Source organism: Sapajus apella, unplaced genomic scaffold (assembly GCF_009761245.1).
Source record: "Sapajus apella isolate SASKATOON/1434 unplaced genomic scaffold, GSC_monkey_1.0 scaffold54, whole genome shotgun sequence".
Classification (NCBI taxonomy): Eukaryota; Metazoa; Chordata; class Mammalia; order Primates; family Cebidae; genus Sapajus; species Sapajus apella.
The window spans coordinates 9,593,518-9,665,401 of record NW_022436994.1 but is presented as its reverse complement, the minus strand read 5'-3'; the positions used below and the strand labels follow the sequence as shown (position 1 = coordinate 9,665,401).

Here is a 71,884-nt window from a genome sequence, read left to right as displayed (position 1 = left end):
ACTTTCTGTGCATTTTTCAAGAAGAGTAAGTAACTACAGCTTTTTTTTTTTTTTTTTTTTTTTTTTTTGAGACAAAGTCTTGCTCTGTTGCCTATGCTGGGGTGCGGTGGTACAATCCTGGCTCACTACAACCTCTGTCTCCTGGGTTCAAATGATTCTTGTGCCTCAGCCTCCTGAACAGCTGAGATTACAGGTGTGTGCCACTATGCCCGGCTAATTTTTGTATTTTTAGTAGAGACGGGGTTTCACCACATTGGCCAGGCTGGTGTTGAACTCCTTACCTCAAGTGATCCGCCCTCTTCTCAGCCTCCCAAAGTGCTGAGATTACAGATGTGAGCCACCATACCCAGCTGCAACTACAGCTTTCATGAGGTTGTTTGAAGTTTATCCAAAGAAGATTAAAAACCACCAACTTACCTCTCACTTTCACTGATCCTGACCCACTTTTCAAGTGTATTTATTTCAACCCTTTCCAGTGTATGTTACACAATTTCTCCAAGTCATTTTTCAAACACAGTTAAAAAGGTATGGGAAATATGTTAAACATCAGGTTTTAAGTATCATATGAAATTTAGACAAAGAACTGGCTAAAATAAAAATAGCATTACATATGGCTATAAGGAGAAATATTTATTCAGATCATTACGAAAAGAAACCTGGAACTGTTATAGATTTAACACTTATGAAATTAAAGTTTATATGCTTTCTAGTTAACTAATCAAATATGCTGTGCCATTGATCTGAACAATATATTAAAAAGACCAATAAGAATTAATGCTTAAGTAGTAATACATACCACCCCCAGCTATGGTAGCCTTGATAAGAGAATCCAACTCTTCATCACCACGGATTGCAAGCTGCAAGTGACGTGGAGTGATACGCTTTACTTTGAGATCCTTAGAAGCATTACCTGCCAGCTCCAGTACCTACAAAGCATCCATGATTAGCACATCAAATGAAGGACCAAGAATCCTAAATGAAGGATCACTTAGCATTTGTACATAGAAAACACACACACAATACATAAACTGTTAATACGTTTTTCTTTCTTGTGTTTCTACAATGCTTTATAAAACTCTTTAATTCATTTAACCTCTTTTTATTCATTCTCTGTAACAGAGACAGAAATTTGAACAAAAACCTACTTCTATGTAGAAGTAGACAAGAAATATATATATAGAAATAAAGACAAGGACAAGAGATATTATCTCTTAGCCAAGATGCTAGATGTAAACATTTAGAAAAGTCTTTTTTTTTTTTTTGAGACAAGGTCTCACTCCATTGCCTAGGCTGGAGTGTGGTGGTGTGATCTTGGCTTGCTGCAGCCTCGATCTCCCAGGTTCAGGGTTATTCTCCTGCCTCAGCCTCTTGAATTACTGGGACCACAAGTGTACCTGGTTAATTTAAAAAAATTTTTTTTTAGAGATGAGGTTTCCCCACATTGCCCAGGCTGGTCTCAGACTCCTGGGCTGAAACGATCTGCCCACCTGTGCCTCCCAAAGTGCTGGGTTTACAAGTGTAAGCCACCACACCCAGCCAAAGTCACATATTTTAATATATACTTGTAGTCTATTTTTGTATAACCCTTAATAGCCAAAATGTATTTCTTAATACTAGTTATAAAATATATTTTCTAAATTTTTTAAAAATAGAGAGGATCTCACTACATTGCCAGGGTTGGTGTCAAACCCCTGGCCTCAAGTGATACTCCTAGTTCAGCCTCTTAAAGTGCTGGGGTTACAGGTGTGGACCATCACACTCGGCCTAAAATGTAATTTGAAATAATTTCTTGTTTTTGTTTTTGTTTTTTTAGTCAGAGTCTCGCTGTGTGGCCCAGGCTGGAGTATAGTGCTTCGATCTCAGCTCACTGTAACTTCCACCTCCTGGGTTCAAGCGATTCTCCTGCTTCAGCCTCCGATTCTCTTGCTTCAGCCTCCTAAGTAGCTGGAACTACAGGTGCATGCTAACAGCCAGATTAATTTTTTTGTATTTTTAGTAGAGACGAGGTCTCACGATATTGGCCAGGCTGGTCTTGAACTCTTCAGCTCAAGTGATCTGCCCACTTTGGGCTCCCAAAGTGCTGGGATTACAGGCACCAGCCACTGAGCCCAGCCTAAAATGTAATTTAAAATAACGTCTGCTGAGCCCGGTGGCTCACACCTGTAATCCCAGCACTTTGAGGGGCCGAAACAGGAGGACTGCTTGAGTCCAGGAGTTTGACACCAGCCTGGGTAACATAGGAAAACCAAGTCTCTAAAAAAAAAAAAAAAAAAAAAAAAAAATGCATGGGGGTACATGCCTATAATCTCTAGCTATTTGAGGGGCTGAGGTGGGAGGATTACTTGAACCGAGGAGCTGGAGGTTGCAGTGAGCTGTGTTTGTGCTACTGTACTCCAGCCTGGGCAACAGAGCAAGACTGTCTCAAAACAAAAACAAAACAAAAAAACAGCTACAATTTTTACTATTTACAAGTTAGAAGCAGCCTTTTAATCTATAGTGGGGATTTTCAACTACAGAAATTTCAAAGTCCTGGCTAGCTATTAAAACTTTGATGAAAGTAATACAAAAATAACTCCACAGTTTTTCTGTTTTGTTTAATTTTTGTATTTTGGATTGATTGAGACAGGGTCTTGCTCTGCCACCCAGGCTGGAGTGCAGTGGTAAGATCATATCTCACTGCTGCAGCCTCTGACCTCCTGGGCTTAAGCAATCCTCCTGTCTCAGCCTCCCAAGTAGCCTCCTCATTTTAAAAAGAGCAGTGATAAACCTGGGTATACATCAGAATCAACTGCTGAACTTTAAAACCACCAGTACCCTACCCCCTTCTCTCCTAGGTCTCTGACTATCTGGGATAAGGCTATGCAGCAGCATTTTTTAAAGAGCTCTCCCCAAGGGATTTTAGTGCAAAGCAAAGGTTGAAAAGTGATTACCCATGACCTAAAGGGTCCTGGCTTAGATTTCAGTATTTTACCTCTACTAAAGGTTAAAAGTCCAAATTTAAGTATCTGAAAAAATACGTTGGTTGGGCATGGTGGCTCATGCCTGCAATCCCAGCACTTTGGGAGGCTGAGGAGGGTGGATCACCTGAGGTCAAGAGTTTGAGACCAGCCTGGACAATATGATGAAACCTTCTCTCTACTAAAAATACAAAAATCAGCCGAGTGTGGTGGCACATACCTGTAATCCCAGCTACTCGGCTGAGATTGCACCACTGCACTCCAGCCTGGGTGACAGAGCAAGACTCCAACTCAAAACAAACAAAAACAAAAAAAAGTTGACTGCACACACACACACATTCACTGTCTAATCTTAACCTAATTAAAAAAAATTTTTTTATACGTGGTCTCACTGTCACGTAGGCTGGAGTACAGTGGTACAATCATGGCTCACTGCAGCCTCAAGCTCCTGGGCTCAGGTGATCCTCCCATCTCAGCCTCCCGAGTAGCTGGGACTACAGGTGCACACTATCACATCTGGTTAATTTTTTGTAGAGATGGGGTTTTGTCATGTTGTCTGTCCAGGCTGGTCTGGAACTCCTGAACTCAAACAATGTGCCTGCCTTAATCTCCCACAGTGCTGGGGATTACTGGCATAAGTGACTGCATTAACTTTAAATTTTTTTTTTTTTTTTAAATTGAGATGGGGTTTCACCATCTTGTCTAGGTTGGTCTTGAACTCCTGACCTCGTGATCCACCCGCCTCGGCCTCCCAAAGTGCTGGGATTATAGGCTTGAGCCACTGTGCCTGGCCAACTTTAAAAATTTTAACCAAAGTACCCAAAGATTTAAAAAAAGGGCGGGGGGAGCTTAGATGGGGCTTGAACATTGTGAACCCAAATGCTAAATGTAAGCCACCACACCCAGCCAAAGTCATATATTTTAATATATCCATGTAGTCTATTTCTGTACAACCCTTAATAACTGAAATTTATTTCTTAATGCTTTTACAAAAGTTTTTAAATGTATTTAAAATTTTATTTTAAATTTTTCAAAAATAAAAAGAGGCCAGGCACAGTGGCTCATGCCTGTAATCCCAGCACTTTGGGAGGCTGAGGTGGCAGATCACTTCAGGTCAGGAGTTTGAGACCAGCCTGGCCAACATCGCAAAACCCATCTCTACAAGAAAACAACAAAAATTGCTGGGCGCGGTAGCTCACACCTGTAATCCCAGCACTTTGGGAGGCAGAGGTGGGCAGATCAGGATAAGGTCAGGAGTTCGAGACCAGCCTGGCCAACATGGTGAAACCCTGTCTCTACGAAAAATACAAAAATTAGCCAGGCATGGTGGTGCACCCCTGTAATCCCAGCTATTCGAGAGGCTGAGACAGGAGAACTGCTTGAAACCAGGAAGCAGAGGTTGTAGTAAGCTGAGATTGCGCCACTGTACCCCAGCCTGGGAGACAGAGCAAGGCTCTGTCTTGGAAAAAAAAAAAAGAAAATAACAAAAATTAGCCAGATGTGGTGGTGCACACAGGTAGCCCCAGCTACTCTGGAGGCTAAGGTGGGAGAATCCTGGAACCCAGAAGGTGGAGATTGCAATGGGCTGAGATCATGCCACTGCCTGGGAGACAGAGACCTTGTCTCAAAACCTAAAAAAAAAAAAAAACCCAAAACACCCCTTGATCATGACACAGCAAAGTTGAAACTATCATAATTCAATGTTAAATCCCCAAGGGACACAGATGACTTGGTCAGATTCATGAAATAAATGACAGCAATGATAACTGACATACAGATTAAAGCTAAATTCCCCAGCCTAGCTCCCAATCACATCCTCCCCAAGTTAAGACCCCTCTATTTCTACCAGAATGAAGAATGTGTCTACCACTTGACCTACTTGTTAACTCAGATTACTTCCCCAGCCTGGAATGTAGTTGAAGTTCCATGACTTCCCAGTGTTTTTTTTTTTTTTTTTTTTTTTTTTTTTTTTTAGGAGGAGTAAGGATGGGAAAAGTGGTGGTCTATGACTTAAGAATTAAGAACTCCTGCCCAATTAACTTATCTTCCTGAAATTTCAAACTGAGTAAGATAGGGCAATTTTGTATGTATAACCCTGCAGAGAACCAAGAGGACAGATGAAGTCTTTCACTTCTAATGTCTTATTTGTGATTTTTATATATTATCACACTGGGAAAACTTTACCTCACCCCAAATCTTCATAAATTAAAACACAATGCTATAACTTCATAAATACTGTCTACTGATTATATACATACTTCAGAGTTCACTGGGGTATGGCAGCTTATGCCTGTAATCCCAGCACGTTGGGAGGACCACTTGAGGCCAGAAGTTACGGACCAGCCTGGGCAACATAGGGAGCCCCTGTCTCCACACACAAAAAAATGAAAACAAAAAAATAAGCACTGGGCACGACTGCTCACGCCTATAATCCCAGCACCTTGGGAGGCTGAGGTGGGTGGATCACCTGAGGTCAAGAGTTCCAGACCAACCTGGCCAACATAGTGAAACCCCGTCTCCACTAAAAATACAAAAATTAGCCAGGCAGTAGACTGTAATCCCAGCTACTCAGGAGGCTGAGGCAGAAGAATCACTTGAACCCAAGAAGTGGAGGCTGCAGTGAGCTAAGATTGCACCACTGCACTCCAGCCTGCATGACACAGCAAGACACTGTCTCAAAAAAAAAATTTTAGCCAGGTGTGGTGGGTAGTCGCAGGTACTAGGGAGGTTAAGGCGGGAAGATCCCTTGAACCCAGGAGGTTTGAGGTTACAGTGAGCTATGATCATGCCACTGTACTCCAGCCTGGGTGACAGAGTGAGATCAAGTGTCAAAATAAATAAATAAAAATAAAATATAGAGATTGTTGGCCCTTGCTTAACGTTTAAAAAATTTTTATTCTGAGACAGGGTCTCGCTCTGTCACTCAGCCTGGTCTGGAACTCCACAGCTCAAGTGTGCAATCTACCCACCTCAGCCTCCCAAAGTGCTGGCATTACAGGTGTGAATCACCACACTCAGCCCCTTGCTTAGCTTTAAAAACAAGTACACCAAAGTTCTTTTACATTGGCATTGGGTGATAGCTAACAAGATTCATCTCAGACTGCTATTAAAAAAAAAAAAATGAGGCTGGGCATGGTGGCTCAAGCCTATAATCTTCTCAGCACTGGAAGGCCAAGGCAGGTGGATCACCTGAGGTCAGGAGTTTGAGACCAGTCTGGCCAACATGGCGAAACACCACCTCGATTATAAATACAAAAATTAGCTGGGCATGGTGGTGTACACCTGTATTTCCAGCTACTTAGCCTCAGGAGGCTAAGGCAGGAGAATCACTGAGGTGGGAGAATTGCTTGAACCCGGGAGGCAGAGGTTGCAGTGAGCTGCGACTGGCCTGCACTCTAGCCTGGGCAATAAGAGTGAAGCTCCATCTCAAAATAAACAAACAAAACAAACCCCAATGAGCATATATGTCTTTTTTCAAATATATTCCATGGGTTTCTGTCACTTAGGCTAGTGAACCTTCTGGACTGCCATATACAAGACATTACTATACAAACCTCAGCAGTGAGGTACTCCAGAATCGCAGCACTGTACACGGCAGCAGTGGCACCCACCCTTCCATGGCTTGTGGTGCGAGTCTTCAAGTGTCTGTGGATGCGGCCCACAGGAAACTAAAAGAGAGATGTCTTAGTGGGAAGCACTGCAGGGTCTTAACATTGCACTGAGTGTAATCAAAGGCTGAACAATATGAGTAAGCATGAAATAATAAAAAACTTGATCACAGGTATCAGAAGCCAAACCTATTAGGCAATTAACAGTTCCCAGGGCCTGTGTCTATGTTCTGGTAATCAGTCCCAAATCTTTAACCTCTGCATAATATGGAGACTATCACTCTAAAATAAAGAAAAACCATGTTGTGCTGTCATCAGCTGTACATTCAACATGACCCACTGATCAAATTCCTATCTAGTTAATTTCTTCACATAACAGCCACATGCAACTTTGAACCTCTACTACCTTCCTCAGATCTTAACTGCTCTTTCTTCAGTTTGAAGAGGTGATCTGATAGCTAAGAAAAATCAATACTATTCTCATTGTGATTCTTTCTACTTTCTGAAAAAGAGGGAACTTTCTCATTTCAAAGTATCCTAATCCCACTTGTACATTTTCTTCTTTTTTTTAATAACTTATTTTTATTTTTCCACTAGAGAACAAAGTGCCCTTTCTTTATTATTATCATTATTAGTATTTTATTGAGGCAGAGTCTCACTCTGTCACCCAGGCTGGAGTGCAGTGGCGTGATCTTGGGTCATTGCAACGTCCACCTCCCGGGTTTGAGCGATTCTCCTGCCTTAGCTTCCTGAGTAGGTGGGATTACAAGATGACGCCCAGCCGTTTTGTATTTTTAGTAGAGATGGTGTTTCTCCATGTTGGCCGGGCTGGTCTTGAACTCCTGACCTCAAGTGATCCACCTGCCTAGGCCTCCCAAAGTGCTGGGATTACAGTGTGTGAGCCACCGCTGTATGTGAGACAGTACCCGACTGTGCCCTTTCTTACAGGCCTCCCTCATCCCTTCACTGCTCCATTATTTCAACAGCTACAATTACATCCTTTTCACTGGTTTCTTTCCTTCTACCGACTTTACTGAAAACTTCACAATCTATGAAAACTGCTTATAGTTACAGTCTAGATATCTTCTTTCCAAAGACAAAATTTAAAAAACAAATCCTGAAACCCTTACTTTCTTGTCACCCATTTCTCCAACCCAAACCTGGCTTCTGTTAAACACTACCCTGAGGGCCAGTAGTGACATTTTTACTTCCTTAAGAAAAACAAGCAATTTTTTTTTTTTGAATTTATATTTTGTCTCTAAGTGACCAAAAGCTTCTTAAGAGCAAGATTTTTTTTTTTTTTTTTTTGAGACGGAGTTTCGCTCTTGTTACCCAGGCTGGAGTGCAATGGCACGATCTCGGCTCACCGCAACCTCCGCCTCCTGGGTTCAGGCAATTCTCCTGCCTCAGCCTCCTGAGTAGCTGGGATTACAGGCACGCGCCACCATGCCCAGCTAATTTTTTGTATTTTTAGTAGAGACGGGGTTTCACCATGTTGACCAGGATGGTCTCGATCTGTTGACCTCGTGATCCACCCGCCTCGGCCTCCCAAAGTGCTGGGATTACAGGCGTGAGCCACCGCGCCCGGCAAGAGCAAGATTTATGTCTTCTTTTCCTTTGCATCCTTAGTAACCAGTACGTTGTCTGGCACACAATAGGACCTCAAAAACATTTCTTCTTAGAATTCAGAGTTCTCATACCAACTCTGACTACTCCTCAGCCTTTTCTTTCTCAAAGTTTTTGAGGGCTCAACCAATGTCCTTGTGCTCCTTTCTCATTCTCTTAGGTTAGGAAACTCATCCGTAACATAAACCATCAATTTTACATAAATGATTTCAAATTCCTAATTCTATCACCTCTCTTAGAAAGCTGAACTCGCCGGGCACAGTAGCTCACACCTGTAATCCCAAAACTCCGGGAGGCCAAAGCAGGCAGATCACGAGGTCAGGGGATTGAGACCATCCTGGCCAACATGGTGAAATCCCATCTCTACTAAAATACAAAAAATTAGCTGGGGGTGGTGGCGTGTGTCTGTAGTCCCAGCTACTTGGGAGGCTGAGGCAGGGAAATGCTAGACCCCAGAACGTGAGGGCTGCAGCGAGCTGAGATCGCCGCCACTGCACTCCATCCTGGTGACAGAGTGAGACTCTGTCTTAAAAAAACAAAACAACAACAACAAAAAAACCCAAAAAAACAAAAAAGGCCAGGCGCGGTGGCTCAAGCCTGTAATCCCAGCACTTTGGGAGGCCGAGGCGGGTGGATCACAAGGTCAAGAGATCGAGACCACGCTGGTCAACATGGTGAAACCCCGTCTCTACTAAAAATACAAAAAATCAGCTGGGCATGGTGGCACGTGCCTGTAATCCCAGGTACTCAGGAGGCTGAGGCAGGAGAATTGCCTGAGCCCAGGAGGTGGAGGTTGCGGTGAGCCAAGATCGCGCCATTGCACTCCAGCAGCCTGGGTAACAAGAGCGAAACTCCATCTCAAAAAAAAAAAAAAAAAAAAAGAAGAAAGCTGAACTCATGTTTCCAACCTCTGGACATTTTCATATGGATGTTTTAGTGAACTTCAAAATGACTCCATTTAAATCTACCTCATAACTTGCCCCTACTACAAACTCCTCTGTTCCTTAGGTTCTAAGCCCTGGAGAAACCTTTGACTTCCTCTCAACTTTATACCTCTTCACCTATTTTCTGCACACACATGCTTTCTGCTCCTTCCCATTCAAGTACATTACTTTATTCCTAAGCCACTGCAATAACCTCACTTGGTCTTCCATTTTCTACTTCAAATTAAGTAGGCCTCAAAATAAATTCTAATTGGGAATATATGTTGACCTAAAATACATAATGTGCCCATCAACATAAGTTCCCATCCTCCTTCTTTAGGTTATACTCTTGCCCAAACTCTCAATGGCTTACCACTGCCAAGAGGTTAACAGTTTACAGTTTGGACTTCCAAGTTTCCTGATAAAAAGTGTTTTTCAACTGGGCGTGGTGGCTCACGTCTGTAACCTCATCTCTAGTAAAAATATAAAAATTACCAGGCGTGGTGGCGCACACCTGTAATCCCAGCTACTCAGGAGGCTGAGGCAGGAGAATCACTTGAACCTGGCAGGTGAAGGTTGCAGTGAGCCGAGATCAAGCCACTGCATTCCAGCCTGGACAACAAAGCAAGACTCTGTCTCAAAAAAAAAAAAAAAAAAAAAAAAAACAAAACCAAAAAAACAAAAAACAAACAACAATTACAACAACAACAAAAAAGATAGAGAGAAGTGTTTCTTATAGGTAATCCTTTTTTTTTTTTTTTCAATATGGAATATCCCTCTTGTTGCCAGGTTGGAGTACAGTGGCGTGATCTTGGCTCACTGCAACCTCCGCCTCCCAGGCTCAAGCAATTCACCTGCCTCAGCCTCCTGAGCAGCTGGGATTATAGGCATGTGCCACCACACATGGCTGATTTTTGTATTTTTAGTAGAGACAGGGGTTTCATCATGTTGGCTAGGCTATTCTTGAACTCTTGACCTTGTGATCTGCCCCCCTCGGCCTCCCAAAGTGCTTGCTGGGATTATAGGTGTGAGCCACTGTGCCCGGCGCCACTTACAGGTAATTCTAACTCACCTAGAAAATTTTGACTTGTGGGGTAAAGATACAATAATTCAAATATATGAAGTTTGAAAATATTTAGTGGTTTTGAGTATACTACTCAGTTTAAAACTGAGGGTATTAAGGGAAATATTCAGAGGATGAATAGATAGTTCATCACTGAACCCTCAAATTGTATCTCATCCTGACAGTTAATAAATCATTGTAAACATCTTCAAAAGAAAAACCATAGCTTACTTACTTCAATATGATACAATGTATAACTTTATGACTTAGGTATTGACCAAGCAATCTCATTATTAAAAGTCTGTAGTTGGTTGGGTGTGGTGTCTCACATCTGTAATCCCAGCACTTTGGGAGGCAAAGGCCAGCGGATCATGAGGTCAAGAGATTGAGATCATCCTGGCCAACATGGTGAAACCCCATCTCTACTAAAAATACAAAAATTAGCTGGGCGTGGTGGTGGGTGCCTGTAATACCAGCTACTCGGGAGGCTGAGGCAGGAGAATCGCTTGAACCCGGGAGGTGGAGGTTGCAGCGAGCCGAGATTGTGCCATTGCACTCTAGCCTGGCAACAAAGCGAGACTCTGTCTCAAAAAAACAAGAGTCTGCAGTAATACAAGTAGATGTTTGTGACTGATAAAACATTTATAAGTCATAAATTACAACAGTAAAGAAAATAATAACATAACAACAGCATGGATTCATTACCTGTAGCCCAGCTCTCTGTGAGCGAGATACTGCCTTAGCCTTGGCCTTCCCACTGTCCTTTCCAGCTTTGCCTCCAGCCTAAATGCAAAGAAAAAAAAAATTTCAATGAAAAGAGTTGAAAATACTACTTCAAAAGAAATTTCTTCTAGTTTTACTTTAGGTAGTTAAAAATATCTAGGTGATCCCCTTCCTCATTTGTAAATATACATGGGATTCTATCACCTTTTATAATTTCTATTAAATAAGTCAAACCTTAACCACTTATTTAAAATAAGAGATTTCTTTTTTCTTTTTTTTAGACGAAGTCTAGCTCTGTCGCCCAGGCTGGCATGCAGTGGCATGCTCTTGCCTCACTGCAACCTCTGCCTGCCAGGCTCAAGCGATTCTCCTGCCTCAGCTTCCCAAGTAGCTGGGATTACAGGTGTGTGCCACCACACCTGGCTAATTTTTGTATTTTTAGTAGAGACAGGGATTCACCTTGTTGGACAAGCTGGTCTTCAACTCCTCACCTCAAGTGATCTGTCCGCCTCTGCCTCCCAAAGTGCTGGGATTACAGGCATGAGCCACTGTGCCCAGCCAAAAAATATGAGATTTCTAAAAATGAACATATTTATCAATTTCCAGACCGAAGAATCTTGCAAGTCAGTGTAACTTTTATGCATACAGGAAATATTTCACAATTCTTATAAATGTCAATGTAACATATATTACTTTCATAGAACTATTTAGAACTTAGCTCTCAGAAAAATAAACCATGTTCCAAGAAAAAAAAAAAAACCCCAAAAAAGTAAACACAGAATTGTCAAATGGTCTAGCAATTCCACTTCTAGGTATACACTGAAAAATTGAAAGCAAGGATTCAAACAAATACTTGTACACCCATATTCACAGCAGCATTATTTAGAATGGCCAAAAGGTGGAAACAATCTGAGTGTCCATTGATGGATCAACAAAATGATATACGTATAATGGAATAGTAAGTATTCAGCTTTAAAAAGGAAATTCTGACACAAGCTACAACATGAATGAGCCTTGAAGACATTATGCTAAGCAAAATAAGCCAGTTACAAAAAAGACAAATACTGTATAACTCCACTTATGAGGTCCCTAAAGTAGTAAAGCTCATAGTCAGAAAGTAGATTTATGGTTGCCAGGGTAGCTGCCTCAGCCTCCTAAGTAGCTGGTACTACAGGTGTTACCAAGCTCTGCTAATTTTTGTATTTTTAGTAGAAACGGGGTTTCAGCATGTTGGCCAGGCTGGTCTTGAACTCCTGAGTTCAAGTGATCCATCTGCCTCGATCTCCCAAAGTGCTGGAATTACAGGCGTGAGCCAACGCACCTGGCTGAGTTATTGTTTAATGGGAAGAGCTTCCATTTGGAAAGATGAAAAGTTCTAGAGACAGATGGCAGTGATGGCTGCACACTATGAATGTACCTAATGCCCCTGAACTGTACACTTGAAAAACAAAACCTATTTCTGCATGAAAAAAGCTAAGTATGTGCAAATGTAATGAGCTTTTAAGTAAATATGGGGCATTATAGAGTATGTGTGTACACATATATTTCTAGAAGGTGACACAATAAATTAGAAATGTTATTTGCCTCTAGGGAGGAAATACCAAGGGTCTGACTTAAGAATAAAACTAATTTTCTCTCATATATTTTGCTTTTACCATTTAAACAGATTATTTCTTTACTGTTAAAAAAAAAAAAGAAATCAGTCTATAAGATTGGCTGTTTGAAGGGCAATACTTTCAAAATAGATGGTAAGCTCTGAAATGGCATATCCCCTTTGTAACTAACCCTTTCCTTAAAACATTTTTTTCTTTTCTTTTTTTTCCCAAAGAGATGTGCAGAGAATCCTTAAAAAACTTTTAAAGCTAAAAATTAAAACTGTATACTTCCTCTAATTGCATGTCTAAGTGGATTAAGTGCGTGTCATCCAAGATAATATGGAAGAAAAACAGTAAAATCTTGGCAGGTATTAGAAACAGGAAAAATTAAAATCTAAGAATTAATTCATATTCACTCTCTGACATTAGGCAATTCAGCAAGAGACTGATTTAAGTGTACCAGAAGAACTCTCGATTTCTACTAGAATGCCTCATATATTTTAGTAATTTTTGACTATGTTGTTATATAAGAAAAAGATATTGTGTAACTTTTGGATTTCTCAGGTCAGCTCCATTAATAAGATAATATTACTTAATTCTCAAATTAAAAAACCCTTTTGATCTCTATTTGCCCTAAATTATAACACTTAACCTTTCAACTGGCATCTAAAATTAGAATCACTGTCTTCTTATGACTGGACTGGAAAAAATAAGAACTAGTTATTAATGAAAAGCCAACCACTGCAAAACTCCCCAGACACCCCAGGTCATATAGTAACTACTCTGCTTAAGCAATTTTATCCTCACTGTTTCAGATATGTCATATTTGCTGTTCTATTTACTTTTTAAGGAAGTAGACACACAATCAGGTTTTAAAAGCCTCAATACATTAAATGACTATTTCCAACATTTAGCGACTCCTGATACAGTTCTCATACTTAACCAAAAAAAAAAACTTTTATGGTGTCAAACTTATCTGAATATAAAATTGTACAATAAATGAATAATAATTTTCTTTCCAATATCCCCTCAAACTGTTTATACAGCCTCCCTACTTTGAATATTCATTTTAATATAACTGGTGATTGAGAAACCAATTAAGATATAAAATTTATTATTCCAAGAATTAACTTCGTATTAACCTGAGTTAAGGCTGTTGGTTTATAAAAAAAAATTACACACACACACACACACACACACACACACACACACACAGAGACAGAGAGAGACAGAGAGAGAGAGAGAGAGAGAGAGAGAGAGAGAGAGAGAGAGAGAGAGAGAGAGAGAGAGAGAGAGAGAGAGAGGAGAGGGGAGGGGAGGAGGAACAGGGAGTTCATTTCACTTGGATAAACTTGCAAACTGGATACTAAGAAACTTTCATTAGTTTTAACAGACACCGCTTCCTCTCAGGTTTAAAATCTAACAAGAACTCAATGTCGCCTGCATTTTTAGCTTATGTTAATGCTTACGTATTTTTAGCTACTGGTAAGTGGATATAAAATATATAGCTTATCACTAGAGACCGAAAACATCTTAAAAACTAGAATCATGAAAATCATCTGAGGAAATCTGTACCTCAGGTTTGTTATTTAACAAACTGTACCTCCATTTGTTAAAGTATTATAAAGTACTTTACAGTAACAATAAACTATATATATTACACGTTAGACGAAATTATCCCTAAGGTCTATTCAAGCTCTAAGATTTGGGAATTTTACAATAACCAAACATTGTGTCCTCTCGATTGGCCAATCTGTTTATAGTTAGGTGTTATGTCTAGTAAATATCATACCTGTCATATCAAGCACATGACAAATCATCCAATACTACCTGCAGTATGAGAAATGACAGCCTGGGGTTAACTTTTAAACAGGCAGCTCCCGTTGAAGTAACCTTTCGACAGAAGACTTAAAGCACGAATACCGGTAGAAATAAGATTCCATAACAAGTCTTAATTTTTACACAATCTTTGATGCAACTCGGAGCTTATCCTTTAGCACTTTCTCCTTTCCCTCAACTTTAAAATGGGGCTGAAGATCTATTCACTTTCATTTTTTAAAAGCCACACTTTTTTTTAATGTAGATGTGAATTTCAGAATTAAAAGGTGGATACTTTTAAGACTGAAAATCCATAGCAAGGGCAAAGGAAAGTACTGTTGCATAATGAAAAACACAAACTGCAAGGGAGTCAGAAGATAAAGGGCGTTCATTTCAAACCCATGCAATCACCTAGAACAAATCGTGCGGTTCTGGTCTATAAACCATTCTTTGTAGTTCAAAAGACCACAAATACAAGCACCCTTTCGCAGAAACCCTGAAATTGAGTACCAGGGAGATTACGTAACCAAACATCGCCAAAGACTTCTAACTTGTACAGCAGCAGCCTGTTTGACCTCATTCGTACGGAGGAGCGATCACATTAAGATCCAACACTTGTTTCTACATTTTTCAAGCCGGATTCTGGCGGCATCCTCCTCTCGGACTGGCGGTGCAGCGTCACCAGCGTCGGGACAGACCTGTCCAGCTCGGGACACACTTCGCGCTCTATCCGGCCAGGCCCAGCTCTCACCCGGGGACCCGTGTGGGGCTCTGCAGCCGGGCATGGCGCCCCCCGGCGGGCGGCAAGGGGCTCGGCCGGACGCAGCCCCAACGCCCGCAAACTCCCGACTCCACAGGTAGCGGCGCCGACGCCGGGGCCTCCGCGCTCTGCTCTCCCGGCCCTGCCTCAGGCCCCGCGCCTCCGGCCCACCCGGCCGCCCTTACCATGGTCTCGGCGCCGACTCTGCCTCCGCTCGGCCGCGCGCCCTCCCGCTGCCGACCCGCGCCGCCGCCGCCGCTCTCGCAGCACAGACCGCCGCCGCCAGAGCCGGACAATGCCCCGTGCCCGCCTCGCGCCGCCGCGGCCAATACCCGCTCGCTTTGCTACTTGGAACCCCGGCAACTGTTCAATCGCGCGCCTCCTTCTAGCCAGACCCCGCCCCCCCGGCACCGCCTTCCTAACGGCTGTTTGTTTTTGCACACGGCACGCGGAGGCGGGGCCTCCAGCCCCAAAACTGACGCGCCCTCCGCTTTTCTCCAGGCCCCCAAGCCTGACGAACAGAAAAGCAAACCAATGAGATCGGAGGCCTGGCAGACGAAAGCCAATGAAAATATCGCCCGCAAGCAGAGAGGCGGGTCACTGGGAAGGACAGCAAAATTAGCTAATGAGGTGAAGCCATGGCAGGCGGCTGTGGCTTTCCCGCCCATTGGCGGCGTTGATTTTCCCGCTTCTGAGACTTGTTTGGGGAGGTGAAGACTGTTGCACTTGTTTCTGCTAATGGGTTTTCACAGACTGTGAGGATTTATTCGTCTTAGGACGTGTGAATCAGGAGGGCGCTGGGTTTCAAGGTTAGGTAGCCCTCGAGCTCAGCCATTATTCCGGCGAAATGACTCCCCTGACGTCCTCTGAGCGCGGACCCTGGCAAGGTTCCGCACGTCCTTGTCGCTCTGAAAAGAAGCTGCCAGCTCCTCGGCAGGCTGAGGCAGGAGAATCGCTTGAACCCGGAAGGCAGAGGTTGCAAGGAGCTGAGATCGCGCCACTGCACTCCAGCTGGGCGACACAGGGAGACTCCGTCCCAAAAAAAAAAGACAAAAAACCATAAGCTATCAATTGGCTACATATTGTTCTTTGTATTACAAATTCTTTTTCCTTTTTTAGAGACGGTCCTGGGACTGCAGGCAGGTGCCCCCACGCCCAGCTAATTTTTGTATTTTTAATAGAGACGGCGTTTCCCCATGTTGGCCAGTCTGGTCTCGAACTCCTGACCTCAGGTGATCCACCCACTTTGGCCTCCCAAAGTGCTGGGATTACAGGCATGAGCCACTGAGCCTGGCGCGTATTACAAATTTTAAGAACACGAAGATAATGAGGCCGACGGGGTGGCTACTGGCAAGACTGAGACAAGAGGATCTCTGGAGCTCAGGAGGTCGAGGCTGCAGTAAGCCATGATCGCACCACTGCACTCCAGCTTGGGGAACAGAGTATACCCTGTCTAAAAAGTAAAAATAAAGAAGGTAACGGATGAAGCCGATAGTCAGGAATGAAATGACTTTTAAACAATTGGATATGCATGGGATTGGGTATGTGTGTATGTGGGGGCCAGGGGGTGGGCATAACCGAAATCCCGTACTCATGTCCCTTTAGGCCTAAGACATTTTGCAGACTTCTCAGACCTCAGACTGTTGTGAGCCGTTTTTCTTTTCTCAGCCTCTTCAGTGTGCTTATTTTGCTTACTCATTAGGTTAAAATTTGAGGGGGTAACTCCTAGCTAGAAAGGAGGAAAAGCTCTAACGTGGAATCGCCTTCCCCCAGCTGTTGTAAAAATTAAAGGATGTGTGTGAGCACACAGGCTCTATCGTTTTTCTTCCACAGTGTTTCCACAATTTATTTATTTACTTTTTGAGATGAAGTCTCGCTCTGTTACCTAGGCTGGATGGAGGGCAGTGGCGTGATCTTGGCTCACTGCGACCTCTGCCTCCCTGGTTCAAGCGATTCTCCTCCATCAGCCTCCCAAGTAGCTGGGACTATAGGCACAGACCACTATGCCCAGCTAATTTTTGTATTTTTAGTAGAGACGGGGTTTCACCGTGTTGGCCAGGATGGTCTCGATGTCTTAACCTCGTGATCCATCCACCTCGGCCTCCCAAAGTGCTGGGATTACAGGCTTGAGCCACCGCGCCCGGCCGTGGTTATTCCTTTAACAAATCACTGAGTGCCTACTGTTTGCAGGCACTGTGCTAGGTAGTGAAGATTTAGTGATTAGCAATATAGACATTGTCCTTGGCCTCCTGGTCCTCTGCAGCAGGAGTCAGGTGTCAAAGAAATAAACATACAGATACCATATGTGAATTATAAGTGCAAGTGTGCTGAAGAAAAAGAACAGGGTGCTTTAAGAGAGAAACGGAATGTAGTTTAGATAGCATGGGTAGTGCTCCACAACAAAGAAAGAGTATGCATAAAGTCTTCTGAAGTGGGAAAGACTTGTCCCTTTGCTAGGTGTGGTGGATCATGCCTGTAATCCTAGCACTTTGGGAGGCCGAGGATCACCTGAGGTCAGGAGTTTGAGACCAGCCTGGCCAACATGATGAAACCCTGTCTCTACTAAAAATACAAAATTAGCTGGGCGTGGTGGTGCATGCCTGTAATTCCCAGCTACTCAGAAGGCTGAGGCAGGAGAATTGCCTGACCCTGGGAGAGCCCAGGAGGCAGAGGCTGCAGTGAGCTGAGATCATGCCATTGCACTTCAGCCTGGGCGACAGAGCGAGACTCCATCTCAAAAAAGAAAAAAAAAAAAAAAAAAGACTTGCCCCTGTGAAGGGACTGAAAGAAGTGTTCAATAATGTATGAGAAACTACCTAGCACATAATAAATATCCAATAAATGTTAACTTCCTTTTTTAACAGGAAAATCATTTTCTTACCTCTCTATACCCCTCAGCCTTCATGTCACTGATTCAGATTTTGATGAACGTGGAATTAGGTTGAAGAAAAATGGTTCTCATCATAGACAATAGTAATCCTTTTACTGATTTATATATTTTGTTTAGGGAGGAGAGAAATATATCGAGGCACACAGATTGAAGAAAATAGATGCAAAGTCAGACTACTAACAGTTTTATAAAGCAAGTGTGGTCGTAAAGTCTAGTTTCTAGTGAACTAGGGTTATAAAAAAGGCAAAGATGATGGCTGGGCATGGTGGCTCATGCCTGTAATCCAAGCACTTTGGAGGCCAAGGTGGGCAGATCACCTGAGGTCAGGAGTTCAAGACCAGCCTGACCAACATGGTGAAACCTCGTCTTCAAAAATAAAAAGAAAAGAAAAAAAGGCAAAGGTGAGCTCATGAACAGCAGTCTAACCAGAGAATTTTATGTTTTACCATCTATAAGTGATAAACTATAAACATTGACAAATTATTCAATTTTGGACTGGACATGGTGGCTCATGCCTATAATCCTAAAGCTTTGGGAGGCCAAGCCATGAGCCACCAGAGCAGGAGTTTGAGACCAGCCTGGGCAACATGGCAAGACTCTGCTTCTACAAAAATTAAATGAAAAAAATTAGCTGAGTCTGTGGTGCATTGCTGTGGTCCTAGCTACTTGAGAGGCTGAGGTGGGCAGAGAACTTGAGCCCATGAGTTCAAGGCTGTGGTGTGCTATGATTGTGTCATTGCTCACCAACCAGGCAACAAAACCAGACCGTATTTCTTAAAAAAAAATTATTCAACATCACTGGATTTAACCTAGTTATATATGGTATAACTCTTCTCAAAGTGATCCTTAGACCATCAGCATCAGCATCACTTAGAACTTGTTAGAAATGCATTCTTATCCCCACCCCAGACCTGCGGAATCAGACAGGGTGGGACCGCCAAGTGCAAGTGATTCTGGTGTATACTGAAATTTAAGAACCACTGGTATAGTATATGCTGTGGTGCATAGTCCAGAGTCCATATATTCCTTATAAAACCGGAGCACTTGGCCAGGTGTGGTAGCTCACACCTGTAATCCCAGAACTTTGGGAGGCTGAGGCGGGCAGATCACCTGAGGGAAGGAGTTCCAGACCAGCCTGGTCAACATGGTAAAACCCTGTCTCTACTAAAATAAAAATTAGCCAGGTGTGGTGGTGCGGGCTTGTAGTCCCAGCTACTTGGGGAGGTTGAGACAGGAGAATTGCTTGAAGTCAGGAGGTGGAGTTTGCAGTGAGCCCAGATGGTGCCACTGTACTCCAGCCTGGGCGACAGAGCGAAACTGTCTTAAAACACACACACACACACACACACAAAACCAAAAAGCTGGAGCACTTATTCATTTAGCTCCTGGGAGTGTTGACTGATCATTACTCAGGGATCTCTACTTAGCAAAAGGAAGCTGTATCGCCCAAGTTTACACTCCTTTTCAGGGCGCCTACCTCCAATGACTGGTGGATGTAGGATATAGTGCCTAGCCCTTTTGCCTTAATTTGAGACAATTTTGAAGGGCCATTCCAGCTTCAGAGTTTCTTGTGTGATTACTATGGACTTCATCTAACTGCATTGAAGTTCAACTTCTGCTTAACCTTGCTTCCTCCATTTTCTCATAGTGATGTCCCCAAGAGCATTCCATACTATTACCTGTTGAAAGCAAATCCCATTTGCTTCCTGGGAAACCTGAACTAAAACAATGACTTTTCTCTGAAAAATATAATCAATTTTTGAGTGAGCAAGCTATTCACATGTACAAAATTCCAAAAGGTACAAAGGGTACACAGGGTACATAGTGAAAACACTCCTCTGGGTGCAGTGGCTCATTCCTATAATCCCAGCACTTTGGGAGGTTAAAGCAGGAGGTTCGCTTGAGCCTAGGAGTTCGAGACCAGCCTGGGTGACATAGTGAGACCCACATCTCCACAAAAAATAAGAAAAATAAGCCGGGCATGGGGGCGTGTGCATGTAGTCCTAGCTACTCAGTAGGCTGAGGCAGGAGGATCACTTGAGCCTGGGGGTTTAAGGATGCAGAAAGCTGTGATTGTGCCACTGCACTCCAGCCTGAGTGAGAGCAAGACTCTCTCACACACAAAAAAACTGCCCCCATCCTTGCCCTTAGCCATCAGTTTCACCTCTGCAGAGGCACCTAGTGTTGCTGATATAGTGAAGTGTGTTAGCATTTAGAGAATTAAGCCTTAAAGATTACTATACATCGATTGCAGTTTTTTTCTTTTCTTTTTTTTTTTTTTTGAGACGGAGTTTCACTCATGTTACCCAGGCTGGAGTGCAATGGCGTGATCTCGGCTCACCGCAGCCTCCGCCTCCTGGGTTCAGGCAATTCTCCTGCCTCAGCCTCCTGAGTAGCTGGGATTACAGGCACGCACCACCATGCCCAGCTAATTTTTTGTATTTGTAGTAGAGACGGGATTTCACCATGTTGACCTGGATGGTCTCGATCTCTTGACCTCGTGATCCACCCGCCTCAGCCTCCCAAAGTGCTGGGATTACAGGCTTGAGCCACCGTGCCCAGCAATTGCAGTTTTTTTCTAATCCCTGTGTTCACTTTTAAATTCAATTTTAATGCTGCAGTGCTCTTCAACATATCATAAAGCCTTTAAAAGACAGAATTTTTTTTTTCCTACTCTTGTAAAGGATAGCCAAATCTCATTTTTAAAGTATAGCCATGCATTGCTTACTGATGGGGATACATTCTGAGAAATGTGTCTTTAAGAAATTTCGGGCCAGGCGGGGTGGCTCACGCCTGTAATCCCAGCACTTTGGGAGGCCGAGGTGGGTGGATCATGAGGTCAGGAGATCGAGACCATCCTGGTCAACATGGTGAAACCCTGTCTCTACTAAAAATACAAAAAATTAGCTGGGCATGGTGGCGCATGCCTGTAATCCCAGCTACTCAGGAGGCTGAGGCAGGAGAATTGCCTGAACCCAGAGGCAGAGGTTGCGGTGAGCCAAGATCGCGACATTGCACTCCAGCCTGGGTAACAAGAGCGAAACTCTGTCTCAAAAAAAAAAAGAAAAAAAAAAAGAAATTTCATCATTGTGCTCATTATAGAATGTACTTACACAAACTTAGATTGTACATATAGCCTACTAGACACCTGGCTATATGGCATAGCCTGTTACTCCTAAGCATGTTACTAGTGCTGAATACTACTGTAACATAATGGTAAATATTCGTATACCTAAACATAGAAAAGAAACAGTAAAAATACAGTATAAAAGATATAAGCCGGCATGTGGTGGCTCATGCCTGTAATCCCAGCACTTTGGGAGGCTGAGGTGGGCAGATCACCTGAGGTCAGGAGTTCGAGACCAGCCTGGCCAACATGGTGAAACCCTGTTTCTACTAAAAATACAAAAATTATCTGGGCATGGTGACACGCCTATAATCCTAGCTGCTGGCGAGGCTGAGGCAGGAGAATTGCTTGAACCCAGGAAGTGGAGGTTGCAGTGAGAAAAAAAAAAAAGATACAAAATAGTACACCCATATAGGGCACTTACTATTAATAGAGCTTGCAGGACTGGAAGTTGCTTTGAATGATTCAGTGAGTGGGTGGTGAGTGAATGTGAAGGCCTAGGACTTTATACTATACACTACTGTACATAGGCTCCACTAGATTTAATTAAAATATTTTTAATTAAAAATAAAAATATTTTTGGCTGGCTGGGAGTGGTGGCTCACACCTGTAATCCCAGCACTTTGGGAGGCCTGAGGTCGGGAGTTCAAGAACAACCTGATGAATGTGGAGAAACCCCATCTCTTAAAAAAAAAAAAAATTTAAAATTTAAAAAAGTTTTTCTTCAGTAATAAGTTAACCTTAGTTTACTGTAGCTTTTTAACTTTATAAACCTTTACATTAAAAATTTTTTTTTGACTTTTTGTAAAATACTTAGCTTAAAACAAATACCTTGTATGGCTATAAAAAATGTTTCTTTCTTCATATCCATATTGTGTAAGCTTTTTGCTATTTATTTTATTGAGAAGGGATTTTACTCTGCCACCCAGGCTGTAGTGCAATGGTGCGATCTCAGCTCACTGCAACCTTTACCTCCTGGGCTCAAGTGATTCTCCCACCTCAGCCTCCTGTGTAGCTGGGACTATGGGCACATATTACTAGGCCCTACAAATTTTTGTATTTTTTGTAGAGACAGGGTTTCACCATATTGTCCAGGCTGGTCTCCAACTCCTGGACTTAAAGTGATCCTCCTGCCTCAACCTCCAGAATGCTGGAATTACAGACCCAAGAACCATGGCAACTGGACTATTTTTGATTTTAAAAAATTGTTTTTTCACTTTTTAAAATTTTATGTTAAAAATGAAGAAACGAACATTTATTAGCCTTGGTCTATACAGGGTGAGGGTCATCAATATCAGTCTTCCACCTCCACATCTTGTCACTCTGGAATGTCTTCAAGGGCATTAACACATATGGAGCTGTCATATCCTGTGATAACAATGCCTTCTTGTGGATACCTCCCAGAGGACCTGCCTGAGATTGTTTTACAGTTCTTTTTTTTTTTTTTTTTTTTGAGAGAGTCTCACTCTGTCACCAGGTGCCAGGCTGGAGTGCAGTGGTGCGACCTCGGCTCACTGCAACCTCTTCCTGGGTGCAAGCAGTTCTCCTGCCTCAGCCTCCCGAGTAGCTGGGACTACAGGTGTGCGCCACCACACCCAGCTAATTTTTTTATATTTTTAGTAGAGACAGGGTTTCACCATGTTGGCCAGGATGGTCTCGATCTCTTGACCTCGTGATCCGCCCACCTCGGCCTCCCAAAGTGCTGGGATTACAGGTGTGAGCCACTGCACCCGGCCTTTTTTTATTTTTATTTATTTATTTATTTTTTTTTAATGAGTAGAGGGAGTACACTCTAATGATAAAGGGCCAGGCACGGTGGCTCATGCCTGTAATCCCAGCACTTTGGGAGGCCAAGGTGGGTGGATTACTTGATTGAGGTCAGGAGCTGGATTTCAGCCTGGCCAACATGGTGAAACCTTGCTTCTACTAAAAATACAAAAATTAGCTGGGTGTGGTGGCAGACACCTGTAATCCCAGCCACTTGGGAGGCTGAGACCGGAGAATCGCTTGAACCTGGGGTGGAGGTTGCAGTGAGCCAAGATCGAGCCACTGCACTCCAGGCTGGGGGACAGAGTGAGACTCCATCTCTAAATAAATAAATAAATAAATAAAATAATGATAAAAAGTACCAGTAACGGCCAGGCACGTTGGTTCGTGCCTGTAATTCCAGCACTTTGGAAAGCCAAGGCTGGCAAATAACCTGAGGCCAGGAGTTTGAGACCAGTCTGGCCAACATGGTGAAACCTTATCTACTAAAAATACAAATATTAGCTGGGCCTGGTGGTGCATGCCTGTAATCCCAGCTACTTAGGAGGCTGAGGCAGGAGAATCTCTTGAACCTGGGAGGCAGAGGTTGCAGTGAGCCAAGATTGTGCCACTGCACTCCAGCCTGGGTGACAGAGCAAGACTCCGTCTCAAAACAAAACAAAACAAAACAGTAACATAGTTTTTTATTATCATTAGCAATTATATATTGTACATAATTACATGTGCTATACTTTTATACAACTGGCAGCCAGTAGGTTTGCTTATATCAGCATCACCAGAAACACATGGGTAATGTCTGGAACTAAGAGGTTACGATGGCTTGAATGGTTATAACGTCACTAGGCAATAGGAATTTTTCAATTTCATTGTAATCTTATGGGGCCACAAATAAATGCCCTATGTGGCACATGACTGTATTATTATTGTTATTATTATTTTGTAAACATTCCTGGAAAGGTTTAGGGCAGATTGCCGTGGCAAGGCAGCTATTCACATGAGCCAGAACCTGCCCAATTCTAAATAAGGTCAATCAGGATGCACCCATCCTTCTATACTAAACTATATAGAGTCTGCGACTCTGCAAAACACACTTCTGCTTTTCCTTTGCTTCCCTGCTAGGCTTTGCCAACAGGGGGAACTAGAGGGAAATGGCAAGATTGTAGGCACCCTCCAGTCTGCTGTTTCTCTGAGCATCACTTATGCAGAACTTTACTCTAGCAGGAGCAGTTCGTTAGGTTGCAGCAGCTGACTCAGTTTTTCCAGCACTTGAAAAACCAGCCTAAGTGTCTCCAACCCCCTCAACAGCACCAGCCAGCTCCTTCCTTAGAGCTTTGAGTTGCAGCTCTAGAGGACCTTTTCTCTAGATTTCTAAGATTTTTGCTTTGATTTTTTTTCAAGGTAGCTGCTACCTCCATGACACCTTAGAGTTCTCTTTTTACGCTTTAGTAGTTTACTCTCTTGATCTGTCTATCTATACACAAAAGATATATATGTGTATATATATATATACACACATATATATACATATATACACATATATATACATATATATGTATACACACACACACACACATATATATATGTTTTTTTTTTTTTTTTTTTTTTTTTGAGATGAAGTTTTGCCCTGTCACCCAGGCTGGAGTGCAGTGGCTCAATGTTAGCTCACTGTAACCTCCACCTCCCAGGTTCAAACGATTCTTCTGCCTCAGCCTCCTGAGTAGCTGGGATTACAGGTGTCCACCACCAAGCCCAGCTAACTTGTATTTTTAATAGAGACAAGGTTTCACCATGTTGGCCAGGCTGGTCTCAAACTCCTGACCTTGTGATCCACCTGCCTCAGTTTCCCAAAGTGCTGGGATTACAGGTGTGAGCCACTGTACCCACCCTAGTAGTTACCAATATTACACCCAGTTAATATTTTATATGGCTCATGCTTGTAATCCCAGCACTTTGGGAGGCTGAGGCAGGTGGATCATGAGGTCAGGAGTTCAACACCAGCCTGACCAACATAGTGAAACCCCATCTCTACTAAAAATACAAAAATTAGCTGGGCATGGTGGTGTGTGCCTATAATCCCAGCTACTTTGGGAGGCGGAGGCAGGAGAATTGCTTGAACCGAGACCTGGGAGGCAGAGGTTGCAGTGAGCCGAGATCGCGCCACTACACTCCAGCCTGGGCTACAGAGCGAGACTCTGTCTCAAAAGTAAAATAAAATAAAATTTTATGTTGTCTCTGTTCAAATAAGTGGTGAGCCAGGGAAGGTGGCTCGTGCATGTAATTCCAGCACTTAAGGAGCTGGAGGTGGTGGTGGGAGGATCCCTTGAGCCCAGGATTTTGAGACCAGCCTGATCAACAGAATGAGACCTGGTATCAAAACAAAAACAGCTGTATTTTCTGGAACCTGAATGAACATTGACAGATAGAGCATATGATTATTTTTTGGTTTTTGTTTTTAAACTTTCTCTTATCAAAATTTTAAGCTTATATGAAAGTAGAACAAATAGTGCAATGAACCTGGCTCACACATCACACAGCCACAATCATCATCTCATGGCTGCTTTTACTTTATTTTATATTCTCATTCACATTTGCCCCACCTTCAACTGGGTATGCTGAAATAAATTCAAAGTAAATTGGCAACAAATGTTTTTACAAGAAAATTGTTTCTTTAAAAAAAACCTTGGGTCACTTGAATTTGTACAATGTGCATGCATTACCTATTTTATCCACTAGCAGCGCACAAATGGAAATGGAAGTTTTTTTCTCTTGGAGAGATGTAACTTGTATGTGGTCTTTTTTCCTTTTTTTTTTTTTGAGCCAGAGTCTCTCTCTGTCACCCAGGCTGGAGTGCAGTGGCAGATCTTGGCTCACTGCAACCTCCGTCTCCTGCATTCAAGCGATTCTCCTGCCTCAGCCTCCCAATTAACTGAAACTACAGGCGCCTGCCACCACACCTAGCTACTTTTTTTTGTATTTTTAGTAGAAATAGGGTTTTGCCATGTTGGCCAGGCTGGTCTCAAACACCTGACCTCAAGTGATCCGCCTGCCTCGGCCTCCCACAATGCTGTGATTATAGGCGTGAGCCACCACACCTGGCCTGTTTCATCAAATTTAGATGCTACAAAATAATAAACCCTCTCAATTTCACTCCATTCCAGTACAGAACATAATGTGTGTGTGTGTGTGTGTGTCCTCTCTATTTATTTATTTATGAGGGCCGGGACTGGCGCTACCTTTCTGGAAGGTGCTGGCTGGCCTGTCCCCCTTTTCTTTCTTTCTTTTTTTTTTTTTTTAGACAGAGTCTTACTCTACTGCCCAGGCTGGAGTGCAGTGGCTGCTATCTCAGCTCACTGCCACCTCTGCCTCTCAGGTTCAAGCGATTCTCCTGCCTCAGCGTCCAGAGTAGCTGGGATTACAGGCATGTGCACCACATCCAGCTGATTTTTGTACTTTTAGGAGAGATGGGGTTTCACTGTGTTGGCCAGGCTGGTCTCAAACTCCTGACCTCAGGTGATCTGTCAGCCTCAGCCTCCCAAAGTGCTAGGATTACAGGCATGAGCCACCATGACTGGCCAGAATATACATTTATCCAGTTAAAAATAGAAGTTCAGCAATTTGGGAGGCTGAGGTGGGAGGATTGCTTGAACCCAAGAGTTCAAGACCAGCCTGGGCGACATAGTGAAACCCCATCTCTACCATATATACAAAAGGTTAGCTGGGTATGGTGGTGCCCGCCTGTAGTCCCAGCAATCCTGGAGGCTGAGGTGGGAGAATCACATGTGCCTGGAAGGTCGAGGCTGCAGTGAGCTGAGATCATGCCACTGCACCCTTGCCTGGTGACAGAGTGAGACTTGTCTCAGAAAAAAAAAAATTTCATTACAAGATTTTTTTTTCATAAGCCAAGGTATTTCAGGGTGATTTATCATTATTTAATTTTTTCAGTCTTTCCCTGCCTTTTGTAGGGATCAAGTCTAATATTTTCCTGTTTGCAAGTATTGCTCTCAACACTTTGCACCTCAATAAGGACTTCATAAACTGGAGTTTCTTTCTTTCTTTCTTTTTTTGAGATGGAGTCTCACTCTGTTGCCCAGGCTGGAGTGCAGTGGCACAGTCTCAGCTCACTGCAACCTCTGCCTCCTGGGTTCAAGCCATTCTCCTGCCTCAGCCTCCCAAATAACTGGGATGACAGGCTCCTGCGACTGTGGTGCGCTAATTTTTTATATTTTTAGTAGAGATGGGATTTCACTAATTTCACTATGTTGGCCAGGCTGGTCTTGAGCTCCTGACCTCAAGTGATCCGCTCCCCTTGGCCTCCTGAAGTGCTGGGATTATAAGCCTGAGCCACTGCGCCCAGCCTGAAGTTAGTTACTTTCTTTTTCTTTCTTTTCTTTCTTTCTTCTTTTTCTTTCTTTCTTTTCCTTCCTTCCTGCTTTCCTTCTTTCATTCCTCTCTTTCTCTTTCTCCCTTCCTTCCTTCCTTACTTCCTTCTTTCCTTCCTTCCTTCCTTCCCTTCTTCCCTCCCTCCCTCCCTCCTCTCTCTCTCTCTCTCTGTTTCTTTTGTCAAAGTCTTGCTCTGTTTCCCAGGCTGGAGTGCAATGGTGTGATCTCGGTTCACTGCAACCTCTGCCTCCTGAGTTCAAGCAATTCTTCTGCCTCAGCCTCCCCAGTAGCTGAGTTTAAAGGCACCTGCCACCATACCCAGCTAATTTTTCTATTTTTAGTAGAGATGGGGTTTCACCATGTTGGTCAGGCTGGTCTGGAATTCCTAACCTCAGATGATCACCTCCCAAAGTGCTGTGATTACAGGTGTGAGCTACCATGACCAGCCTAATTTTTATTTTTTAAATTTGTACTACAATGCTATGCTCCACCCAGCTTTATATTAACATGGAAACAATTTAATCTTAATTGTTTAACTTAAATTTTTTTTTTAAGTTCCCCGGCACACGTGCAGGATGTGCAGGTTTGTTACATAGGCAAATGTGTGCCATGGTGATTTGCTGCACAGATCAACCTATCACCTAAGTATTAAGCCCAGCATGCATTAGCCCATTTTCCTAATGTTTTCCATCCTCCCCACTCTTCCCCAACGGGCCACAGAATTGTTGAACTTTTAAGCTAATTTCTTAGTAACACTAAAATATCAGATTGTTTTACTTCAACATTGATGAAAAGAATTGAGTGAAAAATTTGAACCTTACCAGGATAAATGAAGTCAGTTTTTTAATTTGAATCTGAAGATGTTACTGATAAAATCGGCATCATATAACTGGAAGTTCTATATATTAACATATATCTAGTCTAGTCTACATATTAACAGCCATGGGTTAACTTTTTCCATGGGCATAAGAAAACGCTGAATTGAAGATGAGAAGATGAGTGAAATTAATTAAAAACAGTCAATTTATTTAAGTGAAAAGTCTTGCTTCACAGAGTGATTTGTAAGTACACCTTCTGTATTAATTGTATTAATTAAATCATTGTCTCTGGGTAATTTTCTTTTTTTTTTTTTTAAACAGAGTCTTGCTCTATCACCCAGGCTGGAGTGCAGTGGCATGATCTTGGCTCACTACAACATCTGCCTCCTGGGTTCAAATGATTCTCCTGCCTCAGCCTCCCAAATAGCTGGGATTACAGGCATTTACCACCACACCCAGGTAATTTTTGTATTTTTAGTAGAGATGGGATTTCACCATGTTGGCCAGGCTAGTCTCAAACTCGTGACCTCAGACTCTGTGAACCACCTGCCTCAGACTCTCAAAATGCTGGGGATTACCGGCACAAACCACCATGCCCGGACTCTGGGTAATGTTTCTTTAAGATAATTGCTAAGTTTTGAAATAGATACAGATACCGCTACAGAAAATTCATGTCTACTGGTTTTCCTTTGGTTATTTATTTATTTTTGAGACAGGGTCTCACTCTGTCACCCAGGCTGGCGTGCAGTGGCACAATCTTGGCTCACTGCAACCTCTGCCTCTTGGGTTCAAGTGATTCTCCTGCCTTGGCCTCCTGAGTAGCTGGAATTATAGGCATGCGCGACCATGCCCAGCTAATTTTGTGTTTTTAGTACAGATGGGGTTTCACCATGTTGATCAGGCTGGTCTCGAACTCCTGACCTCAAGTGATCCGCCCACCTTGGCCTCCCAAAGTGCTGGGATTACAGGCATGAACTGTGCCAGGCCTGATCTTTTTATTTTTATTTTATTATTATTTTTTTCTCATTCAACTTTTTAAATGGGTCTCAAAATTCTTGACAAATTTTTGGTCAAGTTGTTTCCATTAAAAAGTACTGATTTTTTGGCCGGGCGCGGTGGCTCAAGCCTGTAATCCCAGCACTTTGGGAGGCCGAGGCGGGTGGATCACGAGGTCAAGAGATCGGGACCATCCTAGTCAACACGGTGAAACCCCGTCTCTACTAAAAATACAAAAAATTAGCTGGGCATGGTGGCGCATGCCTGTAATCCCAGCTACTCAGGAGGCTGAGGCAGGAGAATTGCCTGAACCCAGGAGGCGGAGGTTGCGGTGAGCCGAGATCGCGCCATTGCACTCCAGCCTGGGTAACAAGAGCGAAACTCCGTCCCCACCCCCCCCCCCAAAAAAAAAAAAAGTACTGATTTTAAAAACTAACAGCTTAAAACTGCCACATGCAGAAGAGAACACCAAAGTGGTCCACAAAACATTCTCCTTTCTGTCTGAGGGTTTTATGATGCATTGTTATCATTAACCTGTCTTTTACTACTAAACTTAAATGATCAATTGAAACAAATAGTTCTGAGATCGTTCTTCCTCCACCACTGATTAAGACTGGGGTGGCAGGTATTAGGGATAATATTCATTTAGCCTTCTGAGTTTTCTGGGCAGACTTGGTGATCTTGCCAGTTCTAGCAGTCTTCTCGTCCACTGCTTCGATGACACCCACCGCAACTGTCTGTCTCATATCATGAACAGCAAAGCGACCCAGAGGTAAATAGTCTGAGAAGCTCTCTACACACATTGGGCTTGCCAGGAACCATGTCAATGACGGCAGCATCAGCAGACTTCAAGAAATTAGGGCCATCTTCCAGCTTTTTACCGGATCAGCGATCAGTCTTTTCCTTCAGCTCAGCAAACTTGCATGCAATGTGAGCCGTGTGGCAATCCAGTACAGGGGCATAGGCAGCACTGATTTGGCCTGGATGGTTCAGGATAATCACCTGAGCAGTGAAGCCAGCTGCTTCCATTGGTGGGTCGTTCTTGCTGTCACAACGAACATCCTTGACAGACACATTCTTGACATTGACGCCCACATTGTCCCCAGGAAGAGCTTCACTCAAAGCTTCATTGTGCATTTCAACAGATTTTACTCCAGTTATAATGTTGACTGGAGCAAAGGTGACCACCATACCGGGTTTGAGAACACCAGTCTCCACTCGGCCAACAGGAACAGTACTGATACCACTAATTTTATAGACATCCTGGAGAGGCAGGTGCAAGGGCTTATCAGCTGGGTGAGTTGGTGGAGGCAGGTGCAAGGGATTGTCAGTTGGGTGAGTTGGTGGTAGGATGCAGTCCAGAGCCTCAAGCAGCGGGTTCCACTGGCATTGCCATCCTTACGGGTGACCTTTCAACCCTTGAACCAAGGCATGTTAGCACTGTGCTCCAGTATGTTGTCACCATTCCAAGCACAAATTGGCAAAATGCTACTGTGTCGGGGTTGTAGCCGATTTTCTTAATGTAAGTGCTGACTTCCTTAACAATTTCCTCATATCTCTGGCTGTCGGGTGGCTCAGTGGAATCCATTTTGTTAACACCAGCAATTAGTTGTTTCACATCCAGTGTGTAAGCCAGAAGGGCGTGCTCTCGGATCTGCCCATTCTTGGAGATACCATCTTCGAATTCACCAACACCAGCAGCAGCAATCAGGACAGCGCAGTCAGCCTGAGATGTCTCTCTAATCATGTTTTTGATGAAGTCTCTGTATCCTGGGGCATCAATGATAGTCACGTAGTACTTGCTGGTCTTGAATTTCCACAGGGAGATATCAATGAGGATACCAAGTTGACGCTCGGCTTTCAGTTTATCTAAGACCCAGGCATACTTGAAGGAGTCCTTTCCCATCTCAGCTGGCTCCTTCTCCAATTTTTCAATGGTTTGTTTGTCAATGCCACTGCATTTGTAGATTAGATGGCAAGTAGTGGTGAACTTGCCCAAATCTACGTGTCCAACGATGACAATGTTGATATGAGTCTTTTCCTTTCCCATTTTGGCTTTTAGGGGTAGTTTTCATGACACCTGTGTTCTGGCGGCAAACCTGTTGCCGAAAAGCTGTTCTTTTTATTTTTTGACATGGAATCTCACTCTGTTGTCCAGGCTGGAGTGCAATGGTGCAATCAGCTCACCGCAGCCTCTGCCTCCCGCATTCAAGCAATTCTCCTGTCTCAGCCTCCTGAGTAGCTGGGATTACAGGCGCCTGCCCCACATCTGGCTAATTTTTTAAATTTTTAGTAGAAATGGGTTTTTACCATGTTGGCCAGGCTGTTGTTGAACTTTTGACCTCAAGTGATCCACCAGCCTTGGCCTTCTAAAGTGCTGAGATTACAGGTGTGAGCCACCACGCCCGGCCTGGTTATTGATCTTGATATGGCACTGATAGTAAATGTCAACAAAAATTTTGTGCAGGTTATACACAGAAATGGAAATCCAATATTCACTTAGGTTTTTTTTTTTTAGACATCTTTTAAGTTCATTATGGAAGAAAGGATTTATTACAAAATAAAAAATTAACAAATACCAAATAGAGATTTCTCCCACACAGTAAGTGGTAAAATAGTTGTAGCAAGAACATTTAGAGTTCTCTCTGTACATGCTTCGTGTATCACTAACCTATCATTTATCACTGATCCCAGATATCAGCCTGAAAAACTTCTCCAACCACAGCTACAGAAGGAGTTAGCTGTTCCCAGCCACTCTAAGCGCACTGTTTTGTCAGTAAGTACTGTCCACGCTGACTTGAGAGGAAAGCGTTATATTGAGTTTGGGGGGGTCAGGCACAGGGATTTCATTGCTGGTCTTTTTTCAAATTTAACCAGGTGTTCATGTGAGAACTCTGTTCATTGAGCAAAATACTAGACCATGACAAGCTAGGAATATGAAGTAGAGGTCTAGTAAGCTAGTCCCTGCTTATTCTAGTAAAAATAAAAATCATATTACCTTGTAAAGAGTAAAAAATCTGGGACAAATGCTAAATTGGATGGCATACTGAGACAGACAAAATGGAACTGTCCAGGGTGAGTGCTACTCATGGTAAAGAAGAGGATGGATAGAGACATAGTTAGGATCAAGACTTCTCAATCTCCATTTCATGTTATTTTAATTATTTTTTATACTTTTATTTATATTTTTTATTTTATTTGTTTTTTTGGAGATGGAGTCTCACTCTGTCGCCCAGGCTGGAGTGCAGGGGTGCAATCTCTGCTCACTGCAACTTCCACCTCCTGGATTCAAGTAATTCTCCCACCTCAGTCTCCTGAATAGCTGGGATTATAGGCACCCACCACCATGCCTGGCTACTTAAAAAAATTTTTTTTAGTACAGATGGGGTTTCACCATGTTGGCAAGGCTGGTCTCAAACTCCTGACCTCAAGTGATCCACCCACCTCCGCCTCCCAAAGTACTGGGATTACAGGTGTGAGCCACTGTGCTCAGCCTGTTATTTCAATTTTGAACCATGCAAATGTATTATTTTTAAGTTAGCATAAAAAAAGAAAAAAGGCATAGAATAGTGTATAGAATGGCAACATCTGTGGGCATTTATAAAAAAGACTTACTTGCCTATAATTTACTTTTTTTTTTTTTGAGATGGAGTCTTGCTTTGTCACCCAGTCTGGAGTGCAGTGGGGCAATGTCAGATCACTCCACCTCCCAGGTTCAAACAATCTTCCTGCTTCAGCTTCCCAAGTAGCTGGGACTACAGGCATGCGCCACCATGCCTGGCTAATATTTTTGTATTTTTTTTTAGTAGAGACAGGGTTGGGCCATATTGGCCAGGCTAGTCTTGAACCCTTGAGCTCAGATAATCCACCCGCCTCAGCTTCTCAAACTGCTGGGATTACAGGTGTAATTTACTCTTTTTAAACCAGCAGTTTCCAATAATCTTGGCACCAGGGACCGATATTTATTTGAAGACAAATTTTCCATAGCCTAGGCAGTGGTGGGGGGGCAATATGGTTTTGGGATGATTCAAGCACATTATATTTATTGTACACTTTATTGTATTACATTGTAATATATAATGAAATAATACAATTCATCAATATATAGTATCAGTGGGAGCCCTGAACTTGTTTTCCTGCAATTAGACAGTCGCATCTCAGGGGGATGGAAGCCAGTGACAGATCATCAGGCCTTAGATTCTCATAAGGAACACACAACCTAGATCCGTTGAATGCACCAGTCACAATAGGGTTTCTGCTCCTATGAGAATCTAATGCCACTGTTGATCTGACAGGAGGTGGAACCAGTGGGAACTCAGGCAGTAATGTTCACTCGTTGGCTGCTTACCTCCTGTTGTGTGCCCCAGTTCCTAACAGGCCAAGGACCAGTACCAGTCTGTGGCCCAAGAATTGGAGAGCCCTGTTTTTTGTTTTTTTGAGATGGAGTCTCGCTCTGTCGCCAGGCTGGAGTGTAGTGGTGGGATCTTCGAGGCTGCAGCCTCCGCCTCCCAGGTTCAAACAATTCTCCTGCCTTAGCCTCCTTAGTAGCTGGGACTACAGGCATGCACCACCACGCCCAGATAATTTTTGTATTTTTAGTAAGGACAGGGTTTCACCGTGTTGGCCAGGATGGTCTTGATCTCTTGACCTCATGATCTGCCTGCCTTGGCCTCCCAAAGTGCTGGGATTCCAGGCATGAGCCACTGTGCCTAGTCAGAAGCCCTGTTTTAAACAATGATCTGAGGCTCTTCATATTTTACTTGGGGTAAGTGAGAAGAAGATCTAAAAATAAAGAAATGCCTTTGTCATTCCAAGTAAAAAATGTCTTAGCTTGCCATAAATGAAGAGGGTTAGAATGTAAGTCTGACTTAATGTCATTAATAGGTTCTTGGAAACTGAATGTTTAGTTAAATTAGTTTTTAACAAAACCAATTTTACCATAGGCTTGTGAAAGTTGGAGATAACAGGAAGAAATCACTTTTCTCAGACCCAGACAAAATAGGGCCAGGAAGGCCCAAAGGAGAAGAGGCTCATGCTTGCATATCTGAAATAAGAACTGTTTCCAAGGACTTTCTAAAAATCCTTTCACATCCTTTACAAAATCTCCTGCTTTGATAAGGTTTATCACTAGACATTCTTTAGGACTTCAGAAATTCAGTTAAGATGTTCTTGAAAGTGGCTACTTGCCCCTCCCCCCCACCCCCCACACCAAAAAAAAAAAAAAGAAAAAGAAAAAAAAAGATGTTCTTGAAAGAACACTTGCAAAAAAAAGAAAGAACACTTGCATCTCCACCAAGGAACTGACAACTATGGCTTTGAACCTCTGGAATTGATGAACTCTGTTTCCAAGCAGCTTATGTAAATGTCTTTTTGCTAATAAAAGCTCCCCTTACCCTTCCCTCGCCAAATGCACTGGTAGCTTGCCATTTCATGCACTCCAGATTTTTTTTTTTTTTTTTTTGAGACAGAGTCTCACTCTGTTGCCCAGGCTGGAGTGCAGTGGTGCAATCTCGGCTCACTGCAACCTCCACCTCCCAGGTTCAAGCGATTCTCATGCTTCAGACTCCTGAGTAGCTAGGATAAATGTGCGTGCCACTATGCCCAGCTATTTTTTTTTTTTTTTTTGTATTTTTAGTAGAGACAGGATTTCACCATGTTGACCAGGCTGGTCTCGAACTTCTGACCTCAGGTGATCCACTCACCTCAGCCTCCTAAAGTGGTGGGATTACAGGCGTGAGCCACTGTGCCCAGCCCCACTCCAGATTATAATCCTTATTTCTATTTTAGAGTAAACCCAACACCCAACATATGTAGAGATAATTTTTTTCTAGCGTTTTTTTTCAGGCTGACAGGGTAATTGATATAAACAAGTTCCTATAGCACTTTTGTGACCATTTCTGGTCACAAAAACATCATCAAACTTCTAAAGACCCAGAAAACTTCTAATGTTTAACATTGAAATAAATGTCAATTTATTCTAACATCTAACACTTAACATTGAAATAAATGTATGTATAGCTCACATTTATAATGTACAAATGTGTATAATTTTAATATATAATTATCATATTCTTTATCAATTTTTATTTTATAATAATTTGTATTCATTTATCCATTCATTGATTTTCTGATTCATTTATTCCCGTTCAGGGTCACGGGTGGCTGGAGCCTATCCTGGCAGTTGAGGGTGCAAGATGGGAGCCATTCCAAACAAGGCACATGAACTCAGACTGGGACACTTTAGACACACCAACAAACCTAACCTGCACATCTCTGGAGTGTGGGAGGAGACCAGAGTACCCAGAGGAAACCCACACAGACATGCAGAGAAGGTGCTGTAGAACACACGCTAGCAATGGTGTCAGGCCTGGCCTCAGAGGGTGGACAGGAGGACCTTGCAGGGAAAATGAGAGAGCTGGCTCCCCTTCCTGAGCCCCGCTTCTTTTGAGACAGGGTCTCATTCTGTTGATGAGGCTGGAAGGCAGTGGTATCATCAAGGCTCACTGCAGCCTTGACCTCCCAGGGTTCGGTGATCCTGCCACTTCAGCCTTCCAAGTAGCTGGGACTACAGGCATATGACACCATGCCTGGCTAATTTTTTATATTTTTAAATAGAGGTGAGCTCTTACCATGTTGTCCAGGCTGATCTTGAACTCCTGGGCTCAAGTGATCCACCCACTTCAACCTCCCAAAGTGATGGGATCATGAGCCACCTACCTGGCCCTGGCTCCCTTAAAATGTGACCTTTGAAGGCAAAATGGTAGGTACAGTATAAAACACTGCAACAAATTCTAATAATTCCCTACATGCTTGCTTCTATCCTAAGTCTTATGCACAAAACCTGTAGTTGACAAAGGTTTGGGAAAGTCCAGCAGCTGTAATCAAACGAGAATTTGCAGTCCCCACCAGAAAAGATGTGGTGTCAGATGAGGTGCAGACAAATGAGAGCACTTCCCTGATGAGTCACTTGCCTGAGTGATGTCACCAGCTGGGTTTTCACTGCCAGACAATCAGCAGCTGCTGGACTAGAACATTCCACATCGCTGACAACAGCTCTTCTTCCTTCAGAAGTTTGTTTTCTGCCATTCTGCCAGAACACCTAACATGCTTTCTCTATGATATTTATACCAGAAGGTAAGGAACCTGCCTTTATGTTCTGAACTATGCGTGACAGAGGAGACAATACAAATTAAAAGACTCTTTCAGAATTCCAAGCCAAACCTTCAAGGCCAGAAGCAGCCAGATGTAAATAAGGGCAGGGATTTTTTATGCAGAGAAACAACTCACCTAAGATCGTAAAACAAACCAATAAAGACAATACATTTTTTTTTTCCCTGAGATGGAGTCTTGCTCTGTCACCCAGGCTGGAGTGGAGTGGTGCAATCTCGGCTCACTGCAATCTCCACCTCCTGTGTTCAAGCGATTCTCCTGCTTCAGCCTCCCAAGTAGCTGGGATTACAGGTGCGTGCCACCACACCCAGCTAATTATTTTTATTTTTAGTAAAGACAGGGTTTTACCATGTTGGCAGGGATGGTCTCCATCTCCTGACCTCATGATCCGCCTGCCTCAGCCTCCCAAAGTGATGGGATTACAGACATGAGCCACAGTGCCCAGTCAATACATTTTCTTAATCCTAAACTTAGTAATTGTCTCATAAGGCCAATTGGATCCCAGTACTCCTTTGCCTAGGGAATTTTCAGCAGAGAATCACTTCATTTAGTGAGTTGTTCATTTTATTTTATTTTATTTTTTGAGACGGAGTCTTGCTCTGTCACCCTGTCACCTTGTCCAGGCTGGGTGCAGCTGTGCGATCTCAGCTCACTGCAGCCTCCGCCTCCCGGGCTCAAGCAATTCTCCTGCCGCAGCCTCCCGAATAGCTGGGATTACAGGTGCATCCCACCACGCCTGGCTAAGTTTTGTAGTTTTAGTAGACACAGGGTTTCACCATGTTGGCCAGGCTGCTCTCAAACCTCTGACCTCAAATGATCTGTCTGTTTCAGTCTCCCAAAATGCTGGGATTGCAGGCGTGAGTCACCACGCCCTGCCAACTTGTTCATTTTAAATGTAAGTTATTTACCTCAAAGGGAAATATTCACCTTTTTTTTTTCTTTCTTTCTTTTTTTGAAATGGAGTCTCGCTCTGTTGCCCAGACTGGAGTGCAGTGGCGTGATCTCGGCTCACTTCAACCCACCTCCTTGGTTCAAGCGATTCTCCCGCCTTAGCCTCCTGAGTAGCTGGGACTACAGGTGTGGGCCCTCATGCCTGGCTAATTTTATGCATCTTTACAGAGTAGAACAGATCTAAGAAATGCAACTAGCAAATGCTCTACTTATTAAAACTCATGAAATAACATTTTTCTCTAAAATCCAGAAGACCAAGAATTTTTTTTCTTTCTTTTTTTGAGATGGAGTCTTGCTCTGTTGCCCAGGCTGGAGTGAAGTGGCATGATCTTGGCTCACTGCAACCTCCACCTCCTGGGTTCAAGTGATTCTTCTGCCTCAGCTTCCAGAGTAGCTGGGACTACAGGCGCGCCCAGCTATTTTTTTCTTTTTCTTTCTTTCTTTCTTTCTTTTTTTTTTTTTTTAGTAGAGATGGAGTTTCACTATATTGGCCAGGCTGGTCTCGAACTCCTGACCTCGTGATCCACCCACCTCAGCCTTCCAAAATGCTGGGATTACAGGAATGAGCCCACCGTGCCTGGCCTAAGATCAAGAATTTTCATTTTACCATTACATGAGATGTACTTATCTAAGCCTGATTGAATGGGATCTAGAAGAAAAAATGAAATTACTTTTCAATTTATTTCTGCAAAAGAAAAAATTCTCGGCATGGTTTAGTGCCCCCCAAAATTTTATTTCTGCCTAAGATTTGTGGGCCTTGTGCACAGTATAATATAAGACACGTATGTTAGAAAATATCTCAGGAGGCCTGTTGAGGCGGCTCATGCCTGTAATCCCAGCACTTTGGAAGGCCAAGGCAGGCAGATCATGAGGTCACGAGTTCGAGAGCAGCCTGGCCGACATAGTGAAATGCTGTCTCTATTAAAAATACAAAAATTAGCCAGGCATGGTGGTGGGTGCCTACAGTCCCAGCTACTCAGGAGGCTGAGGCAGAATTGCTTGCTGGAGGTGGAAGTTGCAGTGAGCCAAGATTGCACCACTGCACTGCACTCCAGCTTAGGTGACAAAGCAAGACTCCATCTCAAAAAAAAAAAAAAAAAAAAAAAAAAAAAAAAAAAAAAAAGAAAAGAAAGAAGAAAATACCTCAGGAAAAAGCCATCAGTGTGCTCAGCATAAATTCATCATCATTTAACTTACTGAGCTAATACAGTTTTTTTCAATAGATATTAATACATACATAAATGTGATGGCCACTTAACACTGTGTTGAGATTTAAAAAATACCTCATCAAAAATTACAAAAGGATGCATACTAAATTGTTTAACAGCATTTATATTTAAGGAGTAGGTTTGGGGAAAGGAGGCATATTCATTTATTTCTTTACAGAGAGTCTATACTGTTCATCTTTGTAAAATTGAGTTGCATTAATTTTGTAATAAAAGAAAGTTTGGAGACTGTAACTCTAAAAAAGAAAAGAAATGGCCACCAATTATAAGGGCTACTGAATAAATGAGGCAAAGGATAGGATGATTTTGAGGGTGGGAGGACAGTCTAGGGCGGCATGGAGGAATTCCTGGTACAGTCCTGCATGCAAGAAGATGGGGAAATGTGTGTGAGGGTGGAGTCTAGGGAAATCTACGTGTTACCCATAGGCTTGAGAGACTTAGTCAATTTTCTCCAATCTCTGTTCTGCAAACTACCAGTGGATTTGTTGTGTCATCTCGGGTGCATAGCACAGGAGTGAGTAAGAAGTTTGTCCTTTCTATAACAGCATGGTGTTAGATAAGAGAACTAATTTAGATGTATGTTTGCTCTTGTCATTAACTAGTTTGGAGACTTTAATTAGGTCCACTGAGGGGGTCTACATAAGGTACTATGGCTGTCTAAGAGAAGTTAAACATCTGTCTTGTGTAAGGAATACTTTCTTTTAAATTTCAATGGGCTGTCTCTTGTAGGTAGCAAAGGCCTGGGTCAGTAATGACGTTGCAAATCAAATTATCTAATGCTTGGAGGCCTGGTTAGTAGCTAGGGAGATGAGCTCTTCCTAAAAGCTTTGTCTTCTTTCTCCTGACCCACTAAACTGTAAGTTCCATATGAACGACAACCATATCCTCTACCCTAGTACAATACCTGGAATATATAGCAGCTACCCAATAATTAGCTGAATGAATGCATTTACAAATGATCTGAGCTAAGAATGGTTTTTATAAGATTTTGGTACTGACCACCAGGCGGCTCTCATTTTCCCAAATCGCAATAGCTTCGGGAAGCTAGACATTCTTTGAGGACCTTAAGGATTTTGATGTGTAGAAGGTACTTGCCCAGAATCACAGTATTAGTTTAGGACAGAGTCAGGGATAGAACCTAGCTCACAACATGAACAAATATGAAAAGTATGTAGGTAATATTCCTGTTTCTCCAGGCATTAGCTCTAATGCAGCTCTTCATACTATAACCTGGCTGCATCTATTCTTTAAACTTGTACAGTAACAAACTTCATATGAATCTAAAATATTCAAACCACCGACAGGCTTTCTAGAGAAACAAACCCCCCTCAGCAGCACTATAGCACATTCACTTATCAGGGCAAATACTTCCCGAGACCTCTGTCAGTTGGCAACTAAACTAATTCTTCCCATAACGTTTGTGATTTCTGCAGTTAGTCTCCAAGCGTGGTCCTCAAAACAGCAGGATCAGCATTACTTGGGAACTTGTTAGAAATGCAACTTAAGTTCCCTCTAGAACTGCTAAATCAGAAACTCAGTAATCCATGTTTTAACCAGCCCTCTAGGTAACTCTGATGCATGCTAAGCGACTCTCTCTGCTAGCAAAACCCCAGATTTTCCCAGTGAGGGACTATCAATGCTTAAGAATTAAATTTGCAAACTTTTCCCAAGATTAGTTATTTTAGAGGTTTAAGTAGTAATTTAGGCATAGTGGCTGCGAGGTGAAAGCCAGACATTCAAGGAATGTTCTGCTAAACTCTTGTTTTCCTCTGGCAGGAATTCCCAACCGTTTTCCCTTCTTTGTATCTTATAATCCCACAGGCCACTGGTTTAACCCCGACTGCAGACTGGAATCACTGGGGGAGCTCAAAAAGGCAAAGCACTAATAAAAAAACTCCATATCTGTGTCTCAAAGATTGATTCAGTAGGTCGGGGGTGGTACCTGGGCATCAATATTCAATGCTTTCCAGGTGGTTCTGTGGTCAGCATTGAGAACCACTTACAGGGATTGTAGAAGTGGACAATCACAGGAAAATTAAGTATGTTGTGTGTCGGGGGACCAGGGGAAGGGTGAGCATCTCACAGCAGGAGCTTCTAATATAAAGAAAACATGGAAGAACTAAAGGATTAAGCTTTATCTCTACAAAAAAAATCCTTCATTTTCAGAAAGTTATTATTTACATATCAGTCTAGTTAGTGGTTCTCAAGAGTGATCCAGAATTCCCTAGGGGTACCTGTGACTCTTTCAGGAGTCCAAGAGGTCAAAGCTATGTTCATAAGAACATTTGCTTTTTGGCCGGGTGTGGTGGCTCATGCCTGTAATCCCAGCACTTTGGGAGGCTGAGGGAGGTGGATCACGAGGTCAGGAGTTCAAGACCATGCTGGCCAATATAGTGAAACCTCATCTTTACTAAAAATACAAAAAATTAGCCACGTACGGTGGTGTGCACCTGTAATCCCAGCTACTCTAGAGGCTGATGCAGGAGAATCCAGTGAACCCGGGAGGCGGAGGTTGCATTGAGCCGAGATCAAGTCATTGCACTCCAGCCTGGGCGACAGTGCGAGAGTCCATCTCAAAAAAAAAAAAAAAAAGGAACATTAGCTTTTTTCACTTTCATTCTCTCATAAGATTACAGTGGAGTTTTCCAGAGGCTAAATGACATGATGTAATTGCTCTGATAGCTGATGGAATATGTGCTTGTTATTTTTGTCTTGAAAATGTTCCAGCTGCTAAAATGATAGGTATCTACAGATAAAGCCTAGAAAGATTAAAAACCTTCTTGGGGATATTCAGTAAATTCAAATGTAAAGGGGTTCCTGAGACCAAAACGTTTGAGAATCTCTGGCCAGGTTCAATGGACACAATCCAATTTTTTTCTTAGACGTTAGGGTAAGAAAAGGCTGGCCTAATTTACCTCCTAAGCAGTTACAAAGTTGATAAACAATGAAGACTTAGCAGTTTCTTTCAAATATTGTAAATGGGAGAAATTAAGGGAAGCAAGTGCCTGTCTAGGTTATGAACCAAAGCATAAAATTAATTTGCACTTTTGATTTACTCCACAAACTGCTTACTATGAAAGGGTTACGGGAACCCAGAAGTTCTAGAACAGGCTATAGTTCAAATGAAATGTGCAATGACTTAAGTCATTTCAAGTGGGAACTCCTCTGATTCCATATCCATTCATGAGCCCCAACAGATAGTATTTCCCTCCCCATCACCACACAATTACTTAGAGACACAAGCACAAGATTGTCATTCACTTTTCTGCATACTTTATTTGTTACAAACATACAATTTTTTTTAAATATAGACTGTAAAACTCCATTTGCAAAAGTCTATTGTAAGGAGTGCACACCAGCAGGAAGGATTCTTAAACTTTTTTCTCTGTGAGTTTTTCTGTCAGTTTTGCTAGTTAGTGGTAAATACGGGACCCGCCATTTTTACAGACCTGTCTGAAGCTTCTGACTGTATTCACATTGCTCTTTTGAAGCAGCTCTGCTCCTCTCAAAATTGATCAAATCTGAGCTTCAACCTACAGGCAATGAGATCAACAGCCCGTCTGGACTCTGCTTTTGAACGGTTTTCAGGAAGTGTGATTTTTGAATGGGTACTGCACTTCACAGATTTGTTTGAATTGCCCATGCAGCTCTATGTTTGTTAAAGTGCATTCTTCTTTAAAAAATAAGCAAGAGGAATAATCTTTACTCTTTAACCAAGGTACTTAAAAAAATGAACTTTTTGGTCTCTCAGCAGATATTCCCAAATTGATCCTATCACTACAAATTTTAGTGTTCTATTTACAAACATTTATAGGGTTACAGGTGGAGGGGACCTTATAAAATTAAAGGTGCAGCTTCTCTTGAAGCAGAAATCAGTTCTACAAATTCATACATAGGAACACACACTTGGTTTACAATGCATAAGCATGTGGGTATTTACACAGAGATTGAAGACATCCCCAAAAAACACATTTTAAAGTAATTTCCAACCTAAACTTTAATTGTACATCTAGATCAGGAAGCTGTCTCCTGCTATCAAGATTTGGTTTTAATTCATTCAAATTATTTCTGTAGATTTTCTACTGGCAGGACATCGGTCCCAGCTTTGGAGTGATAATCTAGTCTAAGGAAGCCACTGGTAGATTTATGATTGGCAGTGAAGATTCCTAGAGAACAAAAAGTATGTCATCTGGAAATATATCAAAAGACAAATGAATTTTTTTAAAAAGATCTTGGAAAAACATCTGCATGGAGGCCCAAAAGGAATAAATACCTAATATAATTTTTCTAGAACTTCAGAAAAAAAGAAGTCCAAATACACTGACGATCTTAGTTACTACTCAAAGATTGATGTCATTGAAAAATAACTCAAATATACTTGTCTGCTACCGAAACATGCAAAATCAGTATGTCCCATACTGACTTCAAGCCAGTCTCTAGACTTTTTGCTCAACCTATTAAGAAATTCAGAGTGGGCTGGGCATGATGGCTCACACCTGTAATCTCAGCACTTTGGGAGGCTGAGGCAGGGAGATAACCTGAGGTCAGGAGTTCAAGACCAGCCTGGCCAACATGGTGAAACCCTGTCTGTACTAAAAAAACAAAAAATTAGCTGGGTATGGCGGCACATGCTTGTAATTCCAGCTACTTGGGAAGCTGAGGCAGGAGAATCACTTGAACCTAGGAAGTGAAGGTTGCAGTGAGCTGAGATTGGGCCACTGCACTCACTCCAGCCTGGGTGAGCGAAACTCCATCTCAATTTAAAAAAAAATCCAGTATCTTATCAGTTCAAAATGAAACTCCCAAATTCCTACAACACAAATGTGTTTAATGATATAATCCAGTGCTTCAATTTTCTTGGGACTCTCCCTGCAGTTATGTCTCTCAAAAAGGAATTTAACAAGAGAATAAACAAACCACTCACCATCCCATTTCCAAACATAAAGATTCTTCCAGCCAACCTGATCTTGCAACTCAGAGTTAAGACTGGGGACAAAATATTTGGCTTTAAGAAATAAGAGATGGCCTAAATCGATATTTTGGAAAAAGTTAGTTATTGAATAGTTATTGAAGGGAAGGCGGGGGGGGGGAAAGGACAAACTCATGCCTTCTGCAATATTCTAATGGACACTGAATAGGGCTATTGCTTTCTTGCCAATACTCTGGGCCCACATTTCATCATACTAAAAAGCTATAATTAGTTCTCTTGCCCATGTCAATGGATATTAGATATAACACAAGGAAAATGAAATTTGCTTCTAGACTCAAAATCTGATGACACCTGAAAGTATAATTGTACTTTTTAATTGAACTGTTAGAATCACCTATGGGAGAAAAATGAGTTTTAGCTCCCAATAAAGCTCTGCTCTTACTTTATTAGAAATCCTATTAAGCAGTGAAACTGCCAATATGGCAGTTGTTATTGTTTTAACATGGCTCTACCTATCCCAGTTGGAATGTCTAATTCAAATGGCATGAGTTAGATTTTCAAATGATTGTGAATAGAGGTGATTACATTGATGGCATATTCCCTACTTCTTCAGGAAATATAAAATACATTCATGAAGGCCTTACTTGGATCAGGGTACAGAAAACAATTGGGAATCTCTAGGGTAACAAGTTTTCATGATGCAATTTTATTATTTTTTCATTCTCCAAATCTAATTTTCAGTACTGAATAATTGGGCCACAATTGTTCAAATAAGAGTTCGTTAAATCTGTCAGTAATAAAATTGAGTTTTAAGACTGAGGGCTGGGAAAGGTGACTTTAAATAGCAAAGTCAGACACATCAAAAGAACTTGTTATTCAAGAGTCCACCTATCTGCTGAAACTTCTGGGGAGCTAATACTTGAAAATTAATGCCTTTGTTTTTTCTAAGTTAAAAATGGGGGAAACGAAGTTATAATCTGCCATTTCCACCTTACATTTGGAATTTCTTTTTTTTTTTTTTTTTTTTTGAGACAGTGTCTTGTTTTGCCACCCAGGCTGGAGTGCAATGGCGCAATCTTCACTCACTGCAACCTCTGCCTCCCAGGTTCAAGACATTCTCCTGCCTCAGCCTCCCAAGTAGCTGGGACTACAGGCACGCGCCACCATGCCCAGCTAATTTTTGTATTTTCAGTAGAGACGGGGTTTCACTATGTTGTCCAGAGTGGTCTTGAACTCCTGACCTCAAGTGATCCGCCGGCCTCGGCCTCCCAGAGTGCTGGAATTACAGGTGTGAGCCACCACACCCGGCCACATTTGGAATTTCAAATGGGGCATATGACACAGACTTTATTCTTTTTTTGTTTATTATTTTCTTAAGGTAAATGTGGTTTTTTTTTTTTTTTTCTTTTTTCTTTTCTACAAACTATCTCCCGCCCTCCCCTGCCCCACCCACACACCCATTATCCAGTATACTGAATGGGAGTTGTAACTCTTTAGGAAGACAGCTAATTGATTTACAGTACTCTAAAACCAACCCTGAAAACTGATAATCTCATTCACTTACTATAACTTCAGTGCTGTTGTTGACAAAAAAGAAAAAGTTACCTTAAGGCTCAAGGGAAAGTAACTTATTAAATTGTGAATGCAGCATTGTTTACTCTCCCATCCATTGGAAACTAGCAAAATGCATTCTGGATCAATAATACAAACCTAACATTAGCAAAGATTTCTACTCTTCTTACACAGAGTTAGAACAATATTCATAAGCAATTATCTAAGGGAGCCTGAGAAACTATGATCCACATCACACAAAGATTTCATGTATTTCATGATCAAAAAGTGCTTTATCTTTGAGAAATATGTCAGGTTTAAAATGGAAATATACAATGTAAAGTCACTTGACATTTTTTTCAAGTGAAGTACAAAGTAGAAAAGGAGCAAAAAGATGGAGGCTCTGCTCTCTGAACAGGCCTTATGCATGTGACTTTTAGGGTATACGAAATTAAAATTGTTTAGAATTAAAAATAGTGGGACTTTACACCACTATATTCTAAAACCTGAGATTGGACATCAAAACAGTCAACTCTGTTATTCATCAGAGCAATTCTGATACTTCCTAAAAATAGAAGACAACTCAATTGAATTAACTCCAGGGTCAAAAACATTAATTTTCCCCAATCAAAAGGAGACCATCACTAACATTACACCAAGAGTGCTGCAGAAAGACACTCTCCGCAATTGAGTCATTTCTACATAAGCAAAAAAGTCACTTTTCTCCTTCCCTTTCTCACTGATCAAGGCCACACTATTTTCAAATGAATATCTACTGAGAGATCAGCTGTGCATTGGACAAAGTACCATAATTGGGTTAAAAATGAAAACAAAATTTACAGTGAAGAATACTTATGTGCATGGCTTACACACTCCAGCTTCTCAATTTCATCCACCTCAAGAGCAAGATAGATGCAAAGTCACCTTGTGTAGATTACATTCTACACCCCTGTAAAGCCAGTCAAGGTCACATTTAACAAAGCATCTTCAGCAACTACAGTGCCTGAAGTGTGCAGCCGTTTACAGACCACTCAATATGAGGGCATTATTATAACCAGCCTCTTTTGCCCACAACCCTGCATTTTCAGATGAGACAGGATAATTGTTTTGTTTTGAGAAAACTGAAGCTTGAATCTCTTAAAAGACCTGCAATTTACTGCAAAGTAATCCAGAGGAAACAAAGGAAGCAGGAGGTTAATGGCTGCCTGCACCAAAAGCCTCTCAATCATTTTGCAGTAAATAATTATGGAAAGTGATGTGACAAGTAGCCATGTGTGTATCACAGCTACAGTCATTTATACCACCTACATGCCTCCGATAGTTACATAGGGTGTTTGGGTTTTTGGTTTGGTTTTCACTTTGATTTTTGGTGCCATACAGATTTATATTTTGTTCTGTGCAGCATATGCACTGAAAAACTTGCTGCTGTTCCACTTGCTGAAATGACAGGTAGGGACAATAGAAACCAAAACAGAATAGTAGTTAAGAGTAGTAGGATTCTCTTCACAGATTTTTGTTTTTTTGATTCTGTTCCTAAATTTGGCTTTTCATCTTTGTAACTATAGTAGTTTTGAGAAATGAACCTTCCACCAACCTTCCACCACTAAAAGAAGTTTTAGTTTCCTACTTCTCAGGAATATGATTATTTTGATTAGCTGGGATATCTGCCAAAGTTAAAAAAAAAGGCTCAAAAATCATTATGCAACAACTGAAAAACAAACAAACAAAAATGGTTGTTACCCATGTCTGTACAATGCCATTTTCCAACTGGAATTAACAAAGACCATTTCCTTTAATAAGCTATTAATAATATTTACAAATGAATTTCTGTGTTTTACAGGTTTCTATTGTCCCTAGTGACTGGAATGAAGATCAGTGAAATGCTACAATTAGTCCACAGCCTTCTGCAATCTTCCTGCAGTGGGAAGAGAGGCCATGAACCATCTCTTGCAGGAGAAACAAACCTTAGAGATTGGTTAAGACTTAAAAACCCACCACTATGACATTACCACTTAATCTTACATAGGCAGGTCAAAATTTTAATATAAATTACTTTTGCCAACACATAGCTTATGCATTCTTTGCTCCTTGTTTGGAGGATTCTCAAATTGATATCTAAAGATTTACATATGATATATTACTGTTATATGGTCTAATGACTAAGAAAATTTCTCTGGTAACCAAAGCTGATGCCATATATGGTAGTGTTCTTGGCATATACTCTATATGCCTCAGACCACTTCCACATTCTTTCTATTCAGCTAATTATAGCTTAGTAGCCACTGGTGAAGGATTGTGAAGACCCTGTCATTTCTACAGAATAGAAAGGCAAGGCTAGTTACTGCAATTCAGCCAAACAAAAAGAAAAGAAAAAGAATAAACCAACCCCTTGAAAAGGAGAGGTACTGCACCTTTGCAAAATTGAACTGGCTCACTGCAGCTGAGCAATAGAACCACCACTGAAGCAAGAAAACAAGTTGGTCTATACAGGAATTGTACATGGTTTGAAAATGAAAAAGTTACAGCAATCAACTAATAGCTGCAACCTTAATTTTCACTGCTGCCTCAGAGTTTGAAACTTAAACAGTTTCTGCAAACCTAATGCTAGCTTCTCAGCTCCTTTACTAAAACTATTTAGGAATTTGTTCTCCGCAGCAAAGAAATAAACACTCAAAACACATAGGTAAATACAGCAGGACATTATTGAAAACAGCTGCCTTGTAGTACAAAATACAGTACAAGTATACGGATGTCATTAAAACATCAAAAATACTATTGCTCCCATACAATTTAGGAAACATTCTTTGCAACGGAGAAAAATTTAAAAGAAAAGCTTTAAAAAAATCTGTTTAAAAATTCTACTGTGGATGATGAGAGTAGAGAAATAGTCTGAAAAGGGCACCAATGTTTGTGGCTCTTCCTCTTTTTTTTTTTTTTTTTTTTAATCTAAGATCAACAATATTCTGCATCAGTCTATTTTTTTAAAAAAGCCTAATTTTATGTACACAATTATTTCCCGCCCTCTCAGCCACAAATACATGAAAACCTTTTTGTATATTACTCATTTCCCAATAAATACAAAAAGATTGTATAGATTGAATAATACCAAAATAAGATAATAAAAGGGATATGCAATAAATTAAAAAGGCAGCTCAAATAAGGGGCAGGCATGTAGTTAAAAAAAATACTAAGATTGTGGAGGTGGGGTTACTTGCCTCCTGGTTGAGAAGGTGTCACATAAATCACCTGAAAACTTTGGAAAGAACGTTAGCTCCCATTCAATTCAAAGTTACCTAGGTCTATGACATTTCTAGGAATACCTTTTGATGGGGTGGGATTAACTTGATTAGTAAAAATCATTTCTACTGAAAATCCATTTAAAATATAGAAGAGGCGATCCTTGAAAACCCCAACTTTTATTCTTGAAAGACAGCTGGATAAACTGGCAAAAGCCAGTTTGTTGAAATTTCAAGATGGTATAAAAATGCTTCCAGGAGATAGTCAGCATATTCACGTTCACTTCAGTTCCATTCACAGATGGATTTCAGCTTCCACCGGGTGCACTGCTTGAATCACTCATCCATCATTTGCCAACTCTGATTGTGAGGTACTGATACAATGGATCAAGTTCTTAAAAATTTAAAAAGAATAAACGATGCTGGAATTCTGGACCTGAGGATCTTTAGTATTTGAACAAATCCACAGATTAAACTGAAGGTAAATTAAGACTTCAGTTTTGGTTATTCCTAACTTTTCCATGAGGATGTATATTCCATTAAAGCTCAGGCTTATAGCCACACTGTTCCTTTTGTAGGTAATCTTCAAGTTTTATGGTTTAAAATCCAGCCAACCAGTGGCTGTAACAGCCGAATTAGCCATAATGCACTGGCTCACACAGTGGAGATCTGGCTCTCATTCATACCAAAGCCATTTCTTGGTAATGACCTCCGTATTAAGAGATCAGGGGAAGAACTTTAGTGAGCAGCAACCAATCCACTCAAAGAGTCTGCCTTGTGCTTTATGCCTGACTTTTTCTTGTGTCTACCTCAGCAACCCCCAATGTGAAACTGCTTTTATCTTCGAAAATTTGTCGACTTTGAAACTATTTTAGTAATGGATTCTACTTCAAGCACTGATATCTGAATCCACTGGCATCCCGGAAAACAATTCTTCAAAGAAAAGACATTTGCCTTGGTCCAGGTTCCATGCAAAACCATTTTTTTTAAAAAAAAAAAATGGATCCAATTTGGTTCTGTATTCTTAGATGGCTTCTGGAATTATCTTTAACCTGTTCACGATTATCCGAAGTTGCATTTCTTTTCGTGAACCTGAACCCTCAAAACTGGGTAACTGTAAAGGCCTCTCAAGGATTCCATGAAGACCTAGATTCAAAATGCTGATTTCAATGGATGTGAAGGGATAGACACTGCAACAATGAGGCCTAGAGAGATCTTTTATTCCAGATTACCCAGGTACAACCTAAATGCAACTGTTATCAACGGTCTGGGTAACTTGGACGTGTTTCTTGCCCCAGATGCGCAAGGATCTATTTCCTTCAGGGATTATCCTGATGGGTTTAGGAACCTCAGCTGAGAAACAACAGAAGCTGAGAGTATTTTATGCAGGTGAAGAGATGCTGTTGTCCTCTCTTTGCAGGTTGCTGTCAGTTCCTTGGAACTTGACTGCTTTTCTCAAGTTGTCCGTCACTGTTCTCTTATGATTATTTCTCTTAACTATATTATGTTTTGTTTTTTTCCCTCTGCGGCCTCCCTTGCTCCCTCTCCACTACTCACTGGGGATGAGCAGGAAGAGGAATTCTCTAGCCAAGGAGATGGTGGTGGGGTGGAGGAGGCCTGAAGGGGAAGCTGCCTGTTTCAATCCTCATCCACCTCCTCGCCCTCTGACTCTTCACCGCCGCCGCTGCCCCCACCACGGCGCTCATAAAGCTTATCCCTCTGTCGTTCCTGGATTTCTTTCATCTCATCCGCATACCGGCAAAAGGCGCCTCCGAACTTGCCCCAGGCTTTGAAGGGCACGGTGATGGCATTGCGGTAGGACGGCTTCACCTCGCTCACTCGCAGAAACACCCCGTATTTGTTGCAGCCCACATCGAAGAAGAAGCGCTTGGAGTCCACCGTGATGGAGGTGCCCTCCGGGAGCTCTCCATACAGGCCGCCCCCTGGGCCTCCGGCGCCGCCTCCCGGGCCGCCTGCCAGCTCGTCGTCCTCGCCTCCGTAGTCGTCGATGAGCTTGGCCAGCGCGTCGCGGAACTCGATGAGGCCCTGCGCAGGCAGCGCGATGGTCTGGCCGCTCTGCAGGCCGCCGGGCCCGGGACCCGAGCCGAAGCCGCCACCGCCGCGGTTGACCGTTTGGCGGATGCGCAGGAAGCGGCCGCGCTGGTTCTCCTTGAGGTCCAGGTAGTACTTGCGGTTCTCACGCACTAGGAACTCGCTCTTGAGCGCGCGCCGCGGCCCGCCGCCCTCCTCGGCACCCGCCGCCAGCTGCTCAGGGCTGCTAGGGCCCAGCTGCGCGTAGTGCTCGATGAAGTCGCCCAGAGAGTCACGGAACTCGGCAGCCACCGCCATGGACAGCGTCAGGCGGCTCTTGGAACCGCCCGCGCCCACCTCGGCGATCTTGAGGAAGCGGCCCTTGGCATTCTGCTTCACATCTAAGTAGAAGCGCTTGTTCTGGATGTCCAGCCGCTTTGAGGCCAGCTCCTGCGTCTCCTGTTCGCCGCCGCCGCGGGACGCGGGCTGGAAACCGCCCGGCCCACCGCCGCCGCCGCGCTCGCTGCCGCTGTCGCCGTCCGCCATCTTCTCGGCCGCCGCCTCGCCGCCACCGCCCGCCGCGCTCGCGCCCCCGCCCTCCGCCCTGCGGCTCGCGCTCCGGGGCCCCCCAGCCTCGCCCGCCCGGCTCGCTCACGCGCTCCCGCCGCTCATCGCCGGCCGCCGCCGCCCCCCATCGCCTCCGCGCCCCGCCCCCGCGACTTCCTTGCAGTCAGCCACTTCCGGCGCGCGACTTCCCGTGAAGTCACTCCGCCCCGCCCACCGCGGCCTCGCGGCCGGAAGCGCCGCGGCGGCTTGGCGCAGAGGGATGACATCAGGGACCGCGCAGGGCGGGAGTCAAGCTGGGAGTCGGGGAGTGCTGCTGCTCGCTGGCCCTTCCTGGGCCCTTGCCAGCGTTAGCGTGACTCAGGCTCCCGCTGCGTCTGTCTACGCGCCTCTTCTCATGACACTTTTATTTTAGACTCCAGTGTCTTTCATGTCCCTCCTCCTTGTTTTCGTGGCGTTAGCTGAGTATACTCTGGCCCCAGCCTTGGTTGTGGGCTGGGAACAGAATTCCAGTCTACACAGTATGGCGACCGGTGTGAAGGAGATCCTTTGGAGCACTCAGAAGTGGGTTCTGACCGGCCTGTGGGGTTCACCATAGAGGGCATGAGCTGACTCTGAAGGGCAAGCTGCAGTTGGCCTGGCAACTCTGAAGCGCCTCCCAGCATAGGAGACGGCAGTGCAGAGGCCCCCAGGGCCTGACACTGGGAACTCAGAGCAGCTGGGGGTGTATATGCCTGAAGAATGATTGTAGATGACACGGGAAGGTGGATTAGATCAAGGAAAGCCATCTGCAATGCGGGAGAGTTAGTGCCTACCCCAGAGTCTGGAGCCACCATATGTGATCACATTCACATTTTGGAAAGATCACTATGGGAACAATATAGAAGATGGTTTAGAATGAGGTGAAATTTGGGATCCAGAGATCAGTTAAGAAGCTCTTGCTGTCCCCACACTTATGAGCCATATTAAAGTGGTTAAGGGAATTGACTGCCAATCTTTAGTTTCTTTATCAATAAAATGTGAGTAATTCCTATGAGGCCTTTTTGTTGTAAGCATTGAAGTGTAACAAGAGGCAGTATTGGAATGGTGCTAAAAAGTGTAGGCTCTGCAGTTGCACTAGGTTTGAATCTGTGACCTTGACCAGTTACCAATTTTTCAAGCCAAAATGTTCTCATCCTTAAATGGTTTTTTTTTCCTCTTTTTTTTTTTTTTTTGAGTCTTGCTCTGTTGCCCAGGCTGTGGAGTGCATTGGCACAATCTTGGCTCACTGCACCCTCCACTTCCCAGGTTCAAGCAGTTCTGCAGATTACAGGCATCCACCACCACACCTGGCTAATTTTTGTATTTTTAGTAGAGATGGCACTTTGCCATGTTGGCCAGGCTGGTCTTGAACTCCTGTCCTAAGGTGATCTGCCCACCTCGGCCTCCCAAAGTGGTGGGATTACAGGCATGAGCCACCACACCCAGCCTAAATGGAGCGAATAGATAGTGAGTCCAACAATGGACTTGTAAAAAACACTTAAAACTCAGTAATAAGGTAACCCAATATAAAAGTCAGCAAAAGATTTAACAGACACTTCACCAAAAAAGCCAGTAAGCACATGAAACAATGCTCAACATTATTCATCATTAGGAAATTGTAAATAAAACTCACAATGAAATGCCAACTAGAATGGCTAAAATTGTAACATCAAGTGTTGAGAAGGATAGGGAGAAACTGAAACTCTCATACACTGTTGAGTAGGAATATAAAATGGTGTAAATGCTTTGGAAAACAGTTTGGCAATTTCTTATAAACATATGCCTATCATAAGGCCCAACAGTTCCACTTCTTTTTTTTTTTTAAGACAGTCTCCGTCGCCCAGGCTGGAGTGCAGTGGCACGATCTCAGCTCACTGCAACCTCTGCCTCCTGGGTTCAAGCAGTTCTCCTGCTTCAGTCTCCCCAGTGGCTGGGACTATAGGCATACGCTACCATACCCGGCTAGTTTTTTGTGTTTTAGTGTGTTTTACTAGAGTTGGGATTTCACCGTGTTGCCTGGGCTGGCCTCGAAATCCTGAGCTCAGGCAATCCACCCACCTCGGCCTCCCAAAGTGCTAGGAGTACAGGCATGAGCCGCCATGCCCAGCCTCCGGAAGTGAAAGTATGTTCACACAGTTTGTATGACCCTATTTATATAAATGTATATGAAGGAGGAGTGTGTGTGTGTGTGTGTGTGTGTGTGCGTGTGTCAGAGAGCAAATCAGTAGTTGCCTGGGCCTGGACATGTAGGGAAAGATTGGAAAAAGTAACACAAGGAAACTTTTTTTTTTTTTTTTTTTTTGAGACGGGGGGTCGTGCCTGTTACCCAGGCTGGAGTGCAATGGTGTGATCTTGGCTCACCGCAACCTCTGCCTCCCAGGTTCAAGCAATTCTCCAGCCTCAGCCTCCTGAGTAGCTGAGATTACAGGCATGTGCTACCAAGCCCAGCTAATTTTGTATTTTTAGTAGAGACAGGGTTTCTTCATGTTGGTGAAGCTGGTCTCAAACTACCAACCTCAGGTGATTCGCCCGCCTTGGCCTCCCAAAGTGCTGGGATTACAGGCAGAAGCCACCATGCCGGTGATTTTATCAGTGTGATTTTAACAAGTCAGGTTCTATTTAATGAGTCAGATACATTGCTTGATTCTTTTGAAATTTCATACTTTGCTTTAAGCTTAGGATCTTCTCCCATTTCAGGTACTCAGTAGTCACGTTTTTTGAACACTTTTAGAGACTTTTTATGGTATTGTTTTTATATATGTGGTTTTACTATATATTTATATTTTCTGTTTAACTCTATCTGGAATATATTTTGGTGTATAGTATGGGTGAAGAATTTTAAAAATTTCCTTCAAATGACTAACCAGTTGTTCCAGGACTATTTATTGAATAATCCTTTAGGGATAGATCTCAACAGGTGGAGACAGGGGTAGGTTATTTTGGGCAGAAGGAACATATGTCCCCAGATGGTGAGAAGTTCAGTTTGGACAGAGCCTAGCAACTATGAGGGGTGGGTGGTGAACAATGGATCTGGGAGGCAGCTAGACCGGGTCCCACTGGGCGGGGCTTTGACTTGTAGGCAGGGAGCTTGGGCTAGATTTAAGAGTCGAGGGGAGCTAGTGACTGTGTGAACAGAAGTGTAACACCTCCAGCTCTGTGATTCAAGGAAGTGACCCATAGTAGACGACAGCATGGGTGGGCAAGGGTGGGACCTGGGATGGGCCTCCAGTTTTGAGGCAATGACTGTGTTGCAGACAAGTGCCAGCAAGGAGGGGGTGCGGCTGGTGGCAGTGCTGGTGGGAGAGGAGGGAGCATGTGGGGTCTTTGGCTCAGGATTTGAAAGCTGAACGTGGGGACATGAGAGAAGGAGTGGAGGATGATTTTTATTTTATTTTATTTTTTGGAGACAAGGTCTTGTTATGTTGCCCAGGCTTGTCTTGAACTTTTGGGCTCAAGTAATCCTCCCCCCTCAGCCTCTCAAGTAGCTGGGATTACAGGCACTCACCACTGCACCCAGCTGGAGGATTATTTATTTATTTATTTATTTTTTGAGATGAAGTCTTGCTGTGTTGACCAGGCTGGAGTATAATGGCATGGTCTTGGCTCACTGCAAACTTCACCTTCCGGGTTCAAGCGATTCTCCTGCTTCAGCCTCCCAAGTACTGGGACTACCGGCACGTGCCACCACACCTGGCTAATTTTTGTATTTTTAGTAGAGACGAGGTTTTACTATGTTGGCCGGGCTGGTCTCCAACTCCTGACCTTGTGATCCGCCTGCCTTGGCCTTCCAAAGTGCTGGATTATAGGCATGAGCCACCGTGCCCAGACGAGGATTATTTTGAAGTAGTTGCTCGGATGATGAGAGACAAAGGCTAACCTTAGCAAAATGGCACTGTTTAATAGGATAAGCTCTTTAGATGAAGATGATATCCAACACTGAACTGAGACTTTCACAGTCCCCCTTGCTGCAGATGTTACGTACTTCTCCCCTATGTAATTCACAATACATGCCACATAACAGGATGAGCTGCTTTGATGCATTTTTGGAATATCAAATTCTTTCCCCAGAAGTTTTTTACTTCTTAGTGGCCTTTAAGTGCCTGCTTTGCTGTTTTTTGGCAATTTGCGCATGAGTGAGAACGGATCTCACTGTTGGCGTGTTAAATTTGAGGAGCTGGCTGAATGCCTGAGAGGATGTTTCCAAGTGGCTGTGGAACCCAGAGAATCAGAGTGCAGGAAAGAGGCAAGTAGCAGAGATGCAGGTTTGGGAGCCACCAGCAGACAGGCGGCGTGGACATCAGGCTCAGAGAGGGTTGTGTGGGGAAATCAGGGACAGACGAAGAGGATGAGGAGAGAGGAAGGCCAAGGGGTCAGAAGACTTTGAGCTCAAAGGTGGTAGTTCATACTGAGTTGTAAATGAACTGTGTACTTGGGTTCCCACATGTTTTGGAAACACATCACAAATCACACAACTCTTAGGAGATGGAGCAGAGACTGGAGCTCAAGTCTTCTGGTTCTAAATTGTGTGTCTTTGACATTGCCATTTCAGGGCCTCAGGGGATGAAAGCCAGATGTCAAAGTGCTCACAGGTAAATGCAGGGGCAGGAAGTGTAGATTGAGGAGGTATTTCTGGTGGCAGAGGGTGACAAAGGATGGGTACTGGCAAAGGAAGGCAGGATGAAGGCTGTTTTACCTCAGAGAGACCTGAGCCAGCTCTGAGGCTGAGGAAAGGAGAGGGGTGCTGAGCGGTCATGACGGAAGCCTCTCACTGAGGCCTGGAGTAGGCACAGAAGTTGGGCACTCGGGAAAGCATTGGCCCTAGCACGTGAGAAGGCATCCTTTTTCTTCTGAGATCAAGGAGGAAAAAGGAGATACTGGAGCTTCCAGTGGAGAGGAGGGAAGTTGGAGCAGTTCTTGCTGAAAGGGCCTAAGAGTGAGGCTGCGCTAAGGAGGAGGCTGCAAAGACCTGTGAGGCCTGGACTGGACTAAAAGCCTGCTGAGCAGCCCCAGGGCCTGGCCAAGGCTAGGGCAGAAGCAGGGTGGGCTAGATCTGCGTCTTGGAGGAGCTGGGAGTCTGGGCTGGAGGCAGCAGATGGAAGTGGGCCTTGCCAGGGCTGGGAGTTGGTTGTGGGGGTGCCAGGTCCTGGGGACAGTAGCCTCAGATGGCCAGCCTTGGGCAGACAAGGCTGGGCATTTAAGAGAACCGGGCCAGGAGAATGAGGAAGGGTTTGCACATTGCAGGGCGGGCATGCCTTTTTTCCCTCATTACTTTTCATTTTAAACTTTTTATCTATCTATCTATCTATTTATTTATTTATGAGACATGGTCTCACTTGGTTGTCCAGGCTATAGTGCAATGGCATAATCTCTGCTCACTGCAGCCTCTGCTTCCCTGGCTCAAGCGACCCTCCCACCTCAGCTTCCAGAGTAGCTGGGACTACAGGCATATATCAACACACCCAGTTAATTTTTAAAATATTTTTTTGTAGAGATGGGATTTCACCATGTTGCCCAGGCTGGTGTTGAACTCCTGAGCTCCTGCAATCCACCTGCTTTGGCCTCCCAAAGCTGGGATTACAGGCATGAGCCCAGCCCTCCTTTTAAACTTAAAATGTAAACTTACAGAACAGCTGCAAGAACAGTGTTCTTCACATGGATCCCCCAAAATGTTAACATCATGGTGTAATGTGTCATCACTCTTCATCTTTCCGTTTTTTCATCTTTCCGTTTTTTCATCTCTCTCTGTCTCTGTCTCTATATACATGCACAGACAAACACAGACACACACACACACACGCCCCCTTACATGCTATTTGACTTTTTTTTTTCTCCTGAACCATTTGAGAATCAACTGAAGACATGATGACCATTCACCTTTAACCAATTTAGTGTCTATTCAAGGGCATTCTCTCACCTAACTAGAGCACAGCAATCAAAATCAAGAAACTAGCACAGATCTGACACTGTAATCTAATCTGCAGACTTTGTTATTCAGATTTCACCGAGTGTCTTGATCGGATACTCTACAGCAAAGGAGAATTTTGAAGCATTTAGCTGCCATACCGCAACCTTCTTTTTTTTGGAGACAGAGTCTCTATCTGTCACCCAGGCTGGAGTGCAATGACGACCTCAGCTCACTGCAACCTCCACCTCCCAGGTTCAAGTGACCCTCCTGCTTCAGCCTCCCGAGTAGGGTATTACAGGCGTGTGCCACATGCCAGGGTAATTTTTGCATTTAGTATGTTGGCCAGGCTGGTCTCAAACTCCTGACCTCAGGTGACCCATCTACCTCCGCCTTGCAAAGTGTTGGGATTGCAGATGTGAGCCACCTTACCCAGCTGCCTCCTCTCTTTAATCTGGAGCCATCCCTAGGTCTCTCTTTGCCTTTCACATGAGTGACATTTTGAAATATGAAGGCTGATGATTTTGTAGATTGTCCCATTTGTGTTTGTGGTGGGGGAGGGGGTTGCTTCTTGACCACAATCTGAAAACTCCTTATGTCTTAGCCGACTCATCTCCCTATAGTGAGCAAGATGCTGCCCGTTGTGCCTGACCCAGCCTGTGCCTGAAGCTGAGAGGAGGAGATTGTTGAAAGTCCCAGGGTCAGGGACAGGCTGGCAGGAGAGCTTGGGGATGGTCAAAAGGGGTTTGCAATGGGTGGAAACTACATATGTGCTTCCTGGGTACCCCCTGCTTTAAGCTGCTAAGAAGCTGTAGTCTTCCTTGCCTTTCCTGCCCCCTTTCCTATCAGGCATGAAACTGAACTGGAGGGAACAAGGCAAGATGACAGTTAGGAGAAACTGGTGTCCAGGATATGTCATCCTAGCAGATGCTGACACTGAGATTCCCAGGCCAGGCACCTCATGCTGCAAATACATTGCAGCTTGACACTCTGGGCCAAGTCTCCAGCTGGCTTGCTTTGAAGCCTCTGGTGATGTCTTTTTTGGATTTTTGTGGCTGAAAGCAAGTTTGTGCTTCTTGCACAATCTGAAGAGATTGCCTAATTCTGGCTCTGGGCAGAAGGCCCACACCTGCCATTATTCTGGGGATTTGTGTCTTCTGTAAAGTAGAAAATCAATTCCTTGCATTAGTATTGGGTTCCAGGTAGCACAATTCTCAGCCTCAGGGCTTATCAGTCAAATCAGCTGCCCTCCAGGATTTGTAGTTCTTCTTCTGGCACACCCAGAAGTTGGAAAGTTGCTTTAGGCACAGTTGCCATGCCCTGTGGCGTCTGCACTCACCCAGTGCTCCCTGGGGGCCTCATGAGCCTCTGGAAGATTGATATGTTAAAGAACTGGAGCCTAGAGACCATGCGTGGTGGCTCACACCTGTAATCCCAGCACTTTGGGAGGCAGAGGCAGGAAATCATTTTAGGTCAGGGGTTCAAAACCAGCCTGGCCAACATGGAGAAACCCTGTCTCTACTAAAAATACAAAAATTAGCCGGGCGTGATGGTGGGCTCCTGTAACCCCAGCTACTTGGGGGGCTGAGGCAGAAGAATTGCTTGAGCTCGGGAGGCTGTTTTGCAGTGAGCAGACATTGCGCATTGCACTCCAGCTTCGGTGACAGAGCAAGACCCCATCTCAAAAAAAAAAAAGAAATGGAACCTTGAAACATTCCAAACCTTCACTGCCTAGCACTCCTGGGACAAGTTACTTCACTTCTGTGGGTCATGCCTTCCTTCCCGTCTATAAAATGGAGGCAGGCACTTGCACCTTACAGAGCTGTCCTGAGCAGTAGGGAAGGTACTGTGTGCAGACCACTTTTGGACGTGTTTGGTACATCCATGCTCAAATATATTCCTGCTGTTATTGATGTTATTCATGAATGTGGTTAAGCTTCCACCATAAATCTCTTGGCTGGCTCCATATTCTATAAGGCTCTACTGATTTCAGCTAATGTTGAGTGGAGAGAACCTACAAATAAAACACAGATGTACTTTTCTCATTCTATGGGAAGTACATTTTTTGGATGAGAGAGTTGAAATCCCTAAATGCAGTGATCTTCAAGGGAAGAGGAAGCCTAGGGACAGAGTGGTTGGAAATCATATCAGCTGGTGATGAATAAACAGGTCTGGGGCGGCCATACCTAGGGTCGCTGGTGTTTGAACCCACTCATTTATATCCTGAAACAACAGGGGAAGGATGTACACACATGGCCTTCTGTGGGGCGGCTTCTGCCCCTCATGCACTGTCTCTCAGCCAACAGCTGAGTATGAGAAGCCTCCTCCCAGACTCCCAGCTGCCCCTGCCCCCTGGCCAGGGCCAGCTGTTGTGCTGACAAAGCCTCCAGTCAGGGGCTCTGGTCCCAGCTGCTGTGGGGAACAGGTTTGACCTTTCCAAGCGCCCCATAAGTCACTTGTGGTCTTTCTGTAGAGACAGCCAACAGCCCATCTGTTCTGGCTTCTCATCTCACTCAGAAAATCCCAGCTCTCCCCCTGCTCCACTGGAACCCCTCATTTCCTGGGGATTCTATTTCTGCCTCTCCTGAACCTTCCAGAAGGGCCTTCTGGCTCAGAACCAGACCCCTTCCTGGTTACTCCGTCTGCCCTTCTGCCTGATTAGAGCAGAGCAAGGGTCTCGCACAGGCTGGACAATGCCCAAGTCTGTGCTGAGCACAAAACAAGATCATGTGATGGAGGGGTAGATTTTCTGGACGCTGTCATTAATGATAATGGCCTGAACTATATCCACGACCTTTAAAAACATTTTTAAATGTAGGAAGTTACAAATACAGAAAGGGGGAAGATTAGGACAAACCTTATGGTTGAATTAGATTTAGAGATATTGGTAGGAGCTCATGATTTCATTACATGCACACACACATTCACAGATTGATATGGAAATTTGGCCGGGCGTGGTGGCTTATGCCTGTAATCCCAGCACTTTGGGAGGCCGAGGTGGGTGGATCACTTGAGGTCAGGAGTTAGAGACCAGCCTGGCCAACATGGTGAAACCCTGTCTCTACTAAAAATACAAAAAGAATTTTCTGGGTGTCATGGTGCATGCCTGTAATCCCAGCTACTTGGGAGGCTGAGGCAGGAGAATTGCTTGAACCCAGGAAGCAGAGGTTGTGGTGAGCTGAGATCACATCATTGCACTCCAGCCTGGGCAACAGAGTGATCTGTCTCAGAAAAGAAAGAAAGAAAGAAATACACATATGCGTATTTACACACAGATATAGAAATACACATATGTGAATTCACACACATGCAGATAAATATAGAAATATGCACATATGCATATTCATGTGCACACAAATATAGAAATACACATAGCCACATAGGTATGGTGTGTATATATTTAAACATACGTATGTTTGCTAGAAGCAATGATGTCCCAGTGGGAACAAGCACATCTGACATCCAGATCTTAGGGTTTTATTATTTTTTTTAATTTCTATTTTTTTTTTTTGAGACGGAGTTTCGCTCTTGTTACCCAGGCTGGAGTGCAATGGCGCGATCTCGGCTCGGCGCGATCTCGGCTCACCGCAACCTCCGTCTCCTGGGTTCAGGCAATTCTCCTGCCTCAGCCTCCCGAGTAGCTGGGATTACAGGCATGCACCACCATGCCCAGCTAATTTTTTGTATTTTTAGTAGAGACGGGGTTTCACCATGTTGACCAGGATGGTCTCGATCTCTTGACCTCGTGATCCACCCGCCTCGGCCTCCCAAAGTGCTGGGATTACAGGCTTGAGCCACCGCGCCCAGCCTTAATTTCTATTTTTTGAGACAAAGTTTTGCTCTTGTTGCCAGACTGGAGAGCAATGGTGCGATCTCGGCTTACCACAACCTCTGCCTCCGGGTTCAAGCGATTCTCCTGCTTCAGTCTCCTGAGTAGCTGGGATTACAGGCAGGTGCCACCATGCCTGGCTAATTTTTAATTTTCGGTAGCGACAGAGTTTCTCCATGTTCGTCAGGCTGGTCTCGAACGCCTGACCTCAGGTGATCCACCTGCCTCAGCCTCCCAAAGTGGTGGGATTACAGGCATGAGCCACCACACCTGGCTGTTGTTTGTTAATACCATTCTCTAAAAGGAACCAGAGCTCCTTTGAGAAATGACTGATTTCAGGGCTGGAAAAGAGAAACATAAGTTGAGTCTGGAATATGTTGTAACAGAAAGTAAGTCCTTAAAAACGAGGTGACATGGCCAGGTGTGGTGACTCATGCCTGTAATCCCAGCACTTTGGGAGGCTGAGGCGGGCGGATCATGAGGTCAGGAGTTCAAGACTAGCCTGGGCAATATAGTGAAACCTTGTCTCTACTAAAATACAAAAAATTAGCTCGGCATGGTGGCTGATGCCTGTAATCCCAGCTACTCAGGAGGCTGAGGCAGGAGAATCGCTTGAACCCGGGAGGAGGAGGTTGCAGGGAGCTGAGATTGTGCCACTGCACTCTAGCCTGGGCAACAGAGCAAGACTCTGTCTCAAAAAAAGAAATGAAAAACAAAAACGAGGGGACATATCAAAGGGACACTCCTGCTGGCTAAATCTGGGACAATTTAATCATGAAATAATGATAGCAACAGAATGTCAGCCACTGAATAAATTGAAGATTCACGTACATATGCTGATATACATAAATAAATGAGAGCAAGAATGGCTCTTCCTTATAATAGAATGCCAAATAATAAATATGGGAAAAATGATGGAATTTGAAACCAGTGGGTTAAAGTTTGCTGAGTAAAGTGAGTATTTACATAGTCTTCCCAGAAGTACTTATTAATTATAGAAGGAAACATAGCAATTCTACAGTGGTAAACCTGGCATTCACAGCCTTATCTCTGTGACCACAGTTAACAGCAGCAGGAATGGGACACATGGGCATTGGGAGCCTCCTGATACAATCACCAGGAAGGACATAGCATCACTTCTGCCGTATTCCCACACAAAATGCAAAACCTGAGTCTAATCAGGAGGAAATAGCAGACAAACGCACACTGAGGGAAACTACAGGCTACAAAGTAGCTACAAAAATGTCAGTGTCATGAAAGACAATAACCGAAGAATAGTTTCAGATTAAAGGAAAATTAAGAGAAGTAATGACAGTGTGTGTTTGGGCCTTTCTTTGCCGTAACCAATGTTAAGGTCTATAAATCAGATAATAACACTGTGTTAATCTTAATTTGCTGATTTTGATAATTGTACTTTGGTTATGTAAGGTAATACCTTTGTTTTCAGGAAATACACACTGAAGTATTTAGAAATGAGAGACATCAATGCTGCAATTTACACTCATTCAGAAAAAGTCATACACATGCAGAGAATGATTAAGCAAATGTGGGAAAGTATTAACAGTTGGAGAATGGTAAAGGGTGTTTAATTAAATAAGCTGGCTGTGTGTGGTGGCTCACCGTATTCCCAGCACTTTGGGAGGCTGAGGCAGGAGAATCACTTGAGCTCAGGCCAGCCTGGGGAACAGAGTGAGACCTCATCTCCAAAAAAATTTAAATAAGCAGAGGCCATTAGCCTGAGGCTGTCTCTATTTTTTGAATTCCTGCATAATAAAATGCGACCTAACAGTATATAAAGAAACCAAAACTTAAGAGTATGCTTTTGTAACAAATAGCCAGATTTCAGCCAATCACAACAGCCAAGCTTTGGCAAATTACAGGCTGCCAACTCATCAAACCGTGCCCAAATAAGGCAGATTCCTGGCTGTAGTCAATCAAGTGATTTCTTTACTTTTGTGTTCAGCCTGTAAAAGCTCACTGTTCACTGCTAGGCAGAGCTCCCTGAACCTCTTCTGATTCCAAGTGCTAATTGATTCCTGAATTGTTCTTTACTCAGACAAACTCTGTTAAACTTATTGTTTCCAAAGTTTTTATTTTAACAAAGACATACAGAAATTCTTTTTACTTTTCTTTTTTATTTATTTTTAAATTTTTTATTTGTATTTTATTTATTTTATATTTTTAATTTTTTTTAAGATGGAGTCTTTCTCTGTCACCCAGGCTCAAGTGCAGTGGTGCGATCTCGGCTCACAGCAACCTCCGCCTCCCAGGTTCAGGTGATTCTCCTGCCTCAGCCTCCTGAGTAGCTGGGATTACAGGCATGTGCCACCATGTCTGGCTAATATTTGTATTTTTAGTAGAGACAGTTTTTCCATGTTGGCCAGGCTGGTCTCGAACCCCTGACCTCAGGTGATCCACTTGCCTCGGCCTCCCAAAGTTCTAGGATTACAGGCATAAGCCACGGAGCCCGGCCATATACAGAAATTCTTTGTACTGTTCTTGTAACTTTTCTTAAAGTCTGAAATTATGTAAAAATAAAAAGTAAAAAGAAAAAAAACTTCAACTTCTTGAAATGTTTTTAAAATGGTTTAAAATAAATTTTGGGCCAGGCACAGTGGCTCATGCCTATAATCCCAGCACTTTGGGAGGCTGAGGCAGGCAGATGAGGTCAGGAGTTCAAGACCAGCTAGGCCAACATGGTGAAACGCTGTCTCTCCTAAAAATAAAATAAAATAAAATAAATTTTGTTAGTGCTCTTTTTCTCAGTGTATCCTTTTCAATTTCACTGTCTAGTTTAGCATGAAATCCTTGTAACTGGTCCTTTGCCCATCTAGGATCTCTGTGAAGATCTTCTGAGGGCCTCTGAGCAGTGGTGAGTTCTCTCTAGACAGAGACACACAGCCCTCTGCTATATTCTTAAGCATTTACCATGTTCTGCCTTAGGATGCAGCTATTTCTGAAGTCTTCATTTCCTACATACTTACTCCTCAGGGACAGGGACTACCTCTTATCTTTGTTGTAAACACTCACTAAATATTTAAAGGAATTAAATGGAAAAGAAGTACACAATTTTCAACTTTCCATTCATTAAACATGAAAACCGAACCACATTAGACCTGAGTTTCAACGGAATCACACGTGAGTTTCAACGGAACATCCTGATGATGTCACTGTGTTTCTTCTCCTATTTAAAAATGTGTTCTCCTTTGAAAAATATGCTTTCATTGTAGAAAATTTTGAAATTTCAGAAAAGAAACAAAATAAGAACATGTAAATGATTCAAAATGCTGCCTGCTACACAGAGATATTAGTGTCTATTCTTCTAAGTTTTTCCTATGCAAAATTTTAAATGCAAATTTACACATATGTGTGTATAAATATATATTTTTTTACATAACTAATATCCAACCATGCATACTGATGTGTAACATGAAATTTTTTTTTTTTTTGAGACGGAGTTTCACTCTTGTTACCCAGGCTGGAGTTCAATGGCGCGATCTCGGCTCACCGCAACCTCCACGTCCTGGGTTCAGGCAATTCTCCTGCCTCAGCCTCCTGAGTAGCTGGGATTACAGGTATGCGCCACCATGCCCAGCTGATTTTTTGTATTTTTAGTAGAGACAGGGTTTCACCATGTTGACCAGGATGGTCTCGATCTCTTGACCTCGTGATCCACCCGCCTCGGCCTCCCAAAGTGCTGGGATTACAGGCGTGAGCCACCGCGCCCGGCCCGAAATTTTTATTTTATGCACAGGATTAGACTGATCAAAATCTTTGGCTCATGATGCACTCTCATTTTATTTATTTATTGTTTATTTTAATTTTTTTTTTTTTTGAGATGGAGACTTGCCCTGTTGCCTGGGCTAGAGTGCAATGGCTCGATCTTAGCTCTGCCTCCTGGGTTCAAGCGATTCTCCTGCCTCAGCCTCCTGAGTAGCTAGGACTACAGGCACCCACCACCACCCCCATCTAATTGTATTTTTAATAGAGACGGGGTTTCACCATGTTGGCCAGGCTGGACTTGAACTCCTGACCTTGTGATTCACCCACCTCGGCCTCCCAAAGTGCTAGGATTACAGGCATGAACCACCATGCCCCGCCAATGCACTCTCATTGTTAGTTCATTTATTCATTCATTCATTTGCTAATAATGTTTTAATAAAACTTCTTGAATTACCAACCAAATCAAGAACTAGAACACTCACAATAATTTAAATCTACTATATGTGTTCCTTCTATATTTTATCCTCACCCCACCTCTTAGGTGGCCAAAATCATAAATTATTTTTTAAAATCATTTAGTTTTATTTTTAAATGTGATAAAAAGAGAATCATATTATATATTGTATTAGTCAGTGTTCTCAAGAGAAGAAGAACCAATAGGATATCTATCCGTCTACCTTTTTTTTTTTTTTTTTTTTTGAGACGGAGTCTCACTCTGTCACCCAGGCTGGAGTGCAGTGGTGTGATCTCAGCCCACGGCAACCTCCGCCTCCCAGGCTCAAGTGATTCTCCTGCCTTAGCCTCCTGAGTAGCTGGGATTACAGGCGTGCACCACCACCACGCCTGGCTAATTTTTGTATTTTTAGTAGAGACAAGGTTTCACCATGTTGGCCAGGCTGGTCTCGAACTTCTGATGTCAGGTGATCTCCAGCCTTGGCCTACCAAAGTGCTGGGATTACAAGTGTGAGCCACCGAACTGGGCTTTCGTCTGCCTGTCTGTCTATATATCTATATAGCTATCTAAGAGATTTCAGTAAAGAATTGGCTCGGGCCGGGCGCGGTGGCTCAAGCCTGTAATCCCAGCACTTTGGGAGGCCGAGGCGGGTGGATCACGAGGTCAAGAGATCGAGACCATCCTGGTCAACATGGTGAAACCCCGTCTCTACTAAAAATACAAAAAATTAGCTGGGCATGGTGGCGCGTGCCTGTAATCCTAGCTACTCAGGAGGCTGAGGCAGGAGAATTGCCTAAACCCAGGAGGTGGAGGCTGCGGTGAGCCGAGATCGTGCCATTGCACTCCAGCCTGGGTAATGAGCGAAACTCCGTCCCAAAAAAAAAAAAAAAAAAGAATCGGCTCATAGGCCGGGCATGGTGGCTCACACCTGTAATCCCAGCACTTTAGGAGGTCAAGGTGGGTGGATCACCTGAGATCAGGAGTTCGAGATCGGCCTGACCAACATACTGAAACCCCCAACTCTACTAAAAATACAAAATTAGCTGGGTGTGGTGGCGCATGCCTATTATCCCAGCTACTTGAGAGGCTGAGGCAGGGGAATTGCTTGAACTCTGGAGGCAGAGGTTGCAGTGAGCGAAGATCGCGCGATTGCACTCTAGCCTGGGCAGTAAGAGCCAAACTCCATCTCAAAAAAAAAAAAAAAAAAAGAATTGGCTCACATGATTATAGGGGCTGACAAGACCCAATGTACAGGACAGATTGGCAGGCAGGAGGTGCTGGGAAGAGTTGATATTAGATGTTGCAGCTTGAGTCTGAAGGCTGTCTGGAGGCAGGATTCCCTTTAGCAGACTTCAGTCAATTTTTTTTTTTTTTTTTTTCGAGACGGAGTTTCACTCTTGTTACCCAGGCTGGAGGGCAATGGCGCAATCTCGGCTCACCGCAACCTCCGCCTCCTGGGTTCAGGCAATTCTCCTGCCTCAGCCTCCTGAGTAGCTGGGATTACAGGCACGCACCACCATGCCCAGCTAATTTTTTTTTGTATTTTTAGTAGAGACGGGGTTTCACCATGTTGACCAGGATGGTCTCGATCTCTTGACCTCGTGATCCACCCGCCTCGGCCTCCCAAAGTGCTGGGATTACAGGCTTGAGCCACCGCGCCCGGCCCATTTTTTAAGGCCTACAATTGATTGAATGAGGCCCACCCACAATATGGAGGCCCATTTGTTTTACTCAAAGCCTACTGACTTAAATGTTAATGTTACATTTTAAGAATGTAATCTTAAAAATACATTCACAGTAACAAGACTGGTGTCTGACCAAAAACTGGGTGTCATGGCCCAGTCAAGCTGATGCATAAAATTAACCATTACCTATGCTTGATGGGCTTGATGTTTTTCACTCCGCATTATGGTCTAAAAGTTTACCCATGCTTTTGTGTTTAGCTAAAGTTAATTAATTTTCACCACTGTATAGTATTTCTTTTCTTTTCTTTTTCAAGACAGAGTCTCGCTCTGTCACCCAGGCTGGAGTGCAGTGGCATGGTCTTGGCTCACTGTAACCTCCGCCTCCCAGGTTCAAGCAATTCTCCTGCCTCAGCCTCCTGAGTACCTGGGACTACAGATGCATGCCATCAGGCCTGGCTAATTTCTTTTGTATTTTAGTAGAGACAGGGTTTCACTGTGTTAGTCAGGATGGTTTCGATCTCCTGACCTTGTGATCTGCCCGCCTCACCTCCCAAAGTGCTGGAATTACAGGTGTGAGTCACAGAGCCTGGCTTCTTTGTTTTTCCGAGACAGTCTCACTCTGTTGCCCAGGCTGAGTACAGTGGTGTGATCTCAGCTCACTGCAACCCTCACCTCCTGGGTTGTATATTGTTTCATCATGAGCAAATATCACCACCATATCATCTGCCCATGGGCATTAGGGTTGTGGATGTTCTCACTCACTGGAACTTGTCTCCTGAGGCAGATGTGTGGGACTTGTCATAGGTATGCATCTGAGAGTGGTTTCCTGAGTTTTCAGGCAAGTGAATTTCAGAGTTTATGAGAAAATGCCCACTGGTTTTCCCATGTCATTATACCTGTTCACTCTCCTTATATATGTATATAAAAGATGTCTTTAATCCAGACCTCTTTAGCTCTTGGCATTCTCAGATTGTTAATTATTGCCAGTGAAATGAATGAAAAGTACTGTCTCTTGTTGTCTTGATTCACATTTCCCTGATTACTGAAGAGACCAAGCATCCCTCTGAGTGCCTGTTGGCTGTATGTGTTCCCCCTTTGGTGAAATGCCTCTTCATGTCTTTTGCCTATTTAAAAAAATAGGGCTAGGAATTCTGTACACGTTCTTTAAAAATTTTTTTAACTAAAATTTTTTTGTTTGTTTTTGAGACAGAGTCTCGCTGTATCTCCCAGGCTGGAGTGTAGTAGTATGATCTCGGCTCCCTGCAACCTCTGCCTCCTTGGTTCAAGTGATTCTCTTGCCTCAGCCTCCCAAGTAGTTGGGGTTATAGGCATGTGCCACTGTGCCTGGCCAATTTTTATAGTTTTAGTAGAGATGAGGTTCCACCGTGTTGACCAGGCTGGTCTCAAACTCTTGGCCTCAAGTGATCCACCTGCCTCTAATTTTTAATTTTTTAAGGACAGAGTTTCACTCTGTCACCCAGGCTAGAGTGCATTAATATAATTACAGCACTGCAGCCTTGTACTCCTGGGCTCAAATGATCTTTCTGCCTTAGTCTCCTGAGTAGTTGGGACTACATGCATGTGTCAACGTGCCTGGCTAATTTTTATTTTTATTTTATTTTATTTTTTTGAGACGGAGTTTCACTCATGTTACCCAGGCTGGAGTGCAATGGCGCGATCTCGGCTCACCGCAGCCTCTGCCTCCTGGGTTCAGGCAATTCTCCTGCCTCAGCCTCCTGAGTAGCTGGGATTACAGGCACACACCACCATGCCCAGCTAATTTTTTGTATTTTTGGTAGAGACGGGGTTTCACCATGTTGACCAGGATGGTCTCGATCTCTTGACCTCGTGATCCACCCGCCTTGGTCTCCCAAAGTGCTGGGATTACAGGCGTGAGCCACCGCGCCCGGCCTTTTATTTTTATTTTTAAGTTAAACTAAATTTTATTTTATTTTGAGACAGAATCTTGCTCTGTCGCCCAGGCTGGAGTGCAATGGTGTGATCTCAGTTCACTGTAACCTCTGCCTCCTGGATTCAAGTGATTCTCCTGCCTCAGCCTCCCAAGCTGGGATTACAGGCACCCACCACCACATCCGGCTAATTTTTGTATTTTTAGTGGAGACGGGGTTTCACCATGTTGGTCAGGCTGGTCTGGAATTCCAAACCTCAGGTGATCTACCCACCTTGGCCTCCCAAAGTGCTGTGATTACAGGTGTGAGCCATATGACCAGCCTCATTTTTATTTTTTAAATTTTTGTAGAGACAGGGTCTTGGTATATTGCCCAGGCTGATCTTGAACTCCTGGGCTCAAGTAATCCTCCTGCCTTAGCCTCCCAAAGTGCTGGGATTATAGGTGTGGGCCTGTACCTGTTATTAGTACAATCGTTAGTTGATTATATCTTCTCTTATTTGTAGCTTATCTTTTATTTCCTTTAGACTATTCTTTAAAAAAAAATTCCTTAAACTTTTTTAATTGTAGTAAGAAGGCAACATATCTACCCTCTTAACAGATTTTTAAGTGCATAATACCGTGTTGCTAACTACAGGGAAAATGTTATACCGAAGATCTCTAGGACTTTACATGCATTAATGAACAATTCCCCATTTTCCCCTGTCCCCAGCCCCTGGTAACCGCCATTGTAATGGGTTATTTCAATTAGCATAACTTTCTCCAGGTTCAACCGGGTTGCTGCATATTGTAGAATTTCCTTTCTTTTTAACATTTAATTGGATTTACACACCATATTTCCTTTGTACTTTCATCCTTCAGTGGACATTCAGGTTATTTCCACAGTTTAGTGATTGTGAATAGTATTGCTATCAATGGTGAGTGCTGACATCTCTTTAGGATCCTAATTTCAATTCTTTTGGATAAATACCCAGCAGTGGGATTGCCAGATCATATGGTAGTTCTGTTTTTAATTTTTTTTGAGAAGAGGTCAAAGCGGGTGGATCTGTTGAGCCTAGGAGTTCAAGACCAGCCTGGGCAACATGGCAAAACTGACTCTACAAAAAATACATGCCCTCCAGCCAGGCGCAGTGACTTACACCTGTAATCCCAGCATTTTGGGAAGCCAAGATGAGTGGATCACGAGTTCAGGAGTTCGAGACCATCCTGGCTAACATGGTGAAACGCTGTCTCTACTAAAAATACAAAAAATTAGCTGGGCATGGTGGCACACACCTGTAGTCCTAGCTACTCAGGAGGCTGAGACAGGGGATTCACTTGAACCTGGGAGGCAGAAGTTGCCATGAGCTGAGATTTGCTCCACTGCACTCCAGCCTGGGCAACAGAGCAAGACTTCGTTTCCAAATAAATAAATAAATAAATGCCCACCTGTAGTCCCAGCTACTTGGGGAGCTGAGGTGGGATGATCACTTGAGCCCAGGAAGCAGAGGTTGCAGTGAGCAGAGATCACGCTATTGCCCTCCAGCCTGGGAGACAGAGCAAGACTCTGCTTCAAAAAAAAAAAAAATTCTTTTTCTTTTGAGGAACCAAATCTCCATACTGTTTCTATAGAAACTGCATGATGCTGTTCAGGGTATTCTTAATGACAGCCTATTAATTTACCAATATATCACAAAGAATGTACAGTGTACCACTGAATTCCTGGTTCTCATATCAGAATCACCCAGTGCATCTGCCACATTCTGATTTAATTACCTGGGATGAGGCCTGGACATTGCTATGTGGCAACAGCTGCCCAATTGAGTCTAATGTGCAGCTGGAGTGGAGAACCATGAACCACTTCTAGCTGTTGAGAGGCTCCTCAGTTTGAATAAGAAATAAAGAAAACATGTATTTATTAAGACAGCACTCAGGCAGTTTCAGAGGGGCAGTGGGGCATGAGCATGGGGAAGCTTCCAGCATGGAATCAACTGTGTGGAAGCTGAGGAGCGCTCGTCTGCAGGTGGGAGCGGGGAGGTGGGCCCCGGGTCCCAGTGACTCTTTGGTGTAGTTTACAGTTGAGCAGCTCCTGCCTGCTTCTCTGCAAAGGTCTCTTATGCATCTCCCCTGTGCTTCTCCCACTCATTCTGCGGGACTCTGAGGTGTGAGTGCCACCTTTTCAGTTAAATGAGCAGTGTATGAAGACTTTCTCACAGGAAAGACCCAAAGGAGCGTGAGAATGTGGCGCACTCTGGATGTCACTCCTTGGCTGGTCCTGGATGCCCACCTCACCCCACCACACTCCCGCCCCTCCCAGGAGGCACCTTCTTGACAGTGTGGTCCTTCTGGCTGACAACGACCTGGGTTTTCATTGCCTCAGTTCCTGGCAGAGCTGTTCTCCTGCCCCAGTGCCAGTGTGTGCACCTGCCTTCGTCACCTCCCACTGCAGCTTCTGTCCTGCCACCCCTTGGGCTTCCCGATGTCCCCTTCATGCTTGCCCTTGAGCATCTGATGGCCTCTTTGGGCTTTCACTGTTTCTGCAATGGGGCCATTTCCATATTGACAGCTCTGTCACTGTTTCTGTCACTATTGGATTCTTCCACTCACTTTGTGATGCAGAGTGGCTCTAGCTGCACATCCTGCCTCTGTCTCAGACTCCATGTGTCTGAGACCAACCCCCTGGACTCCCTCCAGCCGCTCACCCTGGCTGTCCCCACCATCAGGGACCTGGCCATGCCATCTGCCGCAGAGCTGCAGGCTGTGGCTGATCAGAAATGGAGCGCAACAGTCAGGGGCAGAGTCCCTTGACCAAAACCTTGAGTATGTCATGATTTCCAAGGTGCTCTTCTGCCTTCAGAGTACAAAAAGGTAAACTCCTCACAGGCAAGGATTCTACTTTTTCTCTTTTTGATAAATTAGCAGCGTAGTATTTTCTTGCTGGCCAGGTTAGTTAAGTACTGGGATCTATCACCTTTTTGTTCTCCTCTGGTTGAATTCCTTCTTTGTTTAATTCAAGTTTTAATTTAGGTGGTAGAACTTTTTTTTTTTTTTTGAGGCAGAGTCTCATTTTGTCACCCAGGCTGGAGTGCAGTGGCAGCTTCCACCTCCTGGGCTCAAGTGATCCTCCCACCTCAGCATTCCGGGTGGCTAAGACTAGAGGCACACATTACCATGCTTGGCTAAGGTTTTTATTTTTTGTTTTGTAGAGACGGAGTTGCCCAGGCTGGTCTCAAACTCCTGGACTCAAGCAATCCTCCCACCTTCACTTCCCAAAGTGCTAGGATTACAGGCTTACAGGCATGAGCCACTGCACTCGGCCAGATATTTTTAAGGTGTATTTTATTAAAACCTTACTAAAATATTACTGAAATTTTCCTTTTTTTTCTTTCTTTTTTTTTTTTTTGTTTTGTTTTGTTTGTTTGTTTTTTTGAGACAGAGTCTGGCTCTTTTGCCTAGGCTGGATTACAGCGATGCAATCTCGGCTCACTGCAACCTCCACCTCCTGGGTTCAAGCGATTCTCCTGCCTCAGCCTCCTGAGTAGCTGGGAATACAGACAGCCACCACCACGCCTGGCTAATTGTTGTATTTTTAGTAGAGACTGGGTTTCACCATGTTGGTGAGGCTTGTCTCAAACTCCTGACCTCAAATGAGCCACCTGTCTTGGTCTTCCA

General features: G+C 43.5%; 2 protein-coding genes and 1 pseudogene across 8 annotated transcripts in view; all 3 read right to left on the bottom strand.

Moving 5' to 3' along the window:
* The window catches only part of LOC116527365 (histone H2A.V), a 42,911-nt gene extending 27,485 nt beyond the window's left edge, over window positions 1-15,426 (bottom strand). For 2 of the 6 annotated variants that reach the window (XR_004258517.1, XM_032244322.1), the window contains exons 1-4: window positions 15,259-15,402; window positions 10,883-10,960; window positions 6,512-6,625; window positions 797-926 (exon numbers count right to left, since the gene is read on the bottom strand). Coding sequence is in view for 5 of the 6 variants with exons in the window: in XM_032244322.1 (XP_032100213.1) it covers window positions 797-926; window positions 6,512-6,625; window positions 10,883-10,960; window positions 15,259-15,261 (325 nt within the window). In the remaining variant the exon portion in view is untranslated. Of the gene's footprint in view, window positions 1-796; window positions 927-6,511; window positions 6,626-10,882; window positions 10,961-15,258 lie in introns of all 6 variants that reach the window. The other 4 variants (XM_032244320.1, XM_032244325.1, XM_032244324.1 and 1 more) reach the window with 4 other exon arrangements.
* Window positions 15,427-29,574: 14,148 nt separating this feature from the next.
* On the bottom strand, window positions 29,575-31,152 carry LOC116527363 (annotated as a pseudogene). Its single transcript, XR_004258516.1, has one exon. The product of XR_004258516.1 is annotated as an elongation factor 1-alpha 1 pseudogene (transcript).
* Window positions 31,153-41,654: 10,502 nt separating this feature from the next.
* On the bottom strand, window positions 41,655-51,008 carry PURB (purine rich element binding protein B). Its single transcript, XM_032244315.1, has one exon. It carries the CDS (start codon window positions 50,690-50,692, stop codon window positions 49,754-49,756), a length of 939 nt encoding a protein of 312 aa, XP_032100206.1. The 5' UTR covers window positions 50,693-51,008; the 3' UTR covers window positions 41,655-49,753.
* Window positions 51,009-71,884: the final 20,876 nt, after the last annotated feature.

Bases quoted from the DNA above. Each gene is read 5' to 3' on its own strand.
- PURB (XM_032244315.1), bottom strand. From the start codon at position 50,692: ATGGCGGACGGCGACAGCGGCAGCGAGCGCGGCGGCGGCGGTGGGCCG.